Consider the following 72,089-nt stretch of genomic DNA (forward strand, 5'->3'; position numbering starts at 1 on the left):
GCTGGCCAGCGTCTCTGCTCCAGATTTCTTGGAGCAGAGCCAGGCGTCTGCGACCACCCCTGCCTGAAGAAAGGACTATGGATTAAAGGAGCAGGCAGAGCGGTACAAGAGGAAAAGGTGAAGAGGATTATTTTATTATACTCTCGAGCTTGATGGACTTTTTAAACTTTAAGTGAAAGTGCGTCACAATTGAAAAGTAAAAGATGGCGGCTAAACCTCCCCCTAAAACTCTTCGGAGTGGTGGATCTTCTCCGGTGCAACAATCATCATTACAGGCGTTGCACCCTCCTGATGTACTGACACCGAAGGACTTACGAGATGCTCTGGATAAACATGCCCAGGTACTTTTGGAATCAATTAATCAATCAATGGGTGATAAATTTGCACAGATGGAGGAGAAATTGGAGAAACTGGAGGAGAGAATGGAAGAGAGGATGGAACAGAAGTTCAGCGTGATGAAGGTAGACATTTTGTCTTCAGTGCATAAAGTGGCGGAATGTGTGGAAGATTTAGATGAAAAAGTGGATGATTTGACCCAAAAGAATGTAATATTAGAAGTTAAAGTACGGGAGAATGAAAATTTAAGAGACAAAATGGAAAGGGAGTTAAGCCTTGCTCAATATTACCAGATGCAGTTTGCTGTTAGAATCAGAGGTTTAAAAGAGAATATTAAGGAAGATTTAAAGCAGCTGGTTTCTGAGGCTCTCGAAGTGGTATTGAACCAGCCAGCATCTGAAATAAGAGCAGCTATGGATAAAGTGTTCCGTGTGAATTCATGGATTGCCAGACAGAGAAAGTTGCCTAGAGATGTGGTGGTTTACTTTGCAAAAAGAGAAATTAGAGATGAAGTTATACAAGCTGCCTATGATGCTAAAGTTGTGATTGCTGATCAAGAAGTCTTGGTTTTAAAAGAAATCCCTCCAAAGATTTTAAGGAGAAGGAAGGACTTTACATTTCTTGTGCAAGAGCTCAAGCAACGAGATATAAGGTTCAGATGGGAGATTCCAGACGGGCTGATGGTGATGTATGAAGGTAAAAGGTATCGGCTGATTACTGTGAAGCAAACGCGTGACTTCTACAATAATGTTTTAAAAGCAACCCCATTAACACTTCTGGAAGCTGCAAAGGGATCTGGAGAAGGAGAACATCAAGAGGATGAAACAGAGGAAAATGGTGCTGGAGGAGATCAAGCTATAACTTCTTTGGATGATCCTAGAGAGCAAAGGGTAACGCGTGCTGCTTTAAAACGAGCAAAGAAAATAAAAGAACAAGACCAGCAAAAGTCTTCAGAATCTTCACAACGTACTCATAGCCAAGCAGTGGGAGGAGCACGGCCTAAAGAAGATAGTCCTATCAAAGCTGTGCTCCAAGAGCTTTGGGAGGATATGCATGGCAACTAAATTCTTAACTTGGAACGTTAATGGACTAAATTCACCACAGAAGAGGAAGAAAGTTTTTCAATATTTAAAACAATTTAAGATAGATGTTATATGTTTGCAAGAAACGCATATTAGAGTTTTGGATCAAAAGTATTTATCGAATTCGAGGTTGGGTACGCAATTTGTTGCTTCTGCAGAGAACAAGAAAAATGGAGTGGTTGTTTATGTTAAAAGTGCCTTAACAGCAGACTTAATTGAAGCAGATAAGCATGGAAGATATGTTATGATTGAGCTGCTGTTAGAAGGTAAAAAGACGCTTTTAGTTGGATTATATGCACCTAATCAACAACAAGATGACTTTTTTAGTTTACTTCACACAAAGCTTACCCAGTTGGATTATAAATCTTTTATTTTTATGGGGGACTGGAATGGTGTTTTGGATGTACAGTTGGACAAGGCTGGAGTTTTCAAGCGCATTCCAAGTCATGCTAGATTGCCTAAATCTTTTTTTGAAATGAAGGATGACCTGGAATTGCGAGATATTTGGCGTGAGAGACATTTGCAGGAGAAGGATTATACTTTTTATTCTGATAGACATCAATCTTTTTCGAGGATTGATTTTATTTTGCTGACTAATGATTTTTTTTGAGGACTAAAAAGGTGAAGATATGTGCAAGAACTATCTCTGATCACAGTCCAGTTTGGTTAGAGATTGATAAGGAGAAAAGAGACAGGCGCTCGTGGCGCGTAAATGAGAATTTGTTTAGAAATCAGAGAAATGTGGAAGAATGCAAACAGCGGATGAAGGATTTTTTTGAGATTAACATGAATAAGGGTACCTCTATGGATATGGTTTGGGATGCTAGCAAGGCCTATATGAGAGGGGTGTTGATATATATGAATAATAAACATAGACGTGCAGTGGAAACTAGAAGGAAAGAACTGGAGAATGAAATAAAGGAAAAAGAAAAGGCTTTGATCTTGAACTCAGAGGATGTGAAGACCAAGGAGGCTATTAGACTGTTAAGAGAACAATTTGATAAATTAATGGCTGATCAAGTGGCGACCAATCTGCGGTTTGCTAGGCATAATACTTTTTGCAACGCCAATAAACCAGGCAGATGGTTAGCTTATAGATTGAGGAAAAAATAAAGGGCTTCTAATATAGATAAGATTGAGTATAAAGGAAGGGTTGTGTTTCAACAGAACCTTATTAAGGATGCTTTTGTGGATTTCTATTCGAAATTATATGCTAAAGAGGAAATTAATGAAAAAGATATTGATATATATTTGGAGAATGCTAGCATCCCGGTTCTTACGCAAGTACAAAAAGAGGGGATTAATCAACTGATTACAGAAGAAGAAATTTTCACAGCAATTAAGGAATTGAAGGTGGATAAAGCACCAGGTACGGATGGCTTGACTGCGGCCTATTACAAAAATTTACAATTAGAGATGATAAAACCGTTAAAGGAACTGTTCCAGACAATCCAGAGGGGTGGAAAGGTGCCACCGTCTTGGAGAACAGCTTTTATTTCTTTGATTCCGAAGGAAGACCAAGATGCTACTCAAGTTAAAAATTATAGACCGATATCGCTTTTAAATACAGATTACAAGATATTTGCTAAGGTTTTGGCTAATAGACTGATGAGGGTTCTGCAACAGGTGATTCATGGGGATCAAACGGGGTTTATTAGTGGTAGGCAAATGAAAAATAATGTGAGGCATATAGTTGATGTGTTAGAGTTTTTGGAAAGGAACAACCAGATCGCTGCGGTGCTAATTTTTTTAGATGCTGAAAAAGCTTTTGATCAATTGAATTGGAAATTTTTGTTGAAAGTTTTAGATAAAATGGATTTTGGGGAAAAATTTTTACAACCGATTAGGGCATTATATCAAAAACAAACTGCCAGAATTATAGTTAATAATAGCTTGACAGAAGCATGTAATATTGAGAAGGGCACAAGGCAAGGGTGTCCGTTATCGCCCTTGTTATTTGTGTTAACATTAGAGATATTATTGGTTAAAATTCGAAATTCGGAAAAAATTAAGGGGATACAAATTGGAGATCAGGACTACAGATTGAGAGCATTCGCAGACGATCTGGTTGTTACAGTGACCCAGCCAGAGAACTCTGTTGTGGACCTGATGGAGATAATAACACAATATGGGAAGGTTTCTGGATTTAAAGTTAATACACAGAAAACCAAAATTTTGGCCAGAAATATGACAGCTTCGCAAAAGGCTCTCTTAGAAGGACTAACTGGATTTGAGATTGTTAAAAGGGTTAAATATTTGGGGGTGATTTTGTCGCCCTCTAATACAAAGCTATATAAAAATAATTATGAAAAACTATGGGGGAAAATTCAAAAAGAATTGGAGAGTTGGGAAAAATTGCAATTGTCTTTGTTGGGACGGATTGCAGCAGTAAAAATGAATGTCCTGCCTAAATTTTTATTTTTATTTCAAATGATACCGATTCTTAAGAAAGATTCTAATTTGGAGGAATGGCAGCGAGGTATCAATAAATTTGTCTGGGCAGGGAAAAAGCCACGAGTTAAACTTAAGATTATGCAGGATACTCGTGAGAGAGGTGGCCTTAAATTGCCTAATTTTAAATTATATTATGAAGCTGCTGCATTAGTAGGAATAAGTGATTGGATTAATTTGACGCAAGGGAGGTTATTAAATCTTGAGGGCCATGATTTGTTGTTTGGCTGGCATGCATATTTGTTGTATGATAAGAAGGTAGACAACGTGTTTAGGGTGCATATTTTAAGACAGGCATTGCTGAGAGTTTGGAAGAAGTATAGACATAAGTTAAGTTGCAAGATACCATTGTGGGCAATTCCAAAACACGCAATAGAAAATATACATGCTGGCTTCAAACATGATGTGACTACGTACAAGGAGATCCTCAGTTTGGAAAGAAATGTTTGGTGTTTGAAATCATATAGCCTCTTGCGAGAAGAGAAGGTTGTTCAAAATTGGTTTCAATATACTCAGTTACAGGCCAGGTGGAAAGAAGACCAGAAAAATGGATTTACAATGACTGATGAAAATTTGATAAAGCAAATTAGAAATCAGGGACCAGCACATATCAAACGGATATATCTTGCATTGATAGAGATTGACTCAGAAACAGAGCTTGTTAATGATTGTATGATAAAATGGGCCCAAAATATCCAGGAAGTTATCACAATGGACACGTGGGAAAAGATTTGGGTGAGGAACGTAAAATTTACTCAAGCTCAAAATCTAAGAGAGAACTTTTACAAAATGTTTTATAGATGGCATTTAGATCCTAAAAAGCTTGCAAGTATGTATCCGAATTATCAGCCTAAATGTTGGAGGTGCGGTGATGAAGATGCAACATATTTTCACATATGGTGGACATGTAAGAAGGTTAAGGCTTTTTGGATAAAAGTCTGGTGGAATATGCAGAAGATTTTTAAACAGAGGATAAAGTTTTGTCCGCAACTTTTTTTGTTGGGAATAATTGCAGACGCTACAGTTGTGGACACCAAGTTGATGTTGAACTTAATTACGGCAGCAAGACTTTTGATAGGCCAATATTGGAAGAAAGAGGAACTGCCGACCATAGAAGAGTGGACTTTAAAGGTTTCCGACCTGGCAGAGATGGCGAAGATTTCGGCCTATTTGAAAGATCATTCGCAAGAACGCTATATTATGGAATGGAGAAAATGGATTGAGTTTATCCAGAACAAGTATAGGGTTAAGAAGTTTTATGTAGCATTTGAGTAAGTCTTCTTTCGTGTTTTTTTCTTTTCTTATTTTAGTTTCTTTTTATACATATTCAATATTACTAAGGCTTGTTTTATCCTATATAAGCTAGAGAGTGATGGATTTTAGAGTTTATAGTTGTTAGTATATGATTGTTTATGATTGCTTTTTATATATATACCTTGTATTTAGCTCTGGGAAGTTGGGGGGGGAGGGGGGGAGGGGGGGGAGGTAGGGGGGGGAGGAGGGAGGGGGAAGGGGGGATTTTTTAAAGGAAAATTGTATCTTAAAACTTTTCAATAAAAAAAAAAGAATTAGGCAGAAAATGAATCCTGTCCTGATCGCTTCTGTTGATGTACATTTTGTTACTAAACTTTGAGTGTCTGTCTTCAGAGCTTTGGCTGAATACGTACTTAGAAGACTAGATCCCTCCATCTGATTCTTGGGCACTGGCGGTAAAGAATTCAATCACTTTCTTCTTTGTATGTTTGACTTCTGACGGGAGAATCAAGATAGCAAAATAGCAGCTGTGACCCTGAGGTGATCAAAGCCAGCCTCTTTTTTAAACTTTCATTGAGCATGAGTTGAATGTAGAAAAGGGTCAAGGCTTCAATCATATGGTCACAACCACCATCTTGCCTTAAGCCTCCCACACACACACACACAGGCACATACCCTTGAGATTGCAATTGTTTCAAAATTCTTCAGTCAGGCAGTTGGACCTAATTAGCACCTTCCCAAAATCCATTTGCTGTCAACGACCCAGGATTGATGGTGGTCAACAACTGAAAGGCATTTAAATCTTATCCAGATTTATTTCTTTGCAGAAGAGAAGGCAAAAAGTAGGACTACCTGTGGCCTGCTAACCTATATCGTTCTTGGTCTTCTCTCAAGGGGACATATTAACTGTTGACAAGCACACACAAAGCCAGCTGAGTTTGGCTGCACAAGTGTTTTGGTTGGTGAATATTGTAGGAAGCAGCCTTAGGGTGAGAACAGCTACCTCCATCTCGCATTTTCGAGAATGGAAATGTTCAGCTCCCTTTGAAACTCAAACTCACTTTGGGAAAGGTCTAATTTGGTCTCAGTTTTGAAAAAAGCATGGAAAGACCCTTGTCCCTTACAATGGTATCAACCAGTCCACTGAGGCCTGATAAATAACATAAGTTCTCGTAAAAGTACATCTTCAACCTCTCTCCATCTTCCCTGCATCTCCAATTATCTTCATCATATTACTTCATGCACAACCCTTCCAGTAGGCAAAGCATCTATGGAAGGAGAGTGTTATTCTTCAATCATGATCTTTTTTTCCTATCAAAACTCTTTAAAAAAAATGTTTTCATGTGTTTTACAGTTTTGTATATCTGTGCATGCACAGACAGATAATCTCTCTTCAGTTCAGTACCGTATGCAGTTACTTTTATAATTAGTGTATAATTATTACCATGTACTGTATTATATTCCCTCATCTAGGTTATTTAAAAGCCCTATACCAGAGACTGCTGTTTTGTTATCTCCTTTCAAGGGGCAACTGTCCGGAGCACTTGTCGGTGATCTCAAATCCTTGTCCAGAGAGGAATTACAAAGATTACTCCAGGCTCTTCATTCTACTACATCTTTCAGCTCTGCTTTTAGTGGAATTCACGGACAACTTTTACCCTAACATGTGTGGTCAGGTGTGGGTTTCTCTTCTCTTTGTTGCTGCTTATCATAAACAACCGCAAAATGTTCTACCTCTCCTGATGTAGAACAGTTTTACACTAAGAGAACTGAAGTTAATATTAATACCCTATTCTATCATACCATTTTACTATAGTAAATAACTGAATAGAGTTGGACTTCTGGTTTGCCATCGCAGCTGCCATGGCTGCTGGAAGGCAAGCTCCGTCTTCTGCATTCAATTTTGTTCTGCTGGGGGACCCTGGAAAGGGCCGAAAGTCACCCTGTAGGAGCAACGAGTAAGGAGGAGACCCCTGCTTGATCACAGAAGGGCAGCAGCCCTTCCACTCAATCCGTGGCTGCACTCCAAACTGGCAGAGGAAAGACCGGCCATAACAATATGACTTGTCACTAAGCTACAGACAGCCGAAGTCAAACTTACCATCAAGCACTTCTAAAGCAACGCAGATGAAACTGGATGAGATTCGATCTTCTCTTTAACATCCTAAGTATTTTCTTTTCCTGTAAAAGCTGCCCAAAGTATCTTTTCCCCCTGTGAGGAGAGAGGGAAGGGGAATTTCTGCCCCACCCTCTAAGAATAGCAGTGACTGACTACCCAGGAGAGTTAAAGCACTAAAAGAACAATTTTAATCTGATTGGATTTATATGTTTCTGAAACCTGGGGACCAAAAGTTTTCTTATTCTTACTGGAGACTTTTGCTTTTATCTACAAAAAAGAAATAAAACTATAGTAATTTACTGTCATTTATTATACTATGACAGACTAGACAAGACTATTCTTGAACCAATAATAGACTAGTAAAAATACCACTGCCCTCTCTTCCCCCATGTAAGTATTCTGACTGAACGTGAGGCATAGGAGGCAGCTAGACCAGGGGTGTCAAACTCAATTTCATAGAGGGCCGCATCAGCATTGTGGTTACCCTCAGGGGGCTGGGTGGGTATGGCCTGGGTGGGCGTGGCCTACTGGGTGGGCATGGCTAGAGTGCGTATGGCCTACTGGGTGGGCGTGGCCAGCTCTACATCGTTCGCATCAAGGGTGCCTATGGGGGCCTGGGCAGGAGTGGGACAGATCTGAGGGTCTCTGGCAGAAGGAGGGTCTCTGGGCCAGGGCCAAGGCAGTGGGGGCTGTTCCCTCACTGTTTCCAGGATGGCTTTCCGGGCCACATGAAACCACTTTGTGGGCTGGATCCGGCCCCCGGGCCTTGTGTTTGACATGTCTGAGCTAGACGATCCATATGATAGAGAAATACAGAGGAAGCCTTGAAGAAAATATCCACAGCTATTACAAAAAATGGCAGCTTAGCTGCGGATGAGAGGAAGAGTGAGGAAGAAACTCAAGATTCCTGGGTATAAAAGGGAGGAAAGAGAAACTCTGTCAGGGATTCAAGATTCTGTTATACCCCATATTAATATAATCACTAATAATCACTAATAATCAGAATAAAGCTGGAAGGGACCTTGGAGGCCTTCTAGTCCAGCCCCCTGCTCAAGCAGGAGTCCCTATATCATTTCAGATAAGTGGCTGTCTAGTCTCTTCTTAAAAAGCTCGAGTGATGAAGCACCCACAACATCTGAAGGCAAGCTGTTCCACTGGTTAAATAGTTATAGTTTTAGTGATGCCTGTTTCTTGATCTGACCTACTTGAAGAGCTGACAATTGTGAGCTGACAATATCGGAGCTCTGAGGCAGAGACGGATGAGGCAGAACACCACCAAACATCAATCTGAGGAACCAACAGGCAGTCAGACTCCTGGAGTGCTCTAGGAAACAGTGATCCCCCAAGAGGGTGAGATCTGATTCAGATTGAGAGATGCCAGATGCTGGCAAGACACCCAGCCCAATACTGCATTGGCCAGCAGCTGCAAAAGGGCTGAGCTAAGTTGGTCAGCATATGGGACGCAGTGGCTCAGTGGGTTAGGATGCTGAGCTTGTTGATCAGATGATCAGCAGTTTGGCGGGTCGAATCCCAAGTGCTGCATAACAGAGTGAGCGCCTGTTACTCGTCCCAGCTTCTGCCAACCTAGCAATTCGAAAGCAGGTAAAAATGCAAGTAGAAAAATAGGGACCACTAAGGTGGGAAGGTAACAGCGTTCCATGCACCTTTGGCATCTAGTCATGCCGGCCACATGACCACGGAGACGTGCTCGGACAAACGCTGGCTCTTTGGCTTTGAAACGGAGATGAGCACCGGCCCCTAGAGTCGGAAACGACTAGCACGCATGTGTGGGGGAACCTTTACCTTTACCTAAGTTGGTCAGCACTGAGAGAATAGTGAAGCAGCTACCCAGTCAAGCTTATTTGGCATCCTGGGGTTCTCTAAGAGCTCCTTTTGAGCTTTTGGTCACTCTTGGACAAAAACTCCCATAGTCCAGAGAAGGGTTCCTCTCACACGTGCTCCCGGCCCTACCTTCGAACCCCCAGCTTGACATTCTGGCTCATGGAATTCTATGTCTCTTCAACTCTATGTCTTTTCTCCTGTAGCAAGTCCCTACAGCTCATGTCATAAGCAAGTCATGAACTTTTGGAATTCAAGTCTCAAGGCTGACCTGGTTCCTGGCTACTGTCAGGACGTAGACAATGCACCAATGAAGATGTTCAAACTTGTATTTGTCTTTCTGTTTGTGATGGCTGACAGAAGATATGCTGAAGTGGGCAATAATTGATTCTCAACCCTTCACTGTCATGCCATCCTCATAGAAAGCATCTTAATATTCATTGGACAAAGAAAGGCAGGGGATCTGCCAATGGCAGCCCTGGAACTATGCCCCATTAGATCTGGAAGGACAGTCCACTCCTCAGCCCCACTGCTGAGGTACAGTAAAGATACCAACTGAGGTATCAGCTGCGGAAGCTATAGGAGTTAAATACTTTTTCAGCCAACTCATGAATGCTTGTGGACCCTGCCATAAGGAAGCACCCACAATGAGGCAGAGGTTTGTACACAAAGAAACTGGAGGCTGATGTTTCCAAAAGGCAGTAAAAGATAGATACAGTATTTGTGCCAGACCATATTCTGCACAAAGAAGTACTACTTTCCTATCCAAATCCTATTTAAACCTAACCCTATTTAACTTTGGAAAATGACTTGAAATCATTTGGGGCCACCTGCTGGAATGGTTTCATGGTTTATAAAGTAATAAAAAGAGCGTATAGAGCGATAGAGGGCGTAATCTATGGGAGTGAGTATGGACATGGTTTCTTATAAGGAACTACTTAAATTGCAAGGGACTGATTGGCAACTTAAATCATTAGAGGAGTTAAGACAAGAAAACATAAGTTACTCTTGGTTTCAATATACCCAATTGAAAGTTAGGTGGAAGTCAGATCAAAAGGTTGGCATCACAATTACAGATCAAAATTTAGTAAAACAAATTAGAGATTTAAATTGTGCACATATAAAGAGGATATATAATGCTTTAATTGAATTGGATTCGGAAACGGAACTGGTTAAAGACTGTATGATAAAGTGGTCACAAAATATTCAGGAACCAATTTCGTTGGACACCTGGGAGATAATTTGGGTTAGAAATGTTAAATTTACTCAGGCTCAAAATTTAAGAGAAAATTTTTATAAAATGTTTTATAGATGGCATCTGGATCCCAAGAAGTTGTCCAACATGTATCCTAACTTTCAGTCTAAATGTTGGAGATGTGGTAGTTTAGAAGCTACCTATTTTCACATGTGGTGGACTTGTAGAAATATAAAAGCTTTTTGGATCAAAATTTGGTGGAACATTCAAAAGATTTTTAAGAGAAAGATAAAGTTTTCTCCGCAATTGTTTTTATTGGGTATTGTTGTAGATTGTGATGTTAAAGAAACTAACTTGATGTTGAACATGATAACAGCAGCACGGTTACTGGTGGGACAATATTGGAAGAAGGATAGTTTGCCCACTATAGAAGAATGGGTGTTTAAAGTTTCGAATCTTGCAGAAATGTCTAAGATTTCTGCTTATTTGAAAGATCATTCACAGGAAAGATATATTTCAGTTTGGAGGAGATGGATAAATTATATTCAGAACAAATATGGGACTAAAAAGTTCCATTTAGCTTATGAGTAGATTTTAGTGGGATATTGTTATTGGTACTTTGTTTGTAGTTATGTTAAAGTGGAGTTAAAGCACATTATGAATTTGGTTAATTGTATATTATGCATAATTTTTATTTAGAATATGATTATTGTAACTATAATCCTGTACTTAGCTCTGGGAAGTGGGGGGGAAGTGGGTGGGTTTGGGGTGGGAGGGATTTGGGGATATATTGTAAAATTTTGTTTTTGTAAAACTCTTTAATAATAAAAAAAAGAGCGTAAATAGTTTGTGCCAAGGTATTCTTTGGAGAGCTACCGTTTGCATTTCCAGTTTAAGGTACACGATTCGGTCCCAACCCTTGAACATACTGCTGTCTTTCTTTGTAATGGATGATCAGAATATTGTGGTCATAGACCAGGGGTAGGCAACCTCGGCTCTTTTATGACTCGTGCACTTCAACTCCCAGAATTCCTGAGCCAGCATGGCTCAGCTTGGAAACCTCTCCCTTTCCCCTCAGCATAAAAGAACCAAGGTTGCCTACCCCTGTCATAGACCATTGTCAGGTCCACATTATATTAATTCTGTGTAACGTGAACCTAGCTATCATGATAACTATTCTTGCAAGAATATTGTTCCCGTATCTTCTTAGTGCTTCTTTTCTATGTGCAGATCACTTCATTTTAGTATTTATTTCTTCACTGATTTGATTTGATTTCTATAGCCACCTATCTCAACAAGTGACATCATAAGGTGTAAAAACAATTAGAACAATTCAAAATGTACTTTTGTATAGGAAACGTATTTTTAACCGTAGCTTTGATATCATTTGTTTTATTTGTAAACCATCCAGAGGCATGCAAGCATGATAGGTGATATAGAAATTGATAGATAGATAGATAGATAGATAGATAGATAGATAGATAGATAGATAGATAGATAGATAGATAGATAGACAGGCAGACAGACAGATAGATAGAAGATAGATAGATAGATAGATAGATAGATAGATAGATAGATAGATAGATAGATAGATAGATGGATGGATGGATGGATGGATGGATGGATGGATGGATGGATAGATAGATAGATAGATAGATAGATAGATAGATAGATAGATAGATAGATAGATAGATAGATAGACAGGCAGGCAGACAGGCAGATATAGATAAAGCACCCAGTAAAGTTCTTAATACGGATGTTAATACAGTCAGGAAATAGGGTGCTTAACATACTCTGGGTCCCAAGTCTGGGCAAACAAGTAAGTCTTTACAGTCTTATGGAAGGCAAACAGGGTTGGGGTCATCTGAATAGCAGAAGGGAAAATATTCTAGAGGGCAGGGATTATGGCACAGAAGGCACTTCTCCTGGCTCCCACCAGTCGACATTCCTTGGATGACCTCCAGCTTGTGGGTGCTCCGTCTCTGGGGTTTTTCAAGAAAAGATTGGACATCCACTTGTACAGGATGGTCCTACCTTGGGTAGGCTGTTGGGCTAGAAGACCTTCAAGGTCCCTTCCAACCCTGTGATTCTTTCATTCCATCTGCTGGCAATGGGAGGAAAACTTGATATTCCACTTTTGGACCTTAAGGTGTTTTTTTTCCCTCCTTGTTTCCCCAATTCAAAGGGAACGTTGCAGAGCCTTAAAGCTCTGAGTCTGGGGACTTCCGGGTGGTGCTTCAGCGGCAAGGATGGTCGGATTCGACCGCCGGCCCTTCGATCCTGTTGAAGCCGTGGAATAGCCGACGATCAGCTGTTCCGCCGCTTGAAAACCCTTCTCCTTGGGCAAAGAGGGGAGGGGGAGCTTCCAGGTAGGGGTAGAGCTCCCCTAGAGCCCCAGAATGCTCCGGATGAAGGACTCTTCTGCTTTAGCAGAACAAGACGCTGAATCCACTCCTGCTGGATCTGATTGACATCTTGAGTGACGGTAGCAGCAGAGCTGATGCAGGAGCAGTATAAATATCAAGTACAAAGCTTTAACTCTGAAACTTAAACTCTCTTCCTGCTCCAACGATCATTTTGAAAGAAGGGGAAGATGGCGCCTGACTGATTTTTTTCTTTTTAACAAGAAGCAAAAGTGTTTTTCTTTAAAGTAAAGTGACTGTTTGAACTGAATATGTAAAATGGACTTTTAAACCTTAAAAGAGCTATTTATGATTTGGAGGTGCTAAAAAGTTATTTTCCAAATTTGGTTATTTCACAGTTTAACTACAAAGTACTAGAAAGTGAACGTGTGTATTGAAAGTCATTAGTTGCAAAAATGGCTCCCAAACTGCATAGACCCGTTTTTAAAAGTGAGGAGGCATTGTTTGTTCAGCAATCTGGAATGCAGTCTTTGAAGTTACCCCCCCCCAAGCTGCTGCATCTGTATTGACTTTAAAAGATTTACAATATGCTCTAAACATGCCTTAAAAATTCAGTCTGAAAAAATATTTGAGAAGGTGGCAGAATTTATTGGAAAGGAGAGCAAGAAAATAAGGGAGGACACTTTGATGGCACTTCAAGTGTTTTCAGGCTGTATTGAGAATCTGGATGAATGTGTGGAAGAAGTGAAACAAAATAATCTGATCCTGGAGGCTAAAATGGGTGAAGTGGAGAATAAAATGGAAAAACTTGAAGATGAAATGATGATGATGCAATATAGAGATATGGAATTCGCCCTGAGGATCAGAGGTTTGAAAGAAAATCCGCAGGAGAATCTGGAAGAGATGTTGGTGGATGCCCTGGCGCCTATTTTGGGGTTTCAATTTGAGGATTTTTTTGAGAAGATAGATAAAGTATTTTGTGTTAATTCTTGGATTGCTAAACAAAGGAAACTGCCAAGGGATGTGGTTGTGTATTTTACAAAGAGAAAGATTAGAAATGAGATCATTCAAACCTCTTATAATAAAAGACTTAAAGTGGCTAATCAGGAGGTTTTCATTCTGAAAGAGATTCCTCCAAGAATTTTGAGAAAAAGGAAAGATTTTTTCTTTCTGACAGATGAATTAAAGAAACAACAGCTTCGGTTTAGGTGGGAGATACCAGTGGGGATTGTGGTGAATTATTCTGGAAAAAGATATTGTCGTAATACAGTAAGGAAGGCACGTGATTTTTATTCTAATGTATTGAAAGCAGGCTTACCATCATCCTCAGAAGTCAAAAAGGAAAGGAAGAAGGAGAGCGACAGTTACAAGAAATAGTTTCGGAAGCTGTGCAATCCTTGGTTTTATTTAAAGATCTTAAGATTCAAAGAAGGACACGGGCTGCATTTAGATTTAAGGAATAATAATAATAATAACAGTAGAGATTAATGGAGGACTTTGATAGAAATAAGATTTAGAAATGGAACTTGTTAAAAATTGTAGGATAATTAAGATCTAATAATGGTGGATATTTGGGGATGGTATTTACAGTAGATCTTAAAAATTAGTATGTATGTATTTAAATTGTTAGTCTAAATCTTGAAGATGTGGTTGTGATGATGCAATGTATTATCATGTATGGTTGAATTGTAAAAGATTACAATTTTAAAAGTTAAAGTAATTTAGTGGAATATGTAAGATCTTTAAGAAAAAGATATTTATAATTAATAACTATAGTAGAATTTTTGGTACTGTTATATTGGAAGAAGGTTGATTTGTTTATTATAGAAGAATGGATTTTGAAAGTTTTGAATTAGATAGAAATGGTAGAATTTGGAATATGTGAAGAATATTTGTAATGGAGATATATTATGATGTTTAAGGAGAGTTAAAGCGTGAATGGATTTAAAGTGTAATTATAGTTAATTAGTATATTTTAGATTAAGATTGTGAAAATAATACCCTGTATTCTGCTTTGGGAAGTCGGGGGGGGGAGGTAGGGGTATTGAGTGGGTTAGGGTATGGGGTAGAGGTAGGGGGGATGGGGTTTATGTTCAAAAATGTACTTTAAAACTTTTTAATAAAAAAAAGCTCTGAGTCTGACGCAAAATGAAGCTTCAGTTCCTCCATTTCAACACGCCCATAGATTGTTGTCACTTCTTCTATTTTCTTTCTTTCTTTTTCCTCTCACAAGTGAGGAAGTTTAGAGAATTGTCAGGCAGAGTAAGGAGGCTGTTGTCTGAATTAAGCTGCTTTGGGGGACTGTGTGTTCAGGACAAGATCTTTTCCATAGATTCTTGTGATATTTCAGCATCAAACAGAGAGGTTCCTTTGAGCAACAGGGCGAGACAAGACAGAAGACCTAGTGAAGCCGGAAGATCTGCTGCCTACAAAAATCCTGGCATGAAGCTGATTTTCAATCTGTTCCTGGGTTGGTATTGCCAGTAAATAGAAGATGGGAGCAGTAGGGATGGCAACATGCAGTGCCAAGATCAAAGATCCAGTGTCAATTTCTGCTGCTCAGATATTTTGACACTAATGGAATCATCTTTTTTTTTCAGGATGGTGGCTGACCCAGCATACGTGGATGGCTGAAGGTGAGTCTCATTAGACACACAACTATTGGATGTATGTTATCCCAGCAGGACAGCTAGATATTTTATAATTTATAGGAAGCCCAGTGTTTCTCACCTCTCATTGCATTATATACAACTCCACCCCAAAAATACCTGATTTTCTCTCTTGGTCTTTGATCGTACAACAGCTTAAAAAAAATAAGTGAATAACAGTTTTCTGCAGTGGTCCAATATAGCTCGCTCTCTCTCTCTCTCTCTCTCTCTCTCTCTCTCTCTCTCTCTCTCTCTCTCTCTCTCTCTCGCTTTTGCAGATAGGAAGGGAGAAGGATCTGCTCAAGACGAGCAGTAATCCTAAGTGCTGAAGCCCCTTCCCTTGCATCATGCATATTCGTATCAATCGGTGGGTTCATCTTGCCTGAGTCCTGTTTTCTGCAAGGAGGCATCTAATGACACTGCATGAATGCAGACAGATGATCAGAGCCAAGTTCCTAAAAGGGAGAACTCTGGCTATCCCTGTCACCTCAGTTTCAGACGAGTTGTGTGGATGGAGTTTACAAAACTCAACACTCAATCTTATCCTAAGATTTGTTACTTCCTTAGACTTACATAGCCTAAGATTTGGTTGAGTGGAATTTTTCTCAGGAGGCAGATGTCTAAAATCAAAACAAGGCATTAGAGGAGAGAGGGCTGCATTCATACTCTGTCCTGTGCCCCCAAAACCAAGGTGGAAGATGGTCTCCCTTCCAAAATGTGGAGGGAAGATCTCCCCAGTCCTATGGGATTTACTCTTCAAATCAGAGGGACCCTTTTTTCCCCCAGACAGCTACAGTATCTTGCATTAGTGCAGACATTCTCTCTCTCTCTCTCTCTCTCTCTCTCTCTCCCTCCCTCCCTCTTTCTCATTCTCTCTATCCCCATACCTCCCTCTTTCTCTCTCTCCCTCCCTCCCTCCCTCTTTCTCATTCTCTCTCTCCCCATCCCTCCCTCTTTCTCTCTCTCTCTCCCTCCCTCCCTCTTTTTCTCTCCCTCCCTCCCTCTCTCTCTCTTTCTATCTCTGGCAACTCATGTGGTGTGAATCACTGAGTAAGGGAAATGTTGCTGCTTTTTCATGTTTTGCACAATTTCACATATAGCCGTCACACACCACATGAAATATTATTTGTTGGCTAAAGGTATAACCTATAGATTTCTTCCAGATTCCACAAACAGCTGCTTTCAGGTTCTCCATGTTACAACCTCTCTCGTCTTCTCCTCTTATCCAGGACAATTTTATCCCCAACCTTCCATCTCGGTGAATCCCAGCGTCGTAGTTGCTGTGGGGCAGAATATAAGCATCAGTTGCAAGAAGGAAGGGAACGTAAAAAGGACATGCGTTTTCTATCTATACAAAGAAAATGTGGAAATAAGTCATGGAGATACAGATCTCAATGAGTTTGAATTTCATATTATCAATGCCCAAGAATCACATGAGGGGCAATACTGTTGTATATATAAATTACATTCGTTTTGGTCATCCTACAGCCAGATAGCTTTTATCTATGTGCGAGGTAAGAGCGCTTTCGTGCTGCTTTCGTCAATGAGACTAAACTAGTTACAGGTAGTCCTTGACTTACAACTGTTCGTTTAGTGACTGCCTGAAGTTGCAACAGAACTGAAAAAGTGACATGACCAGTGCCTTTTTTCTAAAAAAAAAAAGGTGCCGGAACTCAGAGGTGCTGTCACTGGGAGCGATGCAGGTGTCTTGCTACGGCGTCGCCACCCGTCCTTTGCACCCCCGCCCCTGTGGCTTGGAGCCACATGCTGTGGAGATTCCTCTCCCCACAGCCGCTGTGGGGATTCCCCTCCCTGCAGTTGCCACACTGTGGCCCATGCTGAGCCCCCACCCGGAGCTGCTCCGAACCCCAACCCAGAGCTGTGTTCCTCGTGTCAGTGGTCTCCGGCGCCAAACAGCCTCTTTCCGACCACATCCAGAAAAATTTGTAACAAACATTGGAATTCTCAAAGCCATGTTTGGTATTTCCCAGCAATCTGTTACTGGAAGGAAAAAGCAATCCCTGCTGCGTTACTGATCCCAGAGAAGCATTTGCATGTATGCAGGTATCCTTAGGGTGCCATAGTTATGGATGAGAAATATTGGTTGCAAAGGTGGCATTTCTGGATGTAATACAGATATTTTGGACTTATTTTTGTTTCTTTGTATGTTTCATATTTTTAAAAGGGCATTGTGACTAAAGAAAATTTTAATGTACAGATAATACCACCAGAAATTATTTTAGCCTTTTAAATAAATGTTGTTATTGATGTTAAGCTCACCATGGAAAACATCATATATTGTTATGTATAAACTAGGTTAATTATTTAAAGACTGAAGTGCAACATAACTAGGTTCTAAATAATCTATTTTTCAAAACACACAACAGTCCAAACAGTAAAAGTAAAGTCCAAATTAAGAATATTTCATTCTTAAGAATTGTTTAATTTAAAGTGGTTTAGTTGTAATAGATGGTTATAGATTCAAAATAGTTTTTAAGAGTGTACAAAAGATACTATTTTTTCTAGAATCAGCTAAATTAGACATATTACATTGAGAAAAATGTTTCTCATTTCTTTCCTGTTACCTTTATTGATTTCATTGCAGAGATGTTAACAGAAAATAGATTACGGTATTTTGTTATCTAATTTTACCTTCCAAAAGACAGAAGCAGATGAAAAATGTGAGGTTCTTTCCTGTTGACTTTTTTGAATTAGCTGTTTTAGATTCTAAAAGTTTAGTTCCTAAAGAAGTAACCTTGTAAATAATTTTAATGTCCTCCTCTAGTGCAGGGTAGGCAACCTTGGCTCTTTAATGACTCAAGGACTTCAACTCCCAGAATTCCTGAGCCAGCATGGCTCAGCTTGGAAACCTCTCTTTCCCCTCAGCCTGGCAGGCTCAGGATTTCTGGGAGTTGAAGTCCACGAGTCATAAAAAGAGCCAAGATTGCCTACTCCTAAAGTCAATAGAGGGAGCTTTTTTTTTTGCAAAAAACAAGTTGCCGGAACGCCATTCTGAGCGTTCTATGAGAAAAAAAAGCCCTGGACATGACCATTTTTAACACTTATGACTGTTGCAGTATCCCCATGATCATGTGATCAAAATTCAGACGCTTGGCAACTGACTCATATTTATGATGGTTGCAGCGTCCCGGGGTCATGAGATCCCCTTTTGCAAACTTCGGACAAGCAAAGTCAATGGGGAAGTCAGATTCACTTAACAACCATGGTACTAACTGAACAACTGCAGTGATTCAGTTAACTTGGAAAGAAAGATCTGAAAATGGGGCAAAACTCACTTAACAAATGCCTCACTTAGCAACAGAAATTTTGGGCTCTGTTGTGATGGGAAGTCAAGGACTTCCTTTATTTTTCCTAGATGTAAAAAAGGGAAACCAAAGTCTGCATTCTCCAAAATGCAGGAGGGATGGAAAATGCCATTTTCTCCCCAAGGCTGATTCCTGCCAAGGTCTCAAGAGATCATTCCAAACTGGAGCAGGCTGAGGGCCTGCTGTTTATCAGCTAATATCCTCCCCTGAACTATAATCCAATAATAATAATAATAATAATAATAATAATAATAATAATAATAATAATAATAATAATAATAATAATAATAATAATAATAATAATAAAAAAGTTGGAAGGGACCTTGGAGGTCATCTAGTCCAACCCTCTGCTCAGGCAGGAAAACCTATACCATTTCAGACAAATGGCTGTCCAGTCTCTTCTTAAAAACTTCCAGTGTTGGAGCATTCACCGCTTCTGGAGGCAGGTTGTTCCACAGGTTAATTGGTCTAACAGTCAGGAAATTTTTCCTTAGTTCTAGATAGCTTCTCTCCTGTTGCTTCTTGTCCTGCCTTTGGGCGCTTTGGAAAATAGCTTGACTACCTCTTCTTTGTGGCAGCCCCTGAGATAATGGAAGACTGCTATCATGTCCCCACCCCCATTCGTCCTTCTTTTCATTAAACTAGACATACCCAATTCCAGCAACCGTTCCTTATACGTTTTAGCCTCCAGTCCCCTGATCATCTTTGTTGCTATCAAAGTCATGTTTTCCATACAATTAAAGGAAAATAGTATTATTAATAGAAAAAATAAATACTTATAGCTCAAGGTTAAACTATGAGGTCTTTGGCACTCTCTGAGCTTGGTGGGTTTCTTGCAGATGCTTCGTTGCCAAACTAAGTAACATCATCTGTGTAAGCCCCACTACCTTTTAGCACCCAACTTAGCCATGAGTGTCAACTGATAAATTAAGAAGCTTTCTCAAGGTGGCTGCTGCTATGTTGGCCCCTCCCCTGCCTCAGTCCCCACAAAGTGAGAAAAGAAAACACAAATTTGCATGGATTTGTTCATCCCTGAAAGTTTTAGGGAACGTATGACAGTTTAGATCTCTCCACCTGTCTTTACGCCAGCAAGAAATTATACTGGCATGAATTGGCTATCCTATTGCTGGTGTCTAATCTACCCTACTGCTCTTTGCTCCCTGTCACGTGACATCCTCCAATGGTAGTGGGTGATTACATTTTGTAAGCTACCCAGAGACACCTCTGTGTAAGTTGGGTGGCTGTGTAAATTTGTTTAAGAAATAAAATAAAAGCAAGCAAAGCCAAACTGACTTTATGTCTTTACAGGCTGCCCATGGCTGGGATCAGAATGAGGGGGAAACCATCAATTTACCAGTGCAACAGGGGTCTTGTAGCTTTCACCCGCTGGGGATGAGCTGAAGTCAGTATCCTGGAGACAAATAAGCCAAAGAGGCCATGGTTGAGGAAGGATTTTGTCACGGTTAGAGGCAAGAGGGGCGGCATTATCTAAGATGAGATAAGCTCCAAGACACCAAGAACTATGCTAGGAAGTGGTCGTGGTCCTGTTTTTGTCCCTTCTTCTGCCCAGGAAGGAGGGAATCACTGGGCAAGTGATCCCTAATCAAGCTTCGTTTCTTGATCACCATCCATTCCATCACTGAGAGCAAAAAAGTGAGTTTTTTAAAAAATGTAAAAAATTGAGAAGGTGCTAATTTAACCCTTGCCTGATCAAAGTCTTCTGAAGGAATTGCAGTCTCCAGGGTGGGATCATTAAGGCAACTTGGTGGCTGTGACAATATTTCTACATTCATCTCATGCCTAACACTGGTAAAAAAAAAAAAAGGTCCTTGGTGCTCTCTGAGCTTGCTTGTTTTCTTGCAGACGTTTCATGACCCTAACTAGGTAATGTCATCAGGGCTAGTAAGGAGCGCTGTTTGCTGTCGGTTTATGCCTGTCTGTAAGGGTGGGGGAGGTCTTAGGGATTCTTTGGTTGGGCTGTTTATTGTTGGCTCTTTGGAGTCTTCTTCTCTTTGGGGCTGGCTGATTGTTTCTTACCTAGACTATAGATGTTAAATCTGTCTATATGTTGTGAAATTAAAGACTTTTCCTCATGCCTTTTGGCTGCCAGTTGGTGTTCATGGATGCGTTCTGCCAGTCTTCTGCCTGTTTGTCCTCCATAGTGGTTGTTGCATTCTTACTTGGTATGTTGTGGACGACTCCTGTTTTTTTGGCTTCTGGAGTCTCTGGGTCTTTTGGTTTGCTTAGGATGTTTTGAAGGGCTTTAGTTGGCTTGTGTGCCGTGCTGATTCCATGTGGTTGTAGTAGTCTATTTGCAGTTTCTGAGATATTCTTGATGTATGATGAAAATTCTTTAAGTTCACAACATACGGACAGACTTAACCACAGTTTCAATTGGGAAAATGTGACAATCCTAGACGAGGCCAAGTCCAAAACTGTCAGGGAATTTCTAGAAGCCTGGCACTCTGACGAATCAGCCATCAATAGACACGTGGGCATTGACAACATCTATAGACTGTGCAAAAGAGACAATCAACCAGCCCAAAAGAGAAAAAGGACTCCAGCATCTCTCCACCAGTAATCAGCACTCAGATCAGCATAGATTAACTCCAAACCCACCTTCAGACTAACAATCAAGTAAGCAATACCCCAGTCAAGAAACTGCCATTAGTCTAAGAGCCATTAGTAAACAGCTCAACCAAGGAATCCCTAAGACTACCCCCATCCACACAGACAGGCAAGACACCAGAATATAAACTGACAGCAAACAGTGCTCCTTACTAGCACTGATGATGTTACCTAGTTAGGGTAATGAAATGTCTACAGGAAAACAAGCAAACTCAGAGAGCACCAAGGACCCCTCATTTCAACCCCGAGCTACAACCTTTTCATTGGTACAGGTAAAAAGGGGACAAATTTAGATCAGCTGATGGTCACAGTTGTTACCTTGATTCTTTGCCTCCCTCCCCAGGTGGGCTTTAGCCTAACCATGGTTGTTTGTTTCCTCTTGAAATGCGAATATCTGCCACTTTAAAGACTCAGGCTGTTGCAAATATTGCAATATTACAATCTCATCTTTTTTTCCCCCCTTATTCAGCACAATACTATCCCAGCCCCTCTATTTCAGTGATCCCCAGTGGCCTGGTTGAGCTAGGAAAAGAAGTCACCATCCAGTGCAAACAGGAAGATCACCGAGTTGTACAATTTAACCTTTTCAAAAAAGAGGCTTTAGGACTACTAGCAACCCGATTTGTGCAGAACCAAGAGGCTAGATTCCTTATTTTCAATGCCCAAGAATCAAATGGAGGGATCTATTTTTGTGACTATCGATTCTACTATGAAACTGACAACAGATACTCAGAGTTCAGTAATAAAATATATATCAATATAACAGGTAAGAAGTAGATTCCTATTCTTCATAATTGCTTCACAAAAGAGAGTTCAGTGTTTTGCATTTTCTGTACTTAGAATACATAATAATAATAATAATAATAATAATAATAATAATAATAATAATAATAATAATAATAATAATAATAATAATAATAAAGTTGGAAGGGACCTTGAAGGTCATCTAGTCCAACCCCCTGCTCAGGCAGGAAACCCTATACCATTTCAGATAAATGGCTGGCCATATAGCACTTGAATTTTCTTTTTCCTCCATCTCTTCATGCATCTGCAATTCAGTTAATGTTTTATTATTCGCTTGAACATCTAAGAATATACAAATGTAATAATCATAGTGTGATCTTCCCCTGTGCTGTATGGCAACAGCTCATGCTGTAGAATGAAGGCCCTCGAGTAAGTTTGTGACTCCTGATGACTGCTTGGACTAGTTCCTGCAATTTTTGTGACAAGATTTTTAGAAGTGATTTACCATTGCCTTCTTCCTGGGGTTGAGAGTGAGTGATTGGCCCAAGATCCCCTGTTAGTTTTATGCCCAAGGAGGGACTAAGACACACAGTCTCCCGGTGATTGGCCCAAGATCTCCTTTTGGTTTCACACCTGAGGGACTAGAACTCACAGTCTGCTGGTGATTGGCCCAAGATACCCTGTTGGTTTCATGCCTAATGAGGGACTAGAATTCCCAGGCTCCTTGTGATTGGCCCAAGATACCCTGCTGGTTTTAGGCCCAAGGAGGGACTAGAACTCACAGGCTCCCGGCGATTGGCCCAAGATACACTTCATGCATGCATGAATGAATGAATAAATGGATGAATGCTGAAAAGATTTGGATTGCACAATTGAGAAACCATTATGAAAGAAATAGGTGGTTTGGTCATATAGAGAGAATGAACATAAGGCAAAACAAAGCTTAGAAAGAGCAAGTGGGTTGAGTGAAAGTCTGAGAAATTATGTCTAGCTGGAGTTGATGAGTTTGTTATGGAATGCTTAGGTTAAAGATAAAATTTCATAGGAAATCCAAAATTATTTTCAGGTTAACAATGAACTTGAAGCCTTTTCCAAATTCAGGAAAGCTGTTTGTTTAGTGTTCCTTATTTCTCTGCTTTTATTTTCCTATCCAGCAAATTCCTCCCCGGCTATATGAGTCTTATTAGTGATTTTTGCAGAAGGGACGCGGTGGCTCAGCGGGTTAGGACGCTGAGCTTGTCGATCAGAAGGTTGGCAGTTTGGCATGTCGAATCCCGAATGCCGCGTAACAGAGTGAGCGCCTGTTATTCGTCCCAGCTTCTGCCAACCTAGCAATTCGAAAGCACGTAAAAATGCAAGTAGAAAAATAGGGACCATTATGGTGGTAACAGCATTCTGTGCACCTTTGGCATCTAGTCATGCCAGCCACATGACCATGGAGACAAGCGCTGGCTCTTCGGCTTTGAAACGGAGATGAGCACTGGCCCCTAGAGTTGGAAACGACTGTTCTGAACCAGCCAACTACCGGCCTTGTAATAAGGCAAACCCCTGTTCAAACAGTAGAGACTGGAGAGCGTCTGAGGCTGAAAAGCATCTGCCAAGATTTATTACACGAACAACAGAACAAGAAACAAAACACTGGAACTTGAATCCTCAAACGGAAGGGTTGCTTTCAGCAACCAGCCCTTCCCCAAACACTCCTTTTATTTAGAGTTCAGGGCGTGGCCTCCCTCTGCCTCCTCCCGAGGAGACCCGCAGCCTTTCTCTGCTTGGTCCTGCTCGACTGCCTCCTGCGTCGGGCGTCCTTGAACAGGACCAGCTGTGGGTCATCATCCTCCGCACTATCGGGCTCACGCAGCTGAGAAGAGGGCCCCGGCTGGGAGCTCTGCCAAGCCTCCAAGCCATCATCAGCCAGTTCGTCTCCCTCCTCCCCCTCATCTGAGTCATCCGATACATCTGAGCCGGCTGCCGGACCCACAGGCTGGCCCTGAGTCACAACAACGACTAGCACGCATGTGCGGGGGAACCTTTACCTTTACTAGTGATTTTGCATAAATCTAAAAGAGGGGGAAATTGTAGGTCCTTGCCATTTTTAAGGCTTGTCGTTTGGTGCTTCTAATGGTTTTGCTCTTTATCTGATATTTTCTTGCCTTCAGATCCCACGGTCAAAGAGCCTTCCATTTACCTGGAACCCAAGGGACAGAAAAGGCTTGGTACAAATGTCCAGATCTACTGCCAGGGGCCAGAAGATGACCTGAACTATTCCCTCTATAAGTCAACAGTCTTCGTAACGTCCCAAAGGGCAAAACCAAACAGTTCCATGGCTGAGTTTTCCATCTCGGGAGTCAGATTGGAAGACATTGGGAACTATAGTTGTTGCTATCAGCTAAAAAAAAATCCCTTTATGTATTCAAAGTTAAGTGATCCTTTGCAGCTGCAAGTAAGAGGTAAGGAATTTGCTCTCCCCACAGTCCCGGCTATCTGCCAAACCCCAATTCCCTGCATAAGAGCCATGAGTAAAATTGGGGACCATTTATCCTGAACCATTTGAGGCAACCAGAGGATGAGATGCTGTAATGAGCAAAGTTAAAAAGAAAGAAAGAAAGAAAGAAAGAAAGAAAGAAAGAAAGAAAGAAAGAAAGAAAGAAAGAAAGAAAGATGAGAATGAGAAAGAATTGCCGCCGATGTCATTTGTCATAGGTCTGAAAAGCAGCCTGTATAGAGTTGAAAGAAAAAGGCCTGGGGCTGGTCTGATGCAACTCCAGTGTAATATGTGCATGTGTCCATCACTTCTACTACGGGAAGACTAGTGTGAAGACTAGTCTGCTAAGTGTCTATGGAGATTCTCAGTCATCCAGCAACAGGTAGATGTGACTGGCAAGAGAGGGTCCCTCAGATAACTTGATCCTAAGCCATAAAGGGCTTTAAGGGTGACAACCAACACCTTGAATTGCACCCAGAAGCAAATCAGCAATCAATGCAGCTCCCACAGGAGAGGTAATAATACATGTGCACACCGAGGTCTGCACAAAATCATGTGGGACACTGCATTTTACACCAACTGGGGCTTCCGGATTTTTTTTCAAGGGCAGCCCCATGTACAGCGTGTTGCAATAGTCAAGACGGGAGGTGACTAGGGCATGACTGAGCGTGAGTAGGGATTGTTGGTCCAGGAAAGGTTGTAATATCACAGAGTCATAAACAGTGAGTTTATATGTTCGTGCGTGCGTGCCTGTATACCTTCACAGCCCTATTGGTTCAGCCGTCCACATCAGTCCTAGCTTCTCGCATGACCCTCTGGGAAAATTAATTGCCCACTCCTCCTCCAGCCTTAACCCTACTTTGATTGTCTGATAGAAGAGGATGCAGTGAGCATTTATAGCTTCATTTTAACATCTTGCTTTTACAATGCCATTCTTCTCTAAAAGCTAAATTGTTTAGCATATCACTTTGAAGACACAGAATGTAATATAAGGCATATTTGGGCACCTGGATAGAATAACAGAGTGGGAAAGAAAGAAATAGGCTTTCTTATCAATGTTTGGGGGAAAAAATATGTATGTGAGAATGGAGAAGAGGATCCTTTCATTGCCAAAAGACTGAAAAGGGAGGGATGTTATTTGTGGTTGAATGAAACTGGAGATACTGATCTACAAGGGTGTCTGAGGTTCCACTGAATCTTTCCCCCTCCTAGATCCCAGCCTGACCAAGCCTTCCATCCAGATTATAAATGCAGAACAAGATGCCCTGGAAGCAAACATCTCCATACGGTGTGAGGGGACAGAACCAGATCTGATTTTTGCTCTTCTGAAATCAAGGCAGCAGATAGATTACAAGGCTGCAGAGCTGGGGGGAAAGGCGGTGAATTTTTCTGTCCACTGGATGAAGTCGGAAGAGGCACAAAATTATACCTGCCAGTACCACCACAAAAGCAGCCCCTTTGTCTGGTCAGTGCCAAGTGACCCACTGGAGACGCCTTGGAAAGGTAGGATGTCAATGTCGCATCTTTCATTTTCCCCCATTTGCCCTGTCAGTGAATCAAAGACAGGCTGGATTTCTGGAAGACCTTGAACAGATCTCTTAGCAATGGATATCGGAGACACTGTCTACACAACGTGGAGGTCACACACATCTGAACATGAGCAGGAGTGGGTGGGCCTGGGTCTACCTTGGGAGTTTTGAAATGTTTTGTGGGTGCCATCAAGTAAAGGTCGAGAGACAGAAATATGGACATATAGGCTGACAGCTAGACTTTCCACTTTTTTAGTAGGCTAATGGAAATTAAGTTAATAAACATAAGAGACTGAAAAAGAGCTAGAAACTCAGAGGAGAGAGTAGACCAGGGGTAGGCAACCTCGGCTCTTTTATGACTCATGGACTTCAACTCCCAGAATTCCTGAGTCAGCTATGCTGACTCAGGAATTCTGGGAGTTGAAGTCCATGAGTCATAAAAGAGCCGAGGTTGCCTACCCCTGGAGTAGACAAAGACCAGAGGCTTATCTGCATTGCTGAGTTATTCCATCACCAGATTATAACAGATCATAAAAATTGTACGTATGATAGGCTATTAATGAAATAGTGAGCCACTTGCAACGATTGCTTGGGTGAACCTAAAATGAGAAGGTCTAGTTAATGATCATAATAATAATAATTATGGTGGTGGTGGAAGAGGAGGAGGAGGAGGAGTCATCCCTTGACAGCACCTGCTCAAATTATTTTACCAATGACAAGAAAATGCTCTCAAGAAAATTTATTTATTTATTTATTTATTTATTTATTTATTTTATTTTAATTCCATTTATATCCCGCCCTTCTCCGAAGACTCAGGGCGGCTTACAAGCTTAGCAGTAGCCTTCATTCTATGTATATGCCTGCTTATTAAGGCTTTCACACACACCCCAAGTGGCATTATTACAAAGTCAGCTTATTGCCCCCAACAATCTGGGTCCTCATTTTACCTACCTCGGAAGGATGGAAGGCTGAGTCAACCTTGAGCCTGGTGGGATGCGAACCTGCACTAATTGCAGGCAGCTGGTGTTACTTAAGGAGGCATTAGCCCACTGCTCCACCAAGGCTCTTAGTGGTAGAGGTGGAGGTGTGAATTTTGCAGGGAGGGTGAAGGAGAAGGGATTTGGTCGCAGTAGGACCTGCAGTAGCTTTAGGTGCAGGCTCTACCGGACCCCTGAAGTTGATCACATGACCAGCTTCAGATGGACCTCCAGTCATGAAAGAGTGCCAAGAGCAGAAAAAAGTCTATCTAGTTGAAAAATAATGCAGAAAGAAACATAAATGGAATCCTCGGAGTCCTCTGAGGCTGGTTGTTTAGATGTCACATTATCCCAACTTCTATAGGTAACATCATCAGCATGAGTACGTGTAATGATTGCTTCAGTAGCTTGCCCTGCCTATTTTGGTGGGTGTGTGGTTTTCTTCTTAATAGTTTTTTTTATTAGGGTATTGTTTTCTGCTTTGCTTGTTTGTTTGTCTGGGGTTAATCCCTGCTTATCTCAGTGTTGGCTGATGGAAAGGATGTGTTCTGGAATAGAACAGAACAGAACAGAACAGAACAGAACAGAACAGAACAGAACAGAACAGAATAGAATAGAATAGAATAGAATTCATAATCCTTATCTTGAATCAAACAACCAAGCTCAGAGAGCACCTAGGACTCCACAATTCAACCCCACATCAAGAAAAACACAGCTGTGCAACTTGCATAAATTGTTAAAAGTTGCATTGTCTGTAAAGTAGAATAAAATGGATTTCAAAACCAACAGGCCGTTCTAGTATTCTTCCCAGTAGATGGTTGATGGTAATGAGCTGATGAGTGGAGAAGTTCAAATGTTATTTTGTTGCAGTGGTTAAGATGGTGGATTAGAAGCTAAACTGGTTATGAGTTCTAATTCTTTAGCTACAGAAGCCAACTAGGTAACTTTGGGCCAGTCCATCTGTCTTAACACAACCCACTTCTTGGGATTGTTCTTATGGGAAAATGGGAAGAAGCAGCAATGTGTATGTTATGTATTGGGCTCTTGTGATACACCACGTGGGTTGCTAGAGCAGCTAACGGCTCTCCAGCAACCCAGACTACCAGTCTCCTGTGCTGCAATTGGCTATCCCCAGGTGGCAATGGTTGATTCAAACCTATTGGCTGCCACCTAGGGGCTAGACTATATATTGAGGCTGGTTGCAGCCTCTAGCCTCAGTACAGTTCCAGCATAGAATAAACAATGAGTTATCCTGTACTCAGCTTCACATCGTCATTCCTGCACCAAAGAACCCGCTATTTAACAGTGTACTCTGCCTTGAATTGTACAAAATAAAAGCAGGATATAAATAAACTGAATAAACTGGAAAAGGCCACCATTGTTTTCCTCGCTATTTGCCTGGAATCTTTAAGGGGCTGTTAAGAAGTTGAGGAAGATGAACAAATGGGTGGACTGGACTGGTGAAAAGATCACAATAGGTAGTCATTCATTGACAACTATGCATTTCTTAGATAGCATTATTAGCCTTCTAATCAAGATGTCTGTGGCTTTACAGCTGCATCCTTAATAACTCTATGGACAAGTACTGCTGTATTCCTTTTCCTTCTGGCTGTCCTCCTGCTGGTACTAATCCTCATTTTATACAGAAAAAGAAGAAAAGGTAAGCAATATGGGTTGGTAGAGGAGAATATTTGTAGCTCAGGTTTGAAATGAGCTTGGTTGTTTTCTGGCAGGCATTTCATTATCCAGATTAGGTAACAGCATCAGTGCCAGCAAAAGGAGCACCAAGGATTCCCTTGGATAGGGATTGCTTTAAACAGCAGCAGAGATTAAGGCTACACTTAACTCTGGTTGCTTAAGAGTCTCATTTGATTAAAAACCTATTCATACTACAGCTAGTCCTCAATTTACGACCACAACTGAGCCCCAAATTTCCATTGCTAAATGAAACATTTGTTAAGTGAATTTTGCCCCGTTTTATGACCTTTCCTGCCGCTGTTGTTAAGTGAATCACTGCAGCTGTTAAGTTAGTCACACGGTTGTTAAGTGAATCTGGCTTCCCCATTGACTTTGCTTGTCAGAAGGTCACAAAAGGTGATCACATGACCCTGGGACACTGCAACTGTCATAAGTATGAACCGGTTGCCAAGCATCCGAATTCTGATCACACATGACCATGGGGATGCTGCAATGGTCCTAAATGGCTTGGGTCCGGGATATCTGAGGGAACACCTGCTGCCGGCATCAAGCTCCCTTCGTCCAGTGCGCTCCCACAGGGAGGGTCTTCTCAGGGTGCCACCGGTAAGAGATTGCCGGCGGACGACACCCAGGGATAGGGCCTTCTCAGTGGGTGCGCCTGCCCTCTGGAACCAGCTGCCAGTGGAGCTGAGGACTGCCCCCGACCTCCGTTCATTCCGCCGGGACATGAAGACCTGGCTCTTCGAGCTCTCTGGCCCAGGCTGAGAATTAATTTTAATTTTAACTGGGGTTTTATTTATGCAGGGACGAATATAATTTTTTAAATTTGTTTTTAACTTTTGTATCTTTGTTTTTTAATCACCCTGTAAACCGCCCTGAGTCCTTCGGGAAAGGGCGGTATATAAATGTAATAAAATAAAATAAATAAATAAAATAAGTGTGAAAAATGATCATAAGTCACTTTTTTTAGTGCCATTATAACTTTGAACCATCACTAAATGAACTGTTGTAAGTCGAGGACTACCTGTCCAAAGTGTAGTTTGTGTGAGAAAGACGAATTTAAAAATGAAATAAGATTCTAGTCCTTATAACAGCAAGGAAATAGGTTGCAGAATACATATGGACAATTCCATTTGGCCTCTTTGGAAAAGCTTGGGACCAGAAGTAGAAATGGCTCCAAACTGACTTGATTTGGGAAGAAAGTTTGTGCAGATAACCCTCCCAGGTAGTTTAACATTATTGCTATTATCATTTAATTATTCTATTTTGCAACTACTGTTTGCTGTTATAGTTTGGATTGGTCTACAAATATTACAAATACTTTAAATCGCTGTAAAAGAAAATCGAAGGCATTCCCTTACCAAACATTTTTGGGGAGAATCAGTACGGGTGGCCCTGAACTTATAGTCACAATTGAGCCTAAAATTTGTTAAGTGTGTTTTGTCCCGATTTACGATCTTTCTTGTCACAGTTGCTAAGTGAATCACCACAGTTGTTAGGATAGTAACACAGTTGTTAAATGAATTTGGCTTCCCCATCGACTTTGCTTATCAGAAAGTCGCAAAAGGGGATCACGTGACTCCCCCCAGGTCGCCACAACTGTCATAAATACATGCCAGTTGCCCAGCAACCCAATTTTGACCACATGACCATGGGGATGTTACAGTGGTCATTAAGTGTGCACAACGGTCATAGTCACTTTTTTTTAGTGCCGTTATAACTTTGAACCATCACTAAATGAACTGTTGGAAGTTGAGGATCACCTATATTTTGATACCGAATTGCCTGTAATGTGGGTTTGGTCCACTTTTCAGGTTGTGGGAGGTAAGAAAGGTTGGGAACAGAATGGCGTGGAAAATTCACTGCATTTCTGCGGAGTACAGAAATCAATGTAAAATGTAAATGCTTGATTGCAGAATTCTCCTACTGCAGAATATATGCAGCCAAAAGAGTTAAGACCAGGAGCTTGGGTGTAGCAAATAAGCCAGCATTTCTCATTTAAAATAGGCCAAAGAAGGATTTTTTCACAAGATCTCTTTAACTTACAGACGCTGTTACCGAAGAAAGCAATGTACCACCTAAGATGGTAAGAAACATTATTGTCAACATGTCGTCCATGAATCTGTCAGTCGTAAATCAACAGGGCAGGGCTAATTTTCATTTTTAAAATAAGGGTGCACAAAAGGCAAAGGAAAGTATTTCGGCCTTAAGAAAACCTTCGCATTTCATAATTAGGCCAATACTTTTACTGGGTCTCCTAAATTGGCACTCCCCAACCTTTGCAGCTTGACGACCCAGCTGGGGATGGGGAGAAGGGAACCGGGCTGCATGAGCGGCGGGCTGGCCCACACGCACATGTACATGCAGCCCGACTACAAGTCGAGCTGCACACATGTGTTGGCTCACCGCTCGTGCAAGTCAAGCTGCACAGGCATGTTCGTGCGCCAGCTCACGGCCCAGTAGTGGGCTATGACCCAGGGGTTGGGGACTCCTATCCTAACTGATCACAAGCACTGTGCAAGTTTTCGAGGTAAGTTTGAATGCCAGCAAAGGAATGAGACAAGGCTGTACACTGTCTCCTTATTTATTAAACCTATGTGCTGAATAAACATTGAAGGAGGTTGGATTGGAAGAAGATGTTTTTAAAACTAGAAGAAGAAACATCAATAACCTGTGCTATGCTGGCAACCTTATTTCCGGTAGCTGAGAATGCAAATGCTCTGCAAGCTGTAATAATGAAAGGCAAGGAGTACGGTGGGGAAAAAAACGAAAGCACGATTAAATATAAAGAAAAGCAAACTAATGGCAATAGGCACAGCAGAGAGACTTAAGATTTGCAAGACATATACTGAAGTGGTGGATAGCTTCTGCCTTTTAGAATCAACTATTAGCAATAAAGAAACCAGCAGTCAAAAAATATGCCACAGACCAGCACTTGGAAGGGGAGCGACGAAAGCCTTAGAAAAATGTTATTCTGGTCCTTGATGTGTCTAGTATTGTGCAGGCAATGTTTTTCTTTGATATTCTATGGAAGTAAATTTTGGACTTTGAAGAAATAGGAAGGGAATTGATGCTTCTCAACTTTGGTCAAAAGTTGGAGTTGAAGAAGTCTCTTGAAGATATTAAGGTCAGCCCAAAAAACAAAACAAAACAAAAAGATTATACCACTTTACAATGCCTTGGTAAGGCCACACTTGGAATACTGAATCCAGTTTTGGTCACCACGATGTAAAAAAGATGTTGAGGCTCTAGAAAGAGTACAGAGAAGAGCAACAAAGATGATTGGGGAACTGGAGGCTAAAATATATAAGGAACGGCTGCTGGAATTGGGTATGTCTAGTTTAATGAAGAGAAGGACGAGGGGGGACATGATAGCAGTGTTCCAGTATCTCAGGGGCTGCCACAAAGAAGAGGCAGTCAAGCTCTTCTCCAAAGCGCCTGAAGGCAGGACAAGAAGCAATGGATGGAAACTAATCAAGAAGAGAAGCAACCTGGAACTAAGGAGAAACTTCCTGACAGTTAGAATGATTAATCAGTGGAACAACCTCCCTCCAGAAGCTGTGAATGTTCCAACACTGGAAGTTTTTAAGAAGGGACTGGACAGGCATTTGTCCAAAATGGTATAGGGTTTCCTGTCTGAGCAGGGGGTTGGACTAGATGACCTCCAAGGTCCATTATTATTATTATTACTATTATTATTATTATTATTATTATTATTATTATTAGTAGTAGTAGTAGTAGTAGTAGTATTCAATCCAGAGCCTTAAATCAGAAAATAATCATGTTCAAACTGTCATGTTTGGAACATATTATGCAAAAAACCAACTTTACTGAGAAGTCCTGGGAAAAGTGGAAGAAAAGAGAAAATGATCTCTATCAGCACTTTGGATGAACTGCAACAGCGGTGGTGCACCATGGTGAGGGCGGATCTGAAGGATCAAGTTAGGGACAGATCCTGGAAAAGGTCTATTAATGTGCTGACTAAGAGTTGATGGCATTTAATCAATCACAGGGCCAAAAATGGCTACTGAAAGACATACCTAATTTCCATATCTGCTTCTCCAACACATCACCAAATAATGGTTTTCAATATCCAAGTCACCTCAAGGTACATGACTAATCAGCAAAAGTTCTAATGAGCTCAACCCTGGAAGTTTTTTTTTAATGATGTTTCCAAACATTCATTATTTTGGGGGGTAAAATTCTGCCTAGTGATGAGAATGTGCAATTAAATTTACTAACGCAGAACAAAGCGTGTGGCCACTTCTGCTTTCTACACTTTCCTTTGTAAGATGAAATCATAATGAGTTCCTGTATAACTCCAGATTATATAATTAGGATGATAACTGGAAGAAACCATGTGATCAAGAGTTCTGCATATAGCATTTTGAGAAAATTAGCTATCAATAAGGCTCTTGAAAGAAATTGTGTGTGTGTGTGTGTGTGTATAATTACACATATACACACACACTCTCACACACACACACACAGAGACATATACATACATACATGCATATATACACCAGCATCCCAACTACCACACCAAACAGGCTCTCAATGAACATTGAATGAATATTGTTGATTCATAATATTTTAAATTGTTGTCTACTTTGAATAGCCAAGCCAGCCTTAGGTTTCTATTGGAAGAACATGAAGACAAGTGACAAAACGTTTGACATGATATGATTTGGTATATGGGGACACCAAAGAACATAAGAGTGTCTGGGCTGAGAGGGAGTGACTGGCCCAAGGTCACCCAACTGGTTTTCATGGTCAGGTGGGACTTGAACTCAGAGTCTCTTGCTTTCTAGTCCAATGCCTTAACCACTAGACCTAACTGGCTGTTGGTTAAGTATGGATACCCCAGGATTAGTTAGCTGTTCAGGAGAGCCCACACTTAACGTTTTTTAGAGCATACTTAAAGGCTTCTGTTGAAACATTAACAGAAACACTGCATTCTCAATTTCTTTCTTTTCTCCTCTGCAGTTCTTAAACTCTCCCATACAGGAAACCCCTGATGAAGTTTTTTATGCTGCAATTAACCACAATACATTGAAAATCAGACCAACAAGCCTTTATGATACAGACCCCGAATCCTGTGCCTATGCAACAATATCCAAAGGAAGAATTAAGGAGACCCAATAAGGAAGCCTATTCAGAAGTGAAGGTCATTCTGAGATGTTGGCATACCCAGCTATACCCATGTTCAGATCATCTTGGGTATTCACATCCCTCTTCCTCTTTCACAGTTTTAATTGTTCAATCTCAGAGGTATGCTGGGTTCAGCCGAGCACATATCCTGCCCATAAATGTCTTCACAAGCAGATTATTATAATAACCAATGCTGCAAACTGAATCCTGGCATCCCGTAACTCAAGTCCAATTTTTTTCCCCAAGACTTGTGATGGGCCAACAGCAAAAAGAATCAGACAGGGAGATGTTAAGAGACTCGCTATGGAATTACGAGTATCAGAACTCTATAACTGTAATCACGGCTGGAAGTGAATATCTAAGGAAAAACTCTGAAGTTCGGCTTAGTAAAACAACAATATATTTTCAAAAAGGACACTACAGAAATATTTTTGCTTTAAAACAAAGCAGAGGCAACTGTATCAAAACCATTGGATCTTGCTTCCTTTTTTCTGACTTTTCTATGCAGCCATGAGGAATTTTATGTCTTGTGAAAGCAAGTTAACCTGTACCTATGGTAGATATAGGGACGCAGTGGCTCAGTGGGTTAGGACGCTGAGCTTGTCAATCAGAAGGTCGGCAGTTTGGCAGGTCGAATCCCGAGTGTCACGTAACAGAGTGAGCGCCTGTTACTCATCCCAGCTTCTGCCAACCTAGCAGTTCGAAAGCACGTAAAAATGCAAGTAGAAAAATAGGGACCACTATGGTGGGAAGGTAACAGCGTTCCGTGCGCCTTTGGCGTCTAGTCATGCCAGCCACATGACCACGGAGACGTCCTCGGACAAGCGCTGGCTCTTCGGCTTTGAAACAGAGATGAGCACCGGCCCCTAGAGTCGGAAACGACTAGCACGCATGTGTGGGGGAACCTTTACCTATGGTAGATATTGTTTACACCCCAACAACCAACCTCATTATGATGGTGAAAATCCCCTTTTGCAACAGATCCTCCGTTGCCAGTCACAATGATTCTAGAATGGACATGGATAAGGCTGATTTGAATATTCTTACTATAATTAAAAAGGTGAGGAGGTTGTAAAAAATTCCATGAACGTTTTCATATTCAGGAAAACATGTTCTGGAAATAATATCAACAATACCAAAACCCAGCCTTTGCAGTGGCTATATGACGTTTTGATCGTATTATGATATATTGTTCTGACTCTTGTGAGTACAATTGTGTCCTCACCTGTGCAATTTGTGACAGGTTAACAAAAAGTGGGTGGATAGATAAATAATTTGAGACTGCTAATAGGTTGTTTTCGCTCCAAAAGTACAGCCAACTTTCTCATCTCAGGGGTTTCATCCGGTAAACCTATCAAATCTGGTACATTAATGTGAACACGCCCTTGAAAAATAAAGTGAAAGGAAGTTGACCCACCATGGGATTGTAGCAGGACCATGGCAACATGTAGAGGAATATTTTAGTAATGTGGAAGAGAGGAGGACAGCGCTGTGTCCCCCTCTCTTGATGATAAGACAAATTCAGGGTCACAGGGACAGAAGACGCAACTGAGGTTTTTAAACTATACTGAGGGGGGGGGCGGGAAACAGGAGTAATTTGAGGTTCCTTCTGTTGGCTTTGTTGAAGTACTGTATGTGTTCCTGAGAATGGGAATCCAAATCTGAGCAAGGATTAGTGACGCAGGTTTTGTGACTAACAAGCATATATCTACAGGAAATACGGGTAGGATAGACAAAGCCTTTACTTAGCTAACTACACCCAACCAGATGAAAGAGCATGGGTTCTGTGGATGTGGGAAGAAGAGCAGAAGAAAGGGACCCAAGATTTGCAATTTCTAGACAAAGATCAGGTAGACAAAGAGTACAATTCAGAATAAATCCTGAATTCTCTAGTCTAACACATTCATAAAAAAACATCCTCCATGTGGTAAGTCAGTCAGTGCCTTTGGATTTACACCACCAACACATGGTTGATACATGCTCCTCGGAAGAAACTCCATTGGCAGTTTGTCTTTCAAGTTGCAAGAAGTATTTCATGAAACCCCCACTTGAAGTCAACTTCATAGTTCTTATCTGGCTTTTCAATCCAGATCTCAAAGGAGCAGTTGGAGAGCAAGTAAATTGTCTTACTGGGATCTTGTCAGCTGGAGCTGACACACAGGGCAGCCCAGTCAATGCCAACTTTTGAACTCTTAAATCCTACAAAACTTGCTTCCTGAACCTAGATTTGGAATTCTTCCATTTTATTTCTAGTTTTCTTTTTACTAAAAAGGGGTTAAATCAAATTAAATGGGTACAAGGGTCTACTAGACTATTAATGTTGCAGTAGATTACTTAGTATGTAAAGCAATGTTTCTCAACCATGGTGACAATAAGATGTATGGACTTCATGTCCCAGAATTCCCCAGGCAGCATGGTTAGGGAATTCTGGGAGTTGAATTCCATGCATCTTAATGTTGCCAAGGTTGAGAAACAGTGCCATAAAATAAAGGTCCTTTTCAGTTGAAGTCCACAGCCTTCAGCCCTGGACCTCCTCCTCCTGGCCTTTCATCCAGATACTGACTAGATTGGCTTTTGCTTAGCTTTTTGAACTTGACAAATTCACTAGCATCAGCTGTTGTGACATGTCTGACTCACTCAGAGCCCGGCCGATGCCTTGGTGGATGCCTGGGAAAGGGCTGCTACTAAGGCGCTTGACCATGTTGTACCCTTGTGACCCCTGTCCCGGCGCAGATCCCGCTGGGCCCCATGGTTTTCTGTGGAGCTCCAGGAGATGAAGCATCGGAGACGGGGTCTAGAGAGCTGTTGGAGATCCAACCGGTCTGAATCTGACTGATTGCGACTAAGATCCTTTATAAGGTCTTATCATGCGGCGATGAGGATGGCGAAGTCTAATTACTTTGCTGCCCTCATCGCGTCCACAGATAATTGCCCGGGCGCCCTGTTTAGGGTGACTCGCTCCCTCCTTAATCAGGAGGCAAGGGAGGAGCCCTTACAGGGGCGGGCTGAGGAGTTTAGTCATCATCTGGCATGGCATGGGTCCAGATTATCTCAGGGAGCACCTGCTGCCAGCATCAGCCTCCCATCGTCCTGTGCGCTCCCACAGGGAGGGCCTCCTTAGGGTTCTGCCAGTTAGGGAATGCCGGCGAGTGATTCCAAGGGGGAGGGCATTCTCTGTGGGTGCGCCTGCCCTATGGAATGAACTGCCGGTGGAACTTCGGACTGCCCCGGACCTTTGCTTGTTTCGCCGGGACCTGAAAACTTGGTTATTTGATCTTTCTGGCCTGGACTGAGGGGGTTTTAATTTAACTTTAAATTTTAATTTGTTTTAATTGTGGGCTAGTCTTAATTTAATTCTATTTTAATTGTATTTATTCGTATTGTTTAATTCGCCCTGTAAACCACCCTGAGTCCTTCGGGAATAGGGCGATATATAAAATAAATAAATAAATAAATGTAAATCCACCAGTGTAAATTACTGAAGCAATATAAATATCCTGTGACTAATTCACTAACATGGAAATTTGGGGACTTCTGGAGCTTCTCCATTCTCAGAAATGGGGTAATGTCCACATTCATATTTGTTTCTATATTTATACTATTGGTGTTTTCTGTGATCTTGTTGAGTTTTATCTTTGGCGACCTTGAAGAGTTGATGAAATGTGGCTGACTATAATTTAATAAAGACACAACAGGCTACAGAGTGAGTCCTTTATCATGATCCTGAGGAGGCCAGTACCTTAACACAAAATGCAAATCTCATTTCTCTTGTCCAGGCCAGATTTCCAAGCCTCCCGTTCAGTGAGATCTCATTCCAGGGTCATTCTGAAAAATGTCCACATTGTCTAAAACAGAGGTGGGGAATTATGGCCCCTTTATGACTTGTGGACTTCAACATCCAGAATTCCTAAGTCAGCTGTGCTGGCTCAGGAATTCTGGGAGTTGAAGTCCACAGGCCATAAAAGGGCCATAGTTCCCCACCCATGATCTAAAAGAAGAGACTTTACTTGCCTGCAGCATCCTCTGTGACAAGAAAAAAAATTCCAATTAGAGAAGCAGCAATATTTCCCATTAAAACTATTTTATTTGGGCTGGGAGTAGGACATTTCTCAACTTTCAGGGCCTTGCCTCCATCTGTCTAAATGCAGTTTTGGCCAATATGTCCTTTCATCCATTATTTAATTCCAAAACTGAAAAGCTTTAATCCAGCTATCCTATTTAACCCTATTTCATGGTCTCCAACCTCATTTCTGTCTGTGGACATCATTCTACTTCCTGCTAACCTTATTTTAATGTTCCCCTGCTCCTAGCTTCAATCATGAGCTACAGTTGTGTTCTCAGAAAGACACAAAGAAGGGCGTTTATTAAACCACTTACAGTATATTATCCATATGCCAGGTGTCAGGTTATAATCAATCTGAGTGGTCTTGGATCCAAAAGGACATGAGATAAGGCTGTCTGCTTAATCAGATACATTTGTGACAGCACAATTTCTAAATTTTTCTTCAAAAAAATCACTAGCACAGTCACTTAGCAGTAAAAAGGAGGAACTGTTTGCCAACTCCTTTAAACATTTCTTCGCTGTAATTAGGAAATGAGAAGGATCTTTCTCTTTCTCTCCCGAAGGAAGTACCAACCAGTACCGAAATGAGATCTTTTGTGGACAGTGATTCAAAATCAAATGTACCAATAAGCTCTGTTTACTGCAAACATGAGAAAAGAGAAAAAAATATGGACAACTGCAAAAAACAAAATGCAAATGGGCAAAGTGAACGTCAGTGTTTATGCTTCTTTCTGCTGCTGATATAACACAATATGCCAGTGTTTCTCAACCTTGTTAACTGGAAGAAGTGTGGATTTCAGCTCTCAGAATTCCCCAGCCAGCATGGGGAATCTCATAAGGTTGAGAAACACTCAAATACTACACCAAGGGCCTATCACTTTAAGGCAGGAGGAAGTGTTGACATCTCCCTTGTTATTGCATTCAAATTTCAGCCCGTTTACTTCTGACTTTGTCAGACTGAGTTGTCATCCATGTCTTCCTGAACTTACGTTTTCAAGATGGAAACTATTATTACTTTGACATGCAAATCCATTTTGTTAGTTTATGCTTCAGTAGGTAGAAGAATTTAGCTCATACTGTCTGGGCTGGATTGGCTGGGTATCCCTAATGTCTCTCTGCCACTAAGCTCCACAATAAGCATTCACCAAAAGCGTGAGATAAATTCTTTGTTGTTGTTGTTAGTTGCGAAGTCGTGTCCGACCCATCGCGACCCCATGGACAACGTTCCTCCAGGCCTTCCTGTCCTCTACAATTCTGCTGGAGTCCATTTAAGCTCACGCCTACTGCTTCAGTGACTCCATCCAGCCACCTCATTCTCTGTCGTCCCCTTCTTCTCTTGCCCTCAACCTTTCCCAGCATTAGGCACTTCTCCAGTGAATCCTTCCTTCTCATTAGGTGGCCAAGGATGTATAAATAAAAATGCAAAGAGAATGCAACAAAGCAAAACATAAATACATGATAAAAAGGTTGCCAGCCAAAAGACTGAGTACATTTCGTAAGAAATTACATCAGAAGGAAGTTGCATTTTTAAAGCTTGCAACCAGGAACATTTATCCAGCGCATCCACAGACAACTTCTTTAAAATAGCTGGTTCCTAAGCAAGATTAACATCAGTATTCCCAGGTAAGATGCATAATACAGCCTCTTTATGTTATAGGATATTATGAACACATTTTTAAAATCTGTAGAAAAAATGCTTGGCATTCATATTAACATAGACCAGGGGTAGGCAACCTCGGCTCTTTTATGACTCGTGGACTTCAACTCCCAGAATTCCTGAGTCAGCTATGAGTTGAAGTCCACAAGTCATAAAAGAGCCGAGGTTGCCTACCCCTGACATAGACTGTAAAACAGACAGTATTTTAGCAATTTGTACATTTTTACTTGAATCCTTATTCAGTTCAAAATATTAATCCTCCTGTGAAACTTACATTGCTTGCACAGGCTAAAAGAAATAATTAAGATGCTAATTAATATAATACTATACAATAAGCATGTTCTTGTTACCTTTTTATCTTCTGAACTAATTGTAGTAATCTGTCTTCCCTCACAATATGCCAGTCTCCCATTTTATGATGGCAGATAGTCATGAGCTTACCAGCTCTTAGAGACCACATAGATTTTCCTCCAGGTGGATCTGTCCTCAACCTGCTTCTTTAGGTCTTCCAATGGTGACAACACCACTGCAAGTGAGACCATGCACCTTACTGCTGGGTGTCCTCTACTCATCCCGTCTACCTTTCCTAGCATGAATGACATCTCCCAGGGAGACAGGTTTTTACAAAATGTGTCGGAAGTAAGACAAGTTGAAGCTGACTTTATGTGGCTGCTAAGAAATGACATTGACTTAGCACAGCAGCACACAATCAGTCAATGCTTGTGAGTTTGCCACCTTCCACTTTTGTTGTTTTACCTTCTTCCGATCCCAGGACAGCATGACTACAAGTCTTCCACCTCTGTGAAACCCAACAGTTCTCTCACAGGACACATTGTCCATCAGTTGCGCAAGTGAACTGTACAGGGAAATGACGTTCCACCTGTAGAGAAGCCAGCGTCCAGGCACATGAGCGGATGGATCTCAGAAGTACAGGTGGGTCCTTGACTCGCGACCACAATCAAGCCCAAAATTTCTGCTCCTAAGCGAGACGCTTCCACGAATTTTGCCCCACTTCGCCACCTTTCTGGCCACGCTTGCTAAGAGAACCCCTGAAATTGTTAAGTTGTAACACGGTTGTCACGTGAATCTGACTTCCCCATTGATTGCTGCTTGTCAGAAGGCCGCAAAAGGCGATCACAGATGCTGCAACCCTCCTAAATACGAGTGGGTTGCCAAGTGTCTGAATTTTATCATCTAACCCTGGGGATGCTGCAATGGTTGCTAAGTGTGAAAAACGGTCATAGGTTGCTTTTTTCCATTGCCAGTGTTAACTTTGAAAGGCCACTAAGCAAACTGTTGTAAGTAGAGGACTACTTGTACTAGGAAACCCTATTTTATTTCCCTGATGCTAATCTGCGATATGGGGAAATATACCGCTGCATACAGCACTTCTCCGTTTGAGCTGAGAACTCCATCTGTTCACTCTCCAGTCACAAAGATCCCAAGAGGAGGACCAAGACTGCATGCTGTTCTCATAAAAGACCCTAAAGGTAAAGGTAAAGGTTCCCCTGCACGTGCGTGCTAGTCATTTCCGACTCTAGGGGCCGGTGTTCATCTCTGTTTCAAAGCCGAAGAGCCAGCGCATGTCCGAGGACGTCTCCGTGGTCATGTGGCCGGCATGACTAGACGCCAAAGGCGCATGGAATGCTGTTACCTTCCCACCATAGTGGTTCCTATTTTTCTACTTGCATTTTGACGTGCTTTCGAATTGCTAGGTTGGCAGAAGCTGGGACGTGAAACAGGTGCTCACTCTGTTACGTGGCACTCGGGATTCGACCCGCCAAACTGCCGACCTTCTGATCGACAAGCTCAGCGTCCTAACCCACTGAGCCACCCCGTCCCTTTTTGAAACACCCTAAAGCAGGATAATTGCGCTAGATAAAAGTGCACATTACGGGTAAAGTAATATTTTTTAAATTTTTTGTTTTATATCTTTGTTTCATTTTAGGCACAAGTGACATGAGGTATATTCAAAATTCACTTTAGAGAAGGGAAGCTCTCCCGAGTTGAGCTCAACCCCAAGAATGTGGTTTGGTGTAATTTTCATTGGCTTTTTTTTATGTAAAGCGACTAAAATGAATCCAATCAGTATCCTTTAAATGGTGATTTAAAAAAAAAGTTTAGACAAGCAGCCTATATAATCTTTGGAGCAGGACATAGTCAAAAGATGCAGCAAAATCCTGCCCTGTTCGTTTTGTGGTTCTACAGTGCCACCTAATGGCCATATTAGTTCATGGGAGCAGCACTCCCCAACCTTTTGAGCACCAGGGACCCCCATTCAGCGGAGAGAGGTTTTTCCATGGACCGGAGTGGGTGGGGTGTCACGTGCTGCCTACATCCTGCAAATGGGGCTTCACTTGTTTGCACAGCCCATTTTTTGGCATGCCACAGACCAGTGCCAGTCCACGGACTGGGGGGTGGGTGGGTTGGGGGACCCCTGCATGGAACCATTTCACTCTAACTGTGATGATTCCCTCAGAGTCTTCTAAGCTAGGGAGGGCAGCCAGGTGTTGTCATCTGCTGAGGCCACCTGATTTAAGTTAACAGTAGCTTTTTCCAGCATTTCATGGAGACGGACAAAAGAATCCGCCAACAAGACTGTTTTAATCAGTTTAGTTTAAGTAGACTATGATGTGAAAAGGCCATTTTTTTAAAAAAAAAATCTGCTATAGTCACAGCAGCGCAGAAGCGTTCTTGGGTCAGTCAAAGCAATGATGCCGCTCTTGGAAGTCCTCTTTACTCTGCGGAAGGGACGCGGTGGCTCAGTATGTTAGGATGCTGAGCTTGTCGATCAGATGGTCGGCAGTTTAGCGGGTCAAATCCCGAGTGCCGCATAACAGAGTGAGTGCCTGTTACTCGTCCCAGCTTCTGCCAACCTAGCAGTTCTAAAACACGTAAAAAATGCAAGTAGAAAAATAGGGACCACTCCGGTGGGAAGGTAACAACGTTCCGTGTGCCTTTGGCATCTAGTCATGCCGGCCACATGACCATGGAGACGTCCTCGGACAAATGCTGGCACTTCGGCTTTGAAACGGAGATGAGCACTGTCCCCTAGAGTCGGAAACGACTAGCACGCATGTGTGGGGGAACCTTTACCTTTAGCTTTTTCCAGCATTTTATGGAGATGGACAAAGGAATCCGCCAACAAGACTGTTTTAATCAGTTTAGTTTAAGCAGACTCTGATGCGAAAAGGCCATTTTTTTAAAAAAAAAAATCTGCTATAGTCACAGCAGCACAGAAGCGTTCTTGGATCAGTCAAAGCAATGATGCCGCTCTTGGACAAGCCGTCCTCTTTACTCTGGGGAGGGAAGATGTAATAGACCTCCAGGCCCGTTACCGCAGTCAGCTCTATTCCCTCGAAAGAAAGGTCGACAAGGCGGCTACATTGTGGATTGAAAAATCGAGACCTTGTGGACATACACCAGTTTCTCCCTCTTTGGTCTCCTGTGACCCTCTGAAGCAAGAATAAGAAAGATCTTCAGGGGTACGTTTGGCCTCCTGACCTTTCAGAGGACCACAATGACAAGACTATGTTGGTGTCACAGAAGCGGGACAGGACTGATGGTCCCAAAGGTGCTTTTTTAAAAAAAAGACAACTGGACTTCCTCAGGGTTTTTTTTCTTTGAAAACGTTTCACCTTATCCAAAAAGCCTGGAGGATTGAGAATGTCTGTAGACATTCAGACATTCTACCCCATTTGTTTGCCTTTATGTTTATGTGGTATGGGGACAGAAGGCATTTGGAAGAAAAATTACTTTCATTCTCACTCTTAAATCCTGGGGGGGGGGGAATTGTAGCTCAGCCCTTCAATGATAGAATAGTGTATTTCAGCAGATGTGAGAGATTGCAGGGAAGTGAGGGAGAGGAAGAGAAAAAAAACCCACAGATGTAAGTAAGTTTACAGCACCAGGTGAGCCTGTTGGCAGCAATCCAGCCCAAATAGGGAGATCTCTGGGGAAAAAACATTTAAAATATTCCAAAAGCTCCACTTTAAATAACTATTAAGGAGGGTGAGAATATCCTCTTGTAATTATTTAACCCCATCCCCCTCCAAAACATCCCCCAAACTAGCATTTAAAGACACCTTGCTGAAATCTGTGTAATTCTGACTTCCTTCATTTTGCCCAATGTGAGGCTTAGTGTCAGTCTTAGAACTTTTAACAAGAATTTCCCAGCCACTTGAGAACAGAGTATACTTTCGAGAAGAGTTGTAGGGTGTTGGTGAACCCTGACGTGTCACTCAAAATGTTGTGCGCACGTCACCTTTTTGACACACATCATATGGGTTCACTTTCACTATTTTGTAAACAGTGAAGTACTAATACCACTTTACAATGCCTTGGTAAGGCCACACCTGGAATACTGCATCCAGTTTTGTTCACCACAATTTAAAAAAGATGTTGAGACTCTAGAAAGGGTACAGAGAAGAGCAACAAAGATGATTGGGGGACTGGAGGCTAAAACATATAGGGAACGGTTGCTGGAATTGGGTATGTCTAGTTTAACGAAGAGAAGGGTGAGGGGTGACACAATAGCAGCGTTCCAATATCTCAGGGGCTGCCACAAAGAAGAGGGAGTCAAGCTATTCTCCAAAGCACCTGAAAGCAGGACAAGAAGCAACGGATGGAAACTAGTCATGGAGAGAAGCAACCTGGAACTAAGGAGAAACTTCCTGACAGTTAGAACAATTAACTAGTGGAACAACCTGCCTCCAGAAGTGGTAAATGCTCCAACTCTGGAAGTTTTTAAGAAGAGACTGGACAGCCATTTGCCTGAAATGGTATAGGGTTTCCTGCCTGAGCAGGGGGTTGGACTAGATGACCTCCAAGGTCCCTTCCAACTTGTTATTGTTGTTATTATTATTATTGTTGCTGTTGTTATATTATTATTATCTGCATGAAAAGTAGCAACCCAGGTCATCATGCATTTCTAGCCATGACAACTCCGGGGGAAGGCAGATCAGTGTAATATTCACTTTTTTTTTGTTTTAACCACCTGGGAGCTATTTTCTTTGCAGAAAATCGGGTGGGCCATCCCCAGTTCCAAGATGTTGCATTACCCTGTCCTTAAGCAGTGGGAACTCTACTGTATTTTTGGGAAAGTGATTTTTTTTTTGCAGTCTCAACCTGCTGTTCTCTCCCCCATGAGACCCAATGTTTACGCTAAAGTGGCACCCAACGAAATCACCCAGGCTGACCTCTCACACTTTTTACATTGTGCTTCGTCTTGCTGGGCCGCTAAGCTTCCTTTTCCTTTCTTTTGGACCATCCACTTAAGCCATGCCTTTGTTTGGCTGCTCCGCTGTTTGCTAGTGGCTGCAGAGCTCCAGAACACCTGTATCCTCTCACCCCTGTGTGAAGACTGAAGCTGTTTGGCAACTCTTGTGATGCTGACACAGGGAAGAAGGAGAAGGAGGAGAATAGGCAGCATAGGTGCCTGGAATTTTGCTAAGCAGTCTGCTCTTCTACATACAGTAAAACTAGCTTATAGAGTTGTATCCTCGAATCGTGGCCTATGCGTGGCTTTATTGCCCATACTGGTAAGGAAAACATCCGACAGAATGTTACAACCAAAGACCAGTTTTCTTCATCCTGCGATATTAATAAGAGGGTTTTGAACAGTAACAATTCCAAGGTAATAACCAACAGCCTCTGGGTAATATTTTCATTTAGAAATTGTGCATTTCTCCACAATTTTCCACAATACTTCAGGGGCACCCTAGAATATTTACAAAATACAACGAAGGCATTGAAAGCACATGGATATCCATTTAATGTTAGATATGCCTGCATGAAGAACCAAGAGAATTGGTGAGGGATGGCAGGATAAACACAAGATCGGAAAAGGGTCAGAATTAGGCATTTCGTGCACCAACCTCCTGCTACATCTGTTGGGATCAGCTCACACTGAAAGTTTCTACAATGTGAACCTAAGCTGGCAAACAGACAGGCTTTGTAGAGGGGGGCTACTTTGTATAAAACAAGCAAAAAGCCACAATGTTGCAGTCCTCGGCTGTGAAGTAAAAACAAAACAAAAACAAAAAAAAACCTGAAACTACTTCCTCAAGTGAGGCCAAGGAAAAGAGTTATATAAAAGTTAAGTCCGAGCATTGGCTGTGTCCTTAAGAATTCTACAAATGTCAACTGAACAGGGGTTATTGCACTAACAGAATACGTGGGGGTGCAACTTGTCAGCTAAAAAGCTGACAGCTTGGGTTCGAGACACAAGTGCTGCACATTGAAGTGAGCTCCCGTTACTTACCCCAACTCCTGCTCGCCCAGCAGTTTGAAAGCATGCAAAAGTGAATAGATAAATAGGTACCACTTTGGTGGGCAGGTAACAGTATTCAGGGTTCCTCAACATATGTTCTTGGCTGGTCACATAAGCGTGGAAGTGTCTTCGGACAACGCTGGCTGCCTTGGCTAAAAAAAAGTGAGATGAGCACCACTCCCTCTAGACCAGGGCTTTTCAACCAGTGGTACGGGTACCACCTGTGGTACACTGGCACCTGGCAGGTGGTATGCGACCATCCTAGAAAAGTGGTAGCAGGGGAGGGGAATGGGCTGAACCGGTGGCAGCACCACACAAGCCTGAGCAAGAGACGGCTGAAGCTGCAGGGCTGTCGGGGCTCAGCGGAAGCGCCAGGATCAGTGCTTCTTCGGGGCTGTCAGGGCTCAGCAGAAGCGCCAGGATCAGTGCCAGGCTCCAGCTGGAGCTCAAAGCTGATCCCGGCATGTCTGCTGAGCCCAGAAGCAGCGCCGATCAGCTAGAATGTTGCAGCATCTCCAGGGTCTTGCGAGTTACATTCAGATGCTTGGCGACTGATTCATATTTATGATGGTCAGTGTCCCAGGGTCATGTGAAGTGACCAAAACCTGCTGCAACCACCCAGCAGAGGGGAATAAAAACCAAACACCTTCCCCACCCCACCCCCGCTGCCAATCCTCAACAGAAATGCTCACAACAATGAAAACCTCGGACAGGAGGAAGAGCGCTGCCGGGCAGGCAGGCAGATGTCTTGCTCAGCTGTGGCTTGGGGGGCACTTTTCCCAGTGCCATTGTAACCTTGAACAGTCACTAAGCGAACTGTTGTAAGTTGAGGACTACCTGAACTTCATCACTTTTTTCCTTTTGGTTTTTTTTGGTCATCAAGTTTTTGACACCTTGCTAGGTGACTGATGGTGCTCGGATGTTGCCGTATCCTAAAAGTGGTACAATGGGTGAAAAAGTTGAAAAGCCCTGATCTAGTCAAACATGACTAGACAGGGGAAACCTTACCTTTACCTTTTCAACAGAATAAGTAAATTCTTTTAATATATTGGTTTTATCTGTTTTGCATTGTTACTTTCCCTTTTCAACTGAAACTAAAGATATATAACCAGTGCTTTTTTTGTAAAAGAAAAAGGTGCCAGAACTCACACATGTCATACAACCAGCCTTGCCTCCCCTACAAAGTTCCATCCAAAAACGGTGCCGGAACTCCGTTCTGAGCGTTCTATGAGAAAAAAAGCTCTGTATATAGAATGTGCATCTCTGAAACACATGTTTAATGCACGATTAGAAAATTAAATATTTTTCCAATAAATATTAGAAAACTAAATATTAAGCTTCACAGAGAAAGCAATTCATTATCAAAGTTTAAAGATACTGTAACTCTTTTCGAAGGCATTTTGTATGATAAGTTTCTCCACTGTGAATACGTACACGTGATTTGTTTAAAATTTTACAAGAATAAACTAGACCATCTCTACCAATTCTTTAAAATATCCAGGAAAGGCAGAATTAGATAACTTATTGGTATCAAGTAAACTATAATCTTTTTCATTGCGAAGACTCATAAATATTCATATTATGCATTATATTGTATTTGAGCCCCTATTTTTATTTAAAATATTTTCTTTTTAATTCATGCATCTAAACAAGGGTATATAAATGTATATTTTTATGCTTTTTATACTTTTATTTTGGATTCATGACAAAATAATAACAAAGCTGAACTAATATGCCAACATTAAGTTGCCCTGCAAGCAAGGTATAAAAAAACCAATAATGTATCACTAAAAAAAATTATTGTTCAACATCGTAACATCAAATTTATCCTCAATGCTGTCAAGCATTTTTATTTTGTTTTCAAACTTCTTTGCTTAAGCCTAAAATTTCCTGGGTTCAAAACAGACTTTTGCCAAAGCATGGGAAGAACAATCTCTTTATTGTCCTCAACTGAATATTATGTAATGATTTAACAATGAAACTTCATTTTCAATCATTATACCACAGGTACACTTTTTAATTCTGTTTACAAGATATGAAAATCTGTCTAAAATGTTCGACTTACCTTACGAGAGAAGAATACACATTGAGTCTAATGTCCTTAACATTCATTTATCAGTCTGGATAATGAAACAGTTTTTAAAGTTCTTTTTTTAAATAGCATTTGTTGTATCTGAAGTAATTCTGCAAATAGATCTTACAGTAGGCAGTTTGGCATTAAGCCTTGTCATGCACTCAATACATATATCACAACATCAAGAAACAGGAAGTTTTAAAAGAGTTTATTTCAATCAAGTATTTTAAAAAGTATTATGCACCCCCTCCCCCAACACACACCATTAAAAATACAAACAGAAGTTTCTGCCTTTACCCCACTTCAGGATACCGGCCTGATCATGGGGCAGGAAATACCCTGAGGCCTCAAATTTCCACACATGGAGCTGAGAGTAACCTCCATCAACCCTTCCAAATATAGCACCATTAAAAATTCAGACAACCCTCTTACCCTCCCCACCCTCTCCTTCTGCTCAGACCAAACTAATATACACCCCAGGGCTGTGTGCAGTTAATCATGCTGTAACAATTGAAGATTTGAGCTTGAGTCCAGGTCCTGTTTAACTTCTGCCATCTAAAAAGTCCTGGCCCCTTGACACTGGGATGACAGATTTGTAAAGATATAGACCAGCTAGGCTAGATGGGGTGCACTAACTCAATTTTTCCTGTAACATATTGCCCATATTACAAAAAAAAAGCGCCCAAGAACTCATTTTCATAATTCGTGTAAATTCAGAGCTTGGTTTATGTTAGGTTTTTTTTTTTTGCAGAGTACACACAGCCCTGCAAATATGCTCCATGTTACCCCCTTTTTGGACTCTCCTTTCTTCTGGATGCTGAAGTTTGGGGGAAAAATCCTTCATTTAAATAAAGTATTGCAAGTATGTTGAGAGATGGGGTAGTACAAGGGAGCAAATTCCCCACAATCCTAGTTAGTGCATATTATGGGCTGAGTGTTTTGTTTCTTAATGAAGCAAGTTTGTAATGACCCCACCACAAAAGGCAGGTAGCTGGGACTGATGTACTGTGGTTAAAACCTGGGGAGGAAAATGATAGGCAGGCTTCTACCAAACCACTCCCTGAGGAAGCCAGCCAACCAGAGGCCTTCCCCAGCATCCAGGCTGCTTATTTTTCCCAGCTGTGTGAAAAAATCAAGGTACCTTAACGTACCCTCCTGAGCGTAACTTTTACGGAGAAGTGGAATTCAGTCTCTCTTTTGAAATGGGGATACGGTGGCTCCAGGTCAAAAGCATCTTTGAAAAGTCTCATAAAAGATGGAAGAAGCAATGCAAGAAGCCATGGTATTATCTGGGGAAACAAGCAGAGGCTGGACCTGGAGAGGCTGATTTAAAAACCTACCCATACAGGATGCTACAAAACACACACACATACACCCACACAAAACCCACAACTGGATCTGCTACCGCTCCACCTCATGAGAACACGTATGTTTTGTTTTGTTTTTAATCTGAAAGCATGAAAGTGGGAGAAGAAATGACAGGACTTAACGGACACTGGACCGAAAGAAGACTGACGTCAGAGATGTGAGTGAGTGCCTTGATGCTTCCCTTCCCAAACAAGGTAGCACAAACCATAAACCCACCAGGAAAGATGGGGAAAAGAGAGGCACAGGAAAACTCAGCCCCAGCCTGTCTTTCCATAGTGAATGTACAGTATCCTGACCAGCAATATCCACCCTTCCCACCCCTGACCTTTGCCCACACAAAACCCTTGACCATCTTGCCCTCTTTGTTCCTCTCTCCCCTCCCCCCATCACCGTCACTATCTAAAGGCTGTGACACTAGTCTCCAACTATTAACTAACATGGAACATCCATAAGTGGAAAGTAGCAAACAAGAAAGCAAGTCTGGGCGCCCACTTTAATAGGAGCCACAAAGTCAGAAAAACCACTAAAACCTCTATTTCTTTTTATTACGTACATCTATGCTGTGCACAAACACTGACACACAGATGAAAATGCACATCTTGGAGAAGCTTCTTTAAAATTCAAAAACTAATGAGACACCATCCCACATTTAGATCAAACCTATTCTCTTAAGACACTCACATATAGGCATTAATAGTAGTATCATACATTGCGAACCCCCACATTCCGTGACGCAACCAACAATGTGCAATTAACAAGAAATCAATGGAATAATTATTATGAAATATAAAATGATCACTAACGTACGTAACTTTGGGGAAAGAAAAAAGTGCCTTATTTAAATTTTCACAAATATAAAGCAAGCTTACAGAACAGGAAAAGATGTACAATTTCAGCTATGTCTCAACTGTTTTAGTGAGCAATGTGATACAAGTAGCCCTTGACTTACGACCATTTGTTCAGCAACCATTCAAAGTTACAACAAAGTGGAACATAGGGACTTATGACCCATGCCCAAAGTTACAGCCATTGCATGCCCCCATAATCAAACTTCAGGTGTTTAGCAGCCTGCCCACACTACCACCGCAGGGGCACCTCAACTCCTTCCACTGCCTATACCCCACCCCAACCCCATTCCAATTTGGCCACCTGCTACCCTGTGCTCTGCTGCCCCAGCTGACCTTAATTTTTCTCTCTCTACTACTACCACTACTACTAACCATGTATGCCTGGTCAGGGGCCAGCTTTGTGCTACAAAAAAGGGACAAATCAGCTTAAAAGGGTTATTTTGGTGGGCCATAGCGCACCAAAGCGCCCCTTTGCACCATGTTCTGGGATGTGTGGAGCTGGCTTTCTGCTGTTTAAAAGAAAACAGAAAAAAAATGCAAAGCAGCCCCTTTCAGCGGCTGCTTCGCACTTTTTCCCTTTTATAACACAAAGCCAGCCCTGTTTGGTTGAGGAACACGGCGCATTTGGCATACTGCAGCTCTGGAACAGACTTGGTTCCTTTTTTTTTCCCCACCTTGAAGACAGTCCCAGCTCAGCCCAATAGCCAGAGCGAGTAAGCAAAGGAAGCAAGATGGCGGCAAAGGTCAGCTGGGGCAGTGGGGGGGTGTCTCAAAGTGCAGGATGGCGAGGGCAACTGGAATAGGAGCAGCTGCAGCTTCCCAAAGCGCAGGGTACAGGACAGCCCAAAGTGCGGAGATTGGAAGGGGGCGGGCGGGGAGGGAGAGCTAAGCAGGTTGGTAGAATTTACCTTATTGAGGCTCACGTTTGGGAGGGACAAATCCTGGGGTGGGTCCTTGGCTAATGACCAGTAAAATTTGCTTAACAGCAGCAACAAGAATCACCAGGATTGTGGGTCACTGAGTAATGTGGTCACATTACATCACTTTACGATTGCATCACTTAGCGATCAAAACTCTAGTCTCAGTTATGGTCATAAGTTGAGGACCACCTTTATCCAGTTCACTAACATTTTTTAAGCTATCTTTTTTCATATTATGTCTAGGGGAGTAAAAGGAAAAATGTCCATAGACAGTGGTAATTCTGGACAATAAGACGAATCACCCATAGGCAAATATTCAAATTGTTACCAAAATATGCTATTGTTATGCCTTTCCAATCAAATCTGTGGAAAAACTGTCCTATTGCCTCTGTGTCTGTATTGTTTCTGTGATATTTTTACATGAGTATGCATCGTCTATGGTTATTCTTCTTAAGATTTCCTTCTCAGGACAGGTTGAACAGCATCAGCTCATCCTTTCTCTTCAAAGCTAATAGCTATAAACTACTTACAAAATTACAGTGGTTTCCCAGGAATCAGCACCTGTTTTGCAGAGCAATGAAAAACCCAGAACTGCAATACATTATGTATGTCAGTCCAAAAACGCATGCCAGACACACTAGTTGCTACTCTAAAAGCTCTATAATTCAGATTTTCCAACTTCAGAGATCAAAGAACCTTTGCTGGATCCTACCCATAGGTATTTAAAAGAAAGTCTAAGTTTAACGGAACTTACTCTCACATGTGCACAGCTTAACTCCCATCTTAACATGACCTTCAAGTCATCTAGACAAGCTTCTCTAACACTAACTGCACCAAACTACAATACCAAACGAACAGAAAAGGAATGAGTTGGAAAAGGAACACCAGACTGTTCTAAGACTCTTGGATATGTATCCAAAGTCAACACCACAAGGGATTCCACAAAATTTTAAAACAAAGCAAGGACTTAAAGGAAAAGCTTGAACTGCAACATTTCACCCATTCAATTGCCACCACCTCTCCCCATATACCTTGCACTCAGATTTCTAACACCGGAATGTGCCCTTCCTGTTCAAAATCCTGTCACGGCAAGCTGAGTGGGAGAAATATACAGCAAATCCACTTACCATACGTGACTTTGAACCGAGTTAGGCCACATTAACCCGAGTAGAACTTTTTTCCTGCTCATCAGCCTCTCACAGAAGGAAGCCCCTTTATCACAATGCCCCTGAGCCAAGCAGCTCAACTTTATCAAATATAAAACACCTGAATATCTAAAGTTCATCAAGATTCTAAAAAGCCCCAGTAGACACCTGTTTAAAACTCTAGCTGGGAGAAGAAATAAGTCACGCAAAATAACTAATATAAAAGTAGCTTCCAAAACTAGAAAATTAGATGTCTTGTAACAATAGGCACCCGAACAGTGAGACGGCAAAAGAAGAGGAGCAAGAACAATTTAATCCCCTATATAAGCCTGTTTAGCCAAAAAAAAAAAAAAAACAGCCTTCAGGCTAAATGGATTGAACTGTTTAGGCTGCATGTCAATGTGCACTTCTGGTTGCTGGTTTTCTCACAATAAGTTTTAAAGAGACTTCCCTGATTAGATGCTGGTTTTCTTTTCTCCACAAGTCACTTCACCAATTCTGCCTCACTCTGTAGGGACAATAAATGCCAAAATACCATGTTCATCTGTCAAGCAGTCTATGACTACAGCGCTATAAACCAGAGCATGGAGATATCGAGAGTAGAGAGGTGAAAGGACTCTGTGGGAGAGAAAGTAAAGTTCAAAGAAAAGACCGGGAGGCAATCAAAAGCATCCATGCAGTCTACTATATGGCTTAAGTTTCAAGAATATACAGTAAAGTTTGGCAAAGTAGTGGAGAACAATTTTTTTTAAAGGAATCGTGAGGATGTGATAAAGGAAGTACTCTGGAAAGATAACTGAATTATCAATTTCAATGGAAAAAAAGTAGGAGTGGAACACAAGGCAGTGTTTTTAGCACAGGCAGCCTTGTGCCCACTGGGGACATTACTTCAGAAGAGATGTTATTAACCCATACAAGGCGATGGGGAGAAGGGCACAACAAAAAGATGGATAATTTCAGGCAAATTCTGGTAGATGGTTATCATGGGTAAATTCAGTAAGAAGCTAAAGTCTTGTTTTCAATCACAGGAGATCAGCCAGATCAGGACATCTCCTCGCAGGGGCTTGCAGCTACCTCAAGGTTGATGGAACCGTGGCTCACTACCAGTCGAAGCCGTTTGGGTGGCACAAAAGGGGGAAAAGAAACCATCCGCTTAGGAAGATGCTGTTCCTCTGCTTGTTCCTTCTCCGTCTTGTCTGAAGGGAGCTGCTGCCAGCACTGCCTGCCTCCAAAAAGTGGGCCTTCCAGGCGGACGTGAGCATACTGGGAAAGCTTGGGGTCTACCATTGGTAATGACAACTGAGATTGGGCCAAAACGTGAGCTTGGCACTGAGCCATGCTTCTCGTTCTGCACAAAAACTGGCTGGATGAAAGAGAACCTGAAGAATCAAGGGGGACTTGCACTCCTGAATGGAGAACCCCAGACCCTGATTCGTGGGTTTCTTTAACATCAGCGTGACTTTCCACATCCTTTGAATCCTCGGTCCCCTGGCTAGACTCCTCATTAGTGTTAGAAGGTTGTCCTTCTTTAGTGTCACACGCTACTTCCCTATGAAACCTTGCCCAGTCCAAGGGAATTCTCTTCCCAAGATTCACTACCAGGCTGCCCTGATTGGCCACGCCCGGGCTTTCGGGGCCATGGTGCATCTTTGTAAGAGAGCAGTCTTGCTGGGTCTTGGAGTGGCAATTCTTGTTTATCAAAGACTGCCTGAGGTCCAATACAGGCAACACAGGAGGAGTACAAGGAAGGAGACACACCAGAGGCTGCTTACGGAGCTTGCATCCATGTGCTCTGCAGGCCAAGCAGTTGTGCAACGGGATGTGTAAAGGCTTCAGCATCTTCACATACCAGCGAGTGGTATATCTGTGTACAGCACCTAGAACAGGAAAAAGGGATATCAATTATTAAGAATGTCACTCCTCTTTCCAGTTTCATCTTATTTAATACAGCTGCCATATCTTCACTACACAATGGGCAATTTCCATTTCTCCCTGGATTTTTCAAGGGCTTTTAAGAAGATGAATTGAGTGTATGACTGCTTCAACATCCAACCCTGACATTCCATAATCCGATAAACTCTTTCTTTCAACATGTAAATATTTGTCTCTTAAAACAGGTCTGGCATACCAGTAGGGAACCTCACCGTACTTGTCAGCAGTCCCACAGGGAAGCTGCGCATTTTCCTGAAATCACACAGTACGCTCAAGATCCCAGACAACATTAAGGAGGCAGGAACAGAGTAGTCTACCTTTCCCGCTTGGAAGCCAAATATCTGAACATTGCTTACATTTCCCAATGCAGGAAGGAACTACAATGTTAGGTTACCCAATTAGTTCTGCCAGGCTTTAATCTAATACTGTAGCTAGAATAGTTTTTGAGCATCCATCTTAATAAACAACAAATTACCACCTTTATTTTTGCTACCACAAAAGAAGTTGAGATAACTACTGCTGTGGAACCCTGGGGCTGACAGGGCTGTCCTCATTACAATGGACACGATGATGTTACAGGGGTTGTGCAAACCATATTGCCCCGCACAGCACCGTGATGCACAAAATCCATTCCAGTTAAGTATTTCTGCATAGCTCACCATGTAATTGTGATTTCCTGCGCCGGGCTTTGTGTCCCGCTTTCACATTACGTTGAGCATGTTTGCAAGACTGGTTTTTCCACCTCTGCAGACGGCCATCTGTCTCTCTCAGTAGGTATTTCTCATTGACTGAGGTAGCTACCAACGGTGTCTGCTTCAGGAGGCGAAAAGCTCCTTCCCCCTTCCTAAGGAAAAAAAAAATGGAGAATGAGAGGCAGTATCAGGAGCAGCCCAGCATTAATCAAAACGATTACTGTTTACTCAAAATATTTATACATCTTTTTCTACCCTCGGAGAAAACAAAACACCAGGGCACTTACCAAATGCATGCAAAATTAAGACACAATAAACTGGATGAAGAGATTTTCCCACTGTTGAACTCTTGTGTCAGAACATTTATAACTTCCCTCTTTCTAGCTTTTAGATGTTATCACTGATCTTTCCAGGGCTCTTGTGATAACCGAAGAAAATTACGGCCCCTCCCCTTTCAAAATCCCATGCTCGCTAGCAACCATCCCTTGAGGACTAAGGCTTGTTAACACCTGAGCATTAAGCAGTCTGCACTTCTTGCCAGGAACGATTGCCAAAAGCACTCGAAGGTGGGGGCAAGAATTAATGGAGATTGTCGTTTGGTTTTCCCTTCCTGCAACTGTTTCTCGAGAAACTCAGAAATCCAACGCCCAACCAGCTCCCAACCTTTGAGACTGTGCTCCCTTCCATGTTCACCTTTCGCAAGTGTGGCATTCGCATAATTCATTGTTCTCCCCGAAGAAGCCGTCACCATAGAAGCATGTAATCTCATCATCTGGCTCAATGTCCCGCAGCACCTTGACACAAGCCGTGTTCCCATCCATTGGGACAAACTACGGCACAAACAATGGGTTAGGGGTAGAAAAAGCAGGAGAGGAAGGGCAGCCGGGAAAGAAAGAGGAGAAGTAGATCTAAGAAAGTCCAAGGGGAAGGGGGAAGAATGAAGCAGTCTCCTCATCCCCTTCAGAAAGCCCACATTTCAAATCAGCTCTTTCTCAAAGCTGTCTGTTTAGATTTCTCACGCTTTTGTAGCACAAGTTTGCAAAACAGGCTATCAAAGAGAATTTGATTTCTTCTGATCCTAAACAATAGAAAACTGTGCCATATTTCCAGTTTTCAAGACAGGGGGAAAAGTCTTGTACCTCCAGTGAAAAATGAGAAGATTAATGAGGTAAAGTTTCTAGGATTACAAAGAGATACTTTCCTACCTCAGGCAATCACAACTCCTCCTAAATGTTTTCCAGACACTACTACAGTATATTGTGCTCCTGGTCTATTTCAACCTCTCCCGAAATATATTCCCTCTCATTCCTATTCACTGTAGTCAGTAATACATTTAGGCCTCATCCCAAGTTCAGAGTCTCGTATTCTAATGAACAGCATCCCTTGCCCCAACAAATAAGTCAACGCAGCTTACCTTACAGTTTGGTCTGCAGTCTGTTTAGTTGCACAGTGAGTAGGAATTACATTTTGGAGGGGAACAATAAGAAGAAAAAGGAAGATTTTAAAAAAGAGCTAGACATGAATTACAAGTATTCCTTGTTAGCAGAAGCTGCAGCAGAGAAAACTTGCTCATTTTTTCAACAGTATATTTTGCTTTACCTAGAAGTATTTACAAATCTGAATCAATTGAGTAGGTGCAATGCAAATTATGGAAATCCAACCGAAGAAAAGTATTGTATTTGGCTTAAATCCTCACTGTTTTCCACATTATGAACTCAAGGCAGCATATTTGACATTTGTATAAGTACATTATCATATCAAACCACTCCCACTCAATAAAGTGCAAAACAATAGTGCCTTAAGTCTTACACCTTTAATGAAAATTTTAAAATACTGAAAGGAAGTAAGCCAAATAAGGAGAGGCTTCCAAGAAAATTCAATTCATTATTGCCTTTTGCAGTTAAATTCTGAACCCTAAGTCTATCAGATAATCCCTTGGTCATTTGAAAACCTTACTAATGCAGCATTTCAAGCAATTATCTAAGGAAGCTTTCTTAACAGACTATTGCGCCTCACAAATAGGTGGCAAATAAATAGCTCCCATTTTCGCTCTCTAGAAACGTGAAAAATAAATAAATAATAAATTTAGAACAGCTTATTATTCTTAATGCCTTTTTCTGCCTAATCTTTAAACGGATGAGACACAAATTTAGGATTGAATTTTTAGAGAATTTGGTTCCAGCTTCAAAAAAAGTAAATAGTCCTCTATTCAACATAAAACGTAACATCCTGACTAGATTTTCAAATGCATTTAGAATAAGAAGTTCCTTAGACAGTGCAAACTAACTTTTCATCAACCCTTTTGCAATCAAATTCTCAATTTCTATTGCAATATTCACACAATTAAATGTTCCTCACTATGAAAGCTCACACAAGAAACAGCACCAAGAAATTTTAATCTAGAGGCCACCTATATTGATAGTTAGCACCCACATTTCTCCCAGTTACTAAAATAATCACAATTCTTAAGGTAAAGGTAAAGGTTCCTCCGCACATGCATGCTAGTCGTTTCCGACTCTAGGGGCCGGTGCTCATCTCCGTTTCAAAGCCGAAGAGCCAGCGCTTGTCCGAGGACGTCTCCGTGGTCATGTGGCCGGCATGACTAAACGCCAAAGGCGCACAGAACACTGTTACCTTCCCACCGTAGTGGTCCCTATTTTTCTACTTGCATTTTTACGTGCTTTCGAACTGCTAGGTTGGCAGAAGCTGGGACGAGTAACAGGCGCTCACTCTGCTATGCGGCACTCGGGATTCAACCCGCCAAACTGCCTATCTTCTGATCGACATAGAAAAATAAGAGATAACTTGCACAGGTGCACATACAGAGTGACGTGACTAGGCCACTGACTACAAAGAAACTGCTTCTGTCCAGTCATTAACTGGCCTGATAAGTAGGGACATTTGTATTTCTTTGGAACAAATTGTCCTTCTTTTAAGCCTCAACGCCTTTAAATTTCAGCAATTCTACCAAAGAAACAACTCATTGCAACCACAATGCCTTTTTTTCTTTTCCTTTTACTAAAATATAAACATATCTCAAGAGAAACCATGCTAGTAGAAACAATTCATCTATATGTTATCCAAAGACAATGACTGTTATAATCAGTAATAAAATATGCTTTAGCATTATTACCTAGTCAATCATATTAACTAGGAAAATATATTCATTTTGCTAAGAGAAAACTGAAACAGTATATAGGCATCAAGATTAAAAAAATTGTTAAAAAAATTGTCAATGAAAACCAATGCAAGTTTTGGCAACCCAATTAAGTTGTTAAGTATAGAGTGTTGTCTGTCTCTGTGTCAGAAGCACCTACAAAGCTAACTGAAATGAGATGATTAATTCTTAATATTGTAATTAGGATCACGCAGCAGTTCAGATTTGAAGGGGAAAATGTGATTTGGAGATCTGGGGACACTCACACTGCTCCAGTGGCAATTCTGTAAAGAAGTTGTGTCTTTCCCTTGTTTCACACAGTGGCCCAAGAAAAGCCACACTGGACTTAAAGAAACGTCAACAAGTCTAATGAGCAACTCCCATGTGAGCTCTGAATAATATATTCTCAACTGAATCCTGACTGCTGTACCACCCCATTAATAACAACTGCATATTCGCTACATACCAGTCATCACTACTGTTTGGTTCTGATATATCCCTATTGATATCTATAGAAAGTTCAACTTCCCAAATAACAGACTAGAATATTTAGAATTTTGACTAGAATCTCTCTGATCTGGGATAGATAGCTATCTTATTTCTCCTCATAAGTTAGTCTTAAGTTATAAGACCAGTTGTATAAAAATTACCATTATCATTTTCATAGCAATTTAAACAGTTTGAGGCAACTACCTCTCTAACTTGCACCTGAAAGCTTCCACCTTCAGGTGCGAGGCGGTACCTTGCTCAATAGTAGTAATTGTGAGAGGGATCTTGGAGTCCTAGTGGACAATCACTTAAATAAATATGAGCCAGCAGTGTACTGCAGCTGCCAAAAAAGCCAACACAGTACTAGGCTGCATTAACAGAGGGATAGAACCAAGATCACGTGAAGTACTAATACCACTTTACAATGCCTTGGTAAGGCCACACTTGGAATACTGCATAGTTTTGGCCACCATGATGTAAAAAAGATGTCGAGACTCTAGAAAGAGTACAGAAAAGAGCCACAAAGATGATTAGGGGACTGGAGGCTAAAACATATAGGGAACGGTTGCTGGAATTTGGTATGTGTAGTTTAGTTTAATGAAGAGAAGGGTGAGGGGTGACATGATAGCAGTGTTCCAATATCTCGGGGGCTGCCACAAAGAAGAGGGAGTCAAGCTATTCTCCAAAGCACCTGAAGGCAGGACAAGAAGCAATGGGTGGAAACTAACAAAGGAGAGAAGCAACCTAGAACTAAGGAGAAACTTCCTGACGGTTAGAACAATTAACCAGTGGAACAACCTCCCTCCAGAAGCTGTGAATGCTCCACCACTGGAAGTTTTTAAGAAGAGACTGGACAGCCATTTGTCCAAAATGGTATAGGGTTTTCTGCCTTAGCAGGGGGTTGGACTAGATGACCTCCAAGGTCCCTTCCAACTTGTTGTTGTTGTTGTTGTTGTTATTATTATTATTATTATTGTTAAATCCAGAGCCTTAAATCAGAAAATAATCATGTTCAAACTGTCATGTTTGGAACATATTATGCAAAAACCCAGCCATTTGTCCGAAATAGTATAGGATTTCCTGCCTGAGCAGGGGTTTGGACTAGATGACCTCCAAGATCCCTTCCAACTTTATTATTATTATTATTATTGACCTACCATGATTAATGAAGGCTGCAGGCCCTAGCCAAAGCTGGGCACACTGTTTCCGGGTGGAGTACATGATGCTGAAGTCATTTTCACCTGCTCGGAGGAGGCTCTCGTCGGGTTCTGTCAGTTCTGCAATGTAGCCCTCTAAAAGCTCCAGTTTGTCATTCTTTCTCCTTATGGGAGAGGGGGGAAAAAATAACCTTACCTATCTAGAGGATTATGTTGCTGTAATCCTAAGTAAAACATGCAAGAGCACATGCATGGCTACTTTATTAGCCACTTCTTTGCATGCTGGTTGGTATAATCCAGTGTGCAAGTTAATAACTTTGCCACACGGGGAAAGCAGTAGTACTATGAACTTACCATGACTTTGTAGACACTACCTGGGCTCCATTTATTTCTAAGGAATATCGACTACAGCGTCTGATGGCAAAACCGCTCTCGGGAAGGAAAATGCGAAGGTACCGAAAAATCTGGGATGGGTATGGGGGAGAGGGAAGAGAGGAAGGAGTATTAGATACGTTTGCTACCTTGAGTTATTTATAAAAAATAAAGGTGTGATATAAATAAAATAAAATCACTGCAAGGGAGTTAATTGGAAGAATCAATGGAGAGAGAGAACTGAGACAGAGACAATGCTCACATCACTTCTATGAATATGCTTACTCTCTTCCCATATAAAATGTATCTCGCTATAGTTGTAAACAATTTTCTTTCTATCAAGCTCACATTCACATGATGCTTAAAAACATCAAAGCCAAAAAAGATAAAAGAGAAGAAAATGATACTTCTTGGTCCTTTCATCCACAGCCAGCCTCTGTGGACCTTCACTGCCAGCTTGTGTTACAAGTTAACAGTCAAGTTTAAAAAAAAAATAGAGCCTAATAATTTTATGTCACTTAATTACAAAGTTCGTGTAGGGAGGCTGTATGTGGCCAGAGCACTGATACATTTAATTTGGTCTAGAGAAAAGGAAGGCATAGACTAGGTTAGGATAAGTACTTTTTTCTAACTTCCATACATTCTTAGAACATGCCCCGTGATTCACTTTTAATAATAAATAACATGTTATGGAACAGCCTTTCCAAAACCTGATTGTTTGGGATGGTGTTAAACTCCCACCACCCTAACTGCCATGCTGACTGGGACAAGAGCCATAATGTAATAATCCAAAAGGAACGGGATTGGGATGAAAAAGTCTATATAAATAACTTTTTGAGATTTCAACATGCTCTCCAGCCATTAAAAGGCAAAAACCAGGATTGTACATGACTCTTGAAGGCAGCTTCCTGCTGATGGCTCCGGTTTGCAAAATACTGGCAGGCCCAGCCACCCTGCATCAAGGCTTGATATGCTGCTTCTAGGTCCTTGCGCTTCCGGAAAGCTTCTACTGCCTCCCGTAAATGGTGTTTCCTCCTGATGGCTGGGAGTGGGCTATGAAAATAAAAGAGGAAGAATTTCTTTTGTAGCATATTTTTTTCCCCTCATTTCAGGTAGTCTTTGACTTACGACCATTAGTTCAGTAACCATTCAAAATTACAACGGTGCTAAATGGACAAGTTAGGGTTGTTGCACCCCCTGCAATCATGTGTTCAAAATTCAGGTGTCTGGCAGCCTATTTGCACTAGCAATCACAGAGGTGCTGCAACACGCCCCCGTTCACCCATCTCAGCTGCGCAACAGTGCTTGCTGTAGCACAGGAGGCCTCTGCCAGATACACAGCCCACCAACAATCAAAATTCTGGTCCCAATTGTGGTAAGTCAAGGACTACTTATACTCTCTATCCTCACCACTTAATATCTATCTATCTATCTATCTATCTATCTATCTATCTATCTATCTATCTATCTATCTATCTATCTATCTATGCATTCCCACTTGACAATCTTAATTGGGTTTCCGGGTGCTGCACCGGCCTCGGGCTCAGGGCAGGGGTGGGGGAGTGGCTGTTGTTATGAGGGAGACCTTAGCTCCGCGGGAGGCCACCGTTCCGCAGATAGTCGGGTGTGAGTCTCTCTTTTTGAGATGCGGCCCTGGTGCGCAGTTGGGCTTGCTGCTGGTGTACCTTTCGCCTAGTCACGCAGCAGCAGCCCTGCCTGAGCTTCTCGATGTCCTCTCTGGGTTGGTGGTTGAGTTCCCGAAATTTATAGTTTTGGGGGACTTCGATCTACCGTCCCTGGGAGGATCATCTGAGTTGGCTCGGGAGTTCATGGCTTCCATGACGGCCATGGACCTGACGCAAGTAGTTTCAGGACCGACTCATGAGGGAGGCCACACCCTTGACCTAGTTTTCTTATCTGGTCGGTGGTTAGATGATCTTGGTGGGGGCTCCCCAACTATTATGCCCCTGTCATGGACCGATCATCATCTCCTGCGGCTGGTCTTCCGTTTTGCCACCCCCCGCCGTGGGTGTGTGGAACCAGTTAGATGGTACCGCCCCAGACGCTTAATGGATTCCGCGAGATTCCAGGCAGCGCTGGGGTCCCCACCTGCCTCCCCCACTCACAGCTCGGCAGATGCCTTAGTGGAAGCTTGGGAAAGGGCAGCCACTGAGGCTCTTGACCGAGTTGTACCCTTGCGGCCCCTGACCCGATGCAGATCCCGTCGAGCTCCATGGTTCTCCGCGGAGCTCCGGGAGATGAAGCGCCGGAGACGGGGCCTAGAGAGCGGTTGGAGGTCCAGCCGATCCGAAACCGACCGATTGCGACTAAGAACCCATATTAGGTCTTATCTCGCTGCGATAAGGGTGGCGAGGTCTAATCACTTCGCTACCCTTATCGCGTCCGCAGATAATCGCCCGGCCGCTCTGTTTAGGGTGACTCGCTCCCTCCTTAATCAGGAGGTGAGGGAGGAACCCTTGCAGGGTCGTGCCGAGGAGTTTAACAATTATCTGTCGGACAAAATCACTCGGATTCGGACCGGTCTGGACTCTGACTGGGCAGAGTCTGGCGATCAGGACGCGGGTGGTCTTATCGATATCACTTGGGAGGAGTTTGATTCTGTAACTCCGGAGGAAGTGGACAGGATTATGGGGAGACTGAGCTCCACCACATGTTTATTGGACCCGTGCCCTTCCTGGCTGGTTTATGCAGCTCGGGAGAGGACACGCAGCTGGTTCCAGGCAGTTATATCAGCTTCTTTGAGTGAGGGTAGCTTCCCTGCTGTCTTGAAAGAGGCGGTGGTGAGGCCCCTCCTCAAGAAACCTGCCCTGGACCCAGCTGTATTGAACAACTTCCGTCCGGTCTCCAACCTTCGCTTTCTTGCGAAGGTTGTTGAGAGTGTGGTGGCGCATCAGCTCCCTTTGGTCCTGGATGAAGCGGATTATCTAGACCCGTACCAATCGGGTTTCAGGCCCGGGCACAGCACGGAGACGGCATTGGTCGCGCTGGTGAATGATCTCTGGAGGGCTCGGGACAGGGGTCATTCCTCTGTTCTAGTCCTATTAGACCTCTCAGCGGCTTTCGATACCATCGACCATGGTATCCTGCTGCGGCGTCTCAGGGGATTGGGAGTGGGAGGCACGGTTTTACAGTGGTTCTCCTCCTATCTCCAGGGACGCTCGCAGTCGGTGTTGACAGGGGGGCAGAGGTCGACCGTGAGGTCTCTCGTTTGTGGAGTTCCTCAGGGGTCGGTCCTCTCGCCTCTCCTGTTCAACATCTATATGAAACCGCTGGGTGAGATCATTCGTGGCTTTGGAGTTGGGTATCATCAGTACGCTGATGATACCCAGCTTTTTCTTTCTACCCCAAACCACCCCAGTGATGCCCTCACCGTGATGTCCCGTTGCCTGGAGGCGGTTCGGGTCTGGATGGGGAGGAACAGACTTCAGCTCAACCCCGACAAGACCGAGTGGCTTTGCATACCTTCATCCTGGGTTTATTCGGACATTCCACCTCTCGTTATGGGGGGCGAATTATTACCCCCCGTAGATAGGGCTCGCAACTTGGGAGTCCTCCTAGATTCACGGCTCACCCTGGAAGACCATATAGGAGCTGTGACTAGGGGGGCTTTCGCCCAGGTTCGCCTGGTGCGCCAGTTGCGGCCCTATCTAAGCCGGGATGATCTATGCACGGTCACTCACGCGCTCGTGACCTCTCGCCTAGACTACTGCAACGCTCTCTACATGGGGCTTCCCTTGAGGACCACCCGGAGGCTCCAACTGGTACAGAATGCAGCCGCGAGAGTTGTGTTGGGAGTCTCCCGATACTCCCATGTGACACCTCTGCTCCGTGAGCTGCATTGGTTGCCAGTTGTCTTCCGGGTGAGATTCAAGGTGCTAGTAATGGTATTCAAAGCCCTCCATGGCATGGGGCCGGAGTACCTCGGGGAACATCTGCTGCCGGCATCAAGCGCCCTGCGCCCTGTGCGTTCCCACAGAGAGGGTCTCCTCAGGGTGCCACCGGTCAGAGAATGTCGACTGGTGGCCCCCAGGGGGAGATCCTTCTCTGTGGGCGCCCCGGAGCTATGGAACCAGCTACCGGTTGAGCTCCGGACGGCGCCCGATCTGCGCTCCTTTCGCCGCGATCTGAAAACATACTTGTTCGATCAAGCCGGCCTGGCCTGAGGGGGGATAGGTGGGGTTTTTATCACTTTTATTGGGGTTTTTATTATGTATCAATTGTATTTTAATCGGGCATGTATTTAATTATCTTTTAATTTTTGTAAATTCTGTGTTTTATTCTTGCCCTGTACACCGCCCTGAGTCCTTCGGGAGAAGGGCGGTATAGAAATATTAATAAATTAAATTAAATTAAATTAAATTAATTTTCAAACTTATTCCATCTCCATTCCTACTTCTTACCTTACATTCATTTTATGAGTCCTAAAGCCAAGGTAGGAGTCAAGAATTAGCGTTGTGGCAAGGTCATCATTCTCACATAGTTCTTTTGCAGTTAACCGAGTAGAGCCCATCTTCTTTCTAGAACCATACTGTTCTCAAGTCTGCTAGCCACAAGAGAGAAGCAAGACAGACAAAGTAAAATACACAGAGAAGTTGGGAATCTGAATGAAAAATCCAGTAAAAGCAGGACTATCAAACATTAAAATAAGTCGATTCCCTATACCATAATTTAACTTGCTGTTTGCACATACACTGAGATTTCTTTTTCAAGAAAGTCAGCCTTTTTTAGAATGGTTTTAATAAAGTAAAATTAATTTAAAAACTAAAAAATAGCACGTTGCCACATTTGCTCATATTGTTTGTATGACATTGATGTTTGCATTGTGTTGCAATTTTTATAATTAAAGTATAAGCCAAGAAACACTTTTTATATCCGTAGGTTGATCAGTAACAAACTGAATTGATAAACAAAAAATATTTCATTATGCTTTGTATTTCATGTAACTTTTTAATATTTTGATAAATCTTCTAGTACCACTTTATTAAGCCTGAGGCTCATGTAACTTTCATTTGACCTGACCTGACCTGATCAACAAAACAAAATTCTCCATGGCCAGGGGGAGAGGGAAGAAGCAGTGCAAAAATCTCTACAAAATATTATCTTAGAAAAATGTTTTTAAATCATACCACATAACTCAAAACATGAAATACAAATATTTTTATGGAGGAATCTAGACTCTAAAACCTTAAATAATTCTTCCTGTTCTATCTTCCTCAAATTGATGCCCTCCGTAACAGGAGTTAAAATCCATTTCTAGATTGTAGAGCAGACATGTCAAACACAAGGCCCGGGGGCCAGATCTGGCCCGCAAAGTGGTTTCATGTGGCCCCCGAAGCCATCCTGGAAACAGTGAGGGAACGGTCCCCGCTGCCTTGGCCCTGGCCCAGAGACCCTCCTCCTGCCAGAGACCCTCAGATCTGCCCCACTCCTGCCCCCATAGGCACCCTTGATGCCAATGATGTAGAGCTAGCCATGCCCACCCAGTAGGCCACACGCACTCCAGCTGCACCCACCCTGGCCACACACCCCCCCAGGGCAACCACAATGCTGATGTGGCCCTCAATGAAATTGAGTTTGACACCCCTGTTCTGGAGGGAATATTTAGGAAAGATACCCAGTAGGTGGCAGCATCTGACTAACTTTTGTGAGGCTCACAAGACAAGCAGAGGTTGGACCTGGTTAATCCTAGAATAGAAGAATACCAGCAATCCCCGTGATGTAAACTAGATTGGGATGTCAAAGCAACATTGTAAAGAAAATGACAAACCACTTGCATCACCAGATGAGTTTGACCAGAGAGAAAATACAGAAACATTCAACATCTATTTCTTGAATTCTTGCCTCCTAGTTCTGGAGATACTGGAACTAGAAATATTCCAAACCTGCTGATGCCTAGTCTCCTAATTGTTGATGCATTTTTCACTTCTCTCTTGAAACAGTTGTGACACAGATATTTAAGACAATAGCTTAGGACCAAAACTTAACACTTTATTAATATTATCATTGGCAGTTTATGTTGTACTATAAACTGTTTAATTCGTGAATGGTTATAAATTGTATGTTAAAGCAGGAAAATAATATATGTCTGAAAATAAAAAATTCCAGAAATTTCAGAATTTCTCCCCTGCATCATATATGTTTCTATTAAAAGGAGCAGAGAAATAAATATGTAATTGTTTTTTTTTCTCCAGGATGTCAAAATGTCCAAAGAATTAAAATTTCTAATTTGGTCCCAATCTGTTAAAAAATTCTCTCTCCACTTCTTTAAACCTTCCAAAAAAATTTATACCTACTCAAAAAACTCACTTTATCACCCCCTACAAATGATATTTCTACATAGTTCACTGCTTAACAATGAATATTTAATGCCAAGAAACCCTATAAAATGAAAACCCAATCCCACTCCAAAAATCAAGTGCATTAGGCACTCTTCAACAGGAATCCTCAAATACTCGTTGGTTTACCAAGCAGGCTCATTTGGTGCTTGCTATCCCTACTTCCAAAGTTGTTGATTTCGATAAGCTGAATGTTCCCCTATCTTCACTGAGAGATGAAAAAAAACATAATAGAAACTGCATTGCTGTTTCTCAGATTCATCAAATCCCAATTAAGGACTTCCTTGGTAAAAGAAATGGACCTCCTTCACCATTCTTCCCCCAGATGGCTAGAATTGCTGGTTTGCGAATACTTATTCTCCAAGAGATGAGGCCAGAATAGTGCCAGCAGAACCATTTGTCCATAAGAGATAATGCTGCAAATTGACTTTAGATTCATATAAAAATGTCAGAATTCTTCATCTCCTGATAGCAGTTTGCACATACCAGATAGTTGAGCCAAATACTATGTATGTATACATCTATTTATCCACTCACTCAGGCCTATACACTGCTTTAGTCATAGACTCTGTCTAAGCTTACATTTCCAATGAAATGTATTGAAGTGTTACAGCGTCCTGAGTGAGTAGTACGATGCCATCACCTCAAGTGATGGGATTCAAATATGTGAACCACCGGTTCTCTGTGTGGATGTCGCTTCCAGAAGTCCATTCTGGACCTGGGCAACAAAAAAATTAGCTAACAGTTCTGCCGAAGTGGTGCGAACCGGCTGAATCCCACCACTGCATCACCTCTTTTAAGGCAGGAAGAACCACCCACTTTCTCAAAGATGTATTTTCTCAAGGATGTATTTGTTACTTCTCTCCATCCAGCTTCTGTCAGCTCCTTAGAAGCCTTCACCCACCAGGAAAAGCAGGGATCAAATCAACAAGTGGCAAAGCTAATATCACTAGCCCCCTATCCATTTCCTCAGAGCCAATAAAATCAAACTCATCCCAGATAATTTTGCAAGACCCCTATTCTTTGCAATAGACTTGCCCATTTGGCTTCTAACTGAATCAAAAGCAATTTATATTCCAGATATAAATTGCTTTTTAGTCTGTATTCCTGGTAGGACTCTCATTATGAAAACAGTATCTTCAGGTTTTGCAAGAGAACATCAATTGCTCAGTTAGGAGAATCATGATACTGTGAAAACTATACTGGGATATCAAGTCAACATTCTTGTCAAGCCTTTGTTTCTTTTTTTTTTTATTGAAAAGTTTTAAAATACAATTTTCCTTTGAAAACCCCCCTTCCCCCTCCCTCCTCCCCTCCCTAACTCCCCCCTATCTCCCCCCCTCCCCCTCTCCCTCCTCCCTCCCCTGTCCCCCCCCTTCTACTACCCCTCCTCCCCCCCTCCCCCCCTCAACTTCCCAGAGCAAGATACAAGGTGTATATCTAAAAAGCAATCATAAACAATCATATACTAACAATTATAAACTCTAAAATCCATCACTCTCTAGCTTATATAGAGTAAGCCAATCCTTAACAATACTAAATATATATAAAAAACTAAAAGAAAAAAAAAAGAAAAAAAAACTAGCATCATTCCCATCTATGTTCTTCCACAATTCACTATTACCTAGACATATTCTCACTTACACACCACAAACACCTATCCCTATTAACCTCTCTAGCCAAAATAGGCTATAATAGATAATTCTTACACAAATTAACCCGCATTAACCCACAAAACTTTCTTCCTCTTTCTCTGTAGTTAATTGTCCATTAATTCCAAATTGAAAATTCTGTTACCATAGATAACATCCCAAAACTCTTAAAAACCCAACTACCACTTAACTATAAGTATATTGCGGAAGTTCCATAGATTTCTACTAATCTTATTTTTTAGTCTTTTTTGAGCGTTTTAAGGCAGCACGCGTCACCCTCTGTTCTCTAAGATCATCCAAAAGAGTTGCAGCTTGATCTCCTCCTGTACCCTTCTCGTCCATCTGTCCATCTTCATCCTCTTGACATTCTCCTTCTCCAGATCCCTCTACAGCTTCCAGAAGTGTTGATGGGGTTACTTTCAAAACATTGTTGTAAAAATCATGCGCTTGCTTCACAGTACCCAAACAGTACCTTTTGCCATCATACATGAAGCTCAACCCAGCTGGGATCTCCCATCTGAACCTTATATCTCTTTGCTTGAGCTCTTGCACAAGAAATATAAAGTCCTTCCTTCTCTTTAAAATCTTTGGAGGAATTTCTTTTAGAACCAAAACTTCTTGACCAGCAATCACAACTTTAGTATCATAGGCAGCTTGTATAACTTCATCTCTAATTTCCCTTTTTACAAAATAAACCACCACATCTCTAGGCAACTTTCTCTGCTTAGCAATCCACGAATTCACACGAAACACTTTGTCCATGCCTTGTTTTATTTCAGATGCTGGATGGTTCAATACCCCCTCAAGAGCCTCAGAAACCATCTTCTTTAAATCTTCCTTAATATTCTCTTTTAGGCCTCTAATTCTAACAGCAAACTGCATCTGGTAAAATTGAGCCAAACTCTGTTCGCTATCCAGTTTGTCTTTTAAATCTTCAATTTCCAATACTTTTGCTTCTAATATAGCATTCTTTTGAGCCAAATCTCACACTTGATCATCCAGCACCTCCACACATTTAGCTACTTTATGCACTGAAGTCAAAATGTCTACCTTCATCTCTCTAAGTTTCTGTTCCATCCTTTCTTCCATTCTCTGCTCCAATTTCTCCAATTTCTCCTCCATCTGTGCAAATTTAACACCCATTGACTCCAAAATTAACTGAGTATGTTTTTCAAGATCCTTCGATGTCAATACATCAGGAGAATGCAACGCCTGCAGTAATGATTGTTGTTGCACCGGAGAATTTCCAGCACTCCGAAAAGCTCTAGGGGGAGGTTTAGCCGCCATCTTTTACTTACAATTGTGACGCACTTTCACTTTAAGTTTTAAGCAAAGTCCATCAAGCTTGAGAGTAAAATAAAATAATCCTCTTCATCTCTTTATCTTTCCTTCTTGCACTGCTCTGCCTGCTCTTTTCCTTTCATAGTCTCTCCTTCAAGCAGGGATGGTCGCAGACGCCTGGCTCTGCTCCATGAAATCCGGAGCAGAGACGCTGGCCAGCTGGGAGCAGCCCAGGCTACGGGGGAGTTCAATCCTTCAGCCGCCCAAGCTCCAAGCTCAGGCGGCCCCAGAGAACTCTACCCCTACCTGGGGGCTCACCCCCTCCTCTTCTCCCGAGGAGGGGGCTTCAATTTCGCCCGAACAGCTGATCGGCGCTGTTTCGGGCGAAAAAACAACAGCTGAGCCGCGGGCAGCCCGGGAGGGCTGTCTCCGTCGCCGCGGAGCCACCGGAAGTCCCGTCAAGCCTTTGTTTCTAATTAACCAACTCCCTGAGCAGTTGTGTAGTACCAGCAAGTCTTACTGGATTACAGCAAGATATACTGTAAATCAGGGATTCCCAACTGGGGGTGCAAAAACTTGGGTTTTTAAAATCATGGTTTATATGCATAATTCATTGCCGTTATTTTGAACTTTTGTAAGGGGTGCGAGAAATGGTTGGGAGCCACTGCTGTAAATGCAAATCAGTTAATGTGGGTTTTTTGGCTGTAATATAGAAGTGAGTTGCTGCTGCCTTCTTTCTTTTGCAACTTCTCAGACTATCCTATAGCTATGGTTTCTATTCAAATACTAACCAATCCCAACTATACGTATCTTCCAAGCCCAGCCAGGCGTTGCCTCCTCCTTAGCCATATGGCTAAGAAGGCCAAAGTAATAATTTGAAGTGAGAGCATAACTATACTCACCTGAAATGAATACCTATGATTAATTCAGGCATGTCAAACTGCCAGTCTGCAAGCTGGATGCGTCATGCCAAAACCGCACCCACCCCATTGCCGGCAATGGGGAAAAAGTCCCAATACATCGTGCGACATCACGTGACACCGTAAGTTTGACATGCCTGGGTTAACTGAACCACAAACAAGATATTTTTAGCTTAGCATGCTGGGCAGAGCCAATGTATGCGATTAGTTCATGGTTTAATTATGCTGTATAAAATGATAAAAGAATATTCTGGCACAGATGACATAAAAAACAAAATTCATGTAGTTTAAAGTCAGGAATTTGGGGCCTCAATGCCAGAAAAAATAGTCTTACAAGTTATCCAGACCTATGCAATTCCATATCTTACACTGAAATTCTGTTTTAAATTCATTTATTCATATTTTTACTCATAATTTTCTGGCTTTAGTTTTCTGAATTATAACAGGCTACAGTTTCTTACTTTTCTTCTCCCAATTCCCGGCAATGCCATAAGAAGAAAATAGCAGTTAGTCATCAGGATGGCAGAATTTCATGGGAATGGCTATATCAGCATTATATAATTTAAATAAATTAGCATTTATATGAGTAGATAAAAGACAGTATTTCCTAACCTGGCACTTTTCAGATGTATTAGACTAAAATTTGTAGAACAAGCATGACAAACTATAACCCTAAGATTACTCTGACTGGTACTGCTGAACACTTGTGGGAATATTTGTTACCATATGAGATACAAAGCTTGAAATTGCATGTCTTACAGTAAACTTGACATAGTTTTTTTAAAAAAAAACATCTTTAAAAACCAAAGAAAAATAGACCCACACAATTTGCATCGTTTTGTTCATGTTGTAGGATTCCCTCAAAAGGTTAAATGCAGCTCTATGCCACCAAACATTGCCCAATGCACATCAGGAAGTGCAACTATGCCACCCCATTGCACATCAGGAAGGCATCTGGTTGGGGCAAAGAACACACGTCAAGACAGCATCTTTGCTATTTCCCAATATATGATTCTGTCAACCTATTTTTCAAAATTGTTTCAAATCCTCTTCAGTCCTCTTACTTAGCTTGTGTATCACACATCAACCAAATCAGAGTTTATTGGGTAAACTATATTTGGTTCCATTCATACGTCACACTAAACAGCAGATAGATACCACATTATGGCTGTTTGCACTGTATGAACAAAATTACCGAGATATCTTTCTTAACAGTATATTCACATTATTTTGTTTATGAAATAAGATGCACTAGCATACAGTTACTGGATAAAACATAATATTTCAGACTGCTATGAAGGGACAACATTATGATTCAATATACCTGAGTCCTTTTCAGAAGGAGTAGACATCAAATACAGTGATAACTGTACACATGTCAAAAAGAAAATTCTAGAAAAAAGAATTACTGGTAAGCAAGAAAGTGCCAATAGAAGAGAATTATTTATAGCTGAATGTTGGACAGTGGGGACCTTGGTGCTTTCTGAGCTTGGTTATTTTCTTGCAGATATTTCATTACCAAACTAGGTAACAGCAGGGCAGAAGAAAGTTCTGAATATAAAACAATTTGGACAAAGTTTACTCCCATTCTTCAAACAGCCTATGCCAGATTGCTGTGCTAAAAGTTTGTGACTTATTCATCAATGAAGATCTAATTCAATTATCTTTGCTTATATTTTATCTATAATTTCCTTACTGGGGGGGAACAACACTGAAGACCAAAATCAAAACAACAGCTACTTGCCCTTTAAAGTGTCCTATAACTGTCCTAACCATCAAAAGGTATAAACATCCACCACATAACACATATTGAAGAATCAGCACATATCACTTGTTTTTAATACACAATAGTAATTTTAAAAGCCTCAAAAAAACTTTAAAGCCTGCCTCAAATAGCAACTTTAACTATAGCA

General features: G+C 41.9%; 2 protein-coding genes and 1 long non-coding RNA gene across 4 annotated transcripts in view; 2 read left to right on the forward strand and 1 right to left on the reverse strand.

Annotated features, from left to right (window-relative positions):
- Positions 1-14,881: 14,881 nt before the first annotated feature.
- On the forward strand, positions 14,882-16,619 carry LOC310649694. Its single transcript, XR_014494290.1, has 3 exons — positions 14,882-15,109; positions 15,240-15,275; positions 16,517-16,619. It is a non-coding gene; the product is annotated as an uncharacterized lncRNA (long non-coding RNA).
- A 2,951-nt stretch (positions 16,620-19,570) lies between these two features.
- LOC310649996 (immunoglobulin superfamily member 1-like) lies at positions 19,571-33,876 on the forward strand (the record flags this gene model as incomplete). Its single annotated transcript, XM_083378829.1, has 7 exons — positions 19,571-19,604; positions 21,711-22,007; positions 24,142-24,432; positions 25,680-25,970; positions 28,529-28,633; positions 30,720-30,757; positions 33,658-33,876. The coding sequence occupies 7 exons, from the start codon at positions 19,571-19,573 to the stop codon at positions 33,814-33,816; spliced, it is 1,215 nt and encodes a 404-aa protein (XP_083234955.1). The 3' UTR covers positions 33,817-33,876.
- A 14,203-nt stretch (positions 33,877-48,079) lies between these two features.
- Positions 48,080-72,089, reverse strand: part of KMT5C (lysine methyltransferase 5C) — a 26,080-nt gene continuing 2,070 nt past the window's right edge. Inside the window, exons 2-9 of one of the 2 annotated variants that reach the window (XM_083378366.1) lie at positions 64,389-64,528; positions 60,855-61,020; positions 59,950-60,059; positions 59,596-59,759; positions 56,207-56,226; positions 55,486-55,622; positions 54,760-54,944; positions 48,080-54,045 (exon numbers count right to left, since the gene is read on the reverse strand). In XM_083378366.1, the coding sequence (XP_083234492.1) occupies positions 53,210-54,045; positions 54,760-54,944; positions 55,486-55,622; positions 56,207-56,226; positions 59,596-59,759; positions 59,950-60,059; positions 60,855-61,020; positions 64,389-64,498 (1,728 nt within the window). In that variant the 5' untranslated portion in view covers positions 64,499-64,528 and the 3' untranslated portion in view covers positions 48,080-53,209. Of the gene's footprint in view, positions 54,046-54,759; positions 54,945-55,485; positions 55,623-56,206; positions 56,227-59,595; positions 59,760-59,949; positions 60,060-60,854; positions 61,021-64,388; positions 64,532-72,089 lie in introns of both variants that reach the window. The other variant, XM_083378367.1, reaches the window with a different exon arrangement.

Source organism: Vipera ursinii (assembly GCF_947247035.1).
Source record: "Vipera ursinii genome assembly, chromosome: Z".
Classification (NCBI taxonomy): Eukaryota; Metazoa; Chordata; class Lepidosauria; order Squamata; family Viperidae; genus Vipera; species Vipera ursinii.